Here is a 70922-nt window from a genome sequence, read left to right on the forward strand (position 1 = left end):
TTATCTTTAGTTTTTAAATAGTTTTTTTAAAAAAAAAATTTTTATATTTATTTTTTAACTATTTTACCCTTCCCAATACCATAAATTACGCACTACTTATCTCTCCTTACATCCCAGCCATTCACTCTTCATCTCCACCATTCAAATTCCTTAAGCCTAAAAAGTCATTTTACTGTTCTTCTTAGCCGCTACCCTCTCTCTCTATCTCTCTCTCTCTCTTATCAGCCAACCCATGCCATCTTCTTCCTCTTTTCAATCAACCCACGCAAGAGAGAGTGTGAGAAGAATGGAGGCGCGTTCAGCTAGGAGAAAACAAAATGGAGGGGGAAATCTCCATAGAGGCTCACATAAATGCATATGCTATATAGGCACTAAAACTAACGTCCCTGCAGACTACTCACTAGACTTAGTAATGCAAAAGGGACGTGATGACTTTGAGTCCTTTCTCAAAGGACTTGAAGACTACTCACTAGACTCATTACCTTGGACAATAAATGACGTGGGTTGCCTAAAGTAAAAGTCGTGGGTTGAAGACGTGCTACACGCAAAGGACGTGGGTTGAAGCCGTGATCAAAGTGAAGGATGCACGACTTGAAGACGTTTTGATATATGGCTCTAGGCATCCCCACGTTGATATATGACACTAGGTATCTCCATGTTGCCATTTGCTTGTATTTCGTAGAAACAGGCGGGTGAATTTTTCACTTCCCACTCGATCTCTTACTCTTTGCCTAGCCTCCATCAGTAATAACGATATCAAAACATAGCAACCAACCATCAACTATTTCTCTCCATCACTGATATGTCTAAACGTCGTCGCCTTAGAACACTGCTAATACAATACTGTGAGTTTCTCCTCTAGCTCTCTCTCATATTCCATCCCTTCATTTCTCTTTATTACAAATGCTAGTGAGATATTTGGGGAAAATGATGCTGGAAAACTATTAGATTTTGGTTTAGGTGTAATTAGTGTATTTGGGTTATAATTGTTAACCGGTAGAACATATTCCATCCTTGCATTTCTCTTGATTACAAATGCTAGTAAGGTATTTGGGGAAAATGGTGCTGGATAACTATTAGATTCTCGTTTAGGTGTAATTAGTGTCTTTGGGTTATAATTGTTAACCGGTAGAACATATTTCATCCTTGCATTTCTCTTGATTACAAATGCTAGTAAGGTATTTGGAGAAAATGGTGCTGGATAACTATTAGATTCTGGTTTAGGTGTGATTAATGTATTTGGGTTATAATTGTTAACCAGTAGAACATACTATAATTTGGTAGGGTTTAGGTATAATTATATAAAAGATTAAAAACAGTCCCATTAGCACTCCTTTTTCAGTTTTCAAGTTATAGATATGTGCGGTTGAAGTTCACTAATACATGTTTGCTTATTTATTAACTAACATATAGTTTTCTCTTAAATGTATCATAACGGGATGAATTTTGTTTTAAATGTAGTTATCTGAGTATTGGGAGATGCTGAAATGCTGCCGACCGTTCGTCTTAGACAGAATATGAAAGTTGTATGCTATTTACGTTGAATTATGGACCAAGTTTTTTTTTTTTTTTTTTTGGTAGGAGAGGCTAAATGAACTCCATTATTTCTATATTTTGAATTTCGTTACAAGCATAACTATTTTGGTTGATCAATTATAATTGACTAGTTATTGTAATTGATGTCTATGTATATGGAGATGTCCTGATTATGGTTTGTGCATGGTTATAATTTTTGGGAGAACAATTATATATATGTCCTTATATATATATATATATATATATATATATATATATATATATATATATATATATATATATATATTCAGGTTCACAGATTTGGGCATATTGATAAATTGATTCTAAATTTTGATTTTTGAAATGAAATATAAAGAATAACATGAAAAAATAAAGTCATTTACGAACCCAAAGAGAACAGTTTTATTCCCAGATGAAATGTTTTATTTAAGCTACCTTTGTAGTGTCAAATATTGTGAACAAATCACGTCCTTGGAAAAATGACGTGATTTTGTTCAAGTCGTATAGTATAGCAAAGGATGCAGGCATGAGACATGATCAAAGGACTTTTAGAATGACGTGAAGGACGCAAGCCTAGGATATCGTAGACCCTTTGAAAAAGAAGTGGGTTGCCCACGTTTTAAGCCCAGCAGGCGCTATATTCACATCCCTGCAAAAGGAAACTTAAATTCATGTCTTTTTTCAAAGGACTTGAAGACCATCCACGACCTTATTGGTGGAATGACGTGGGTTGCCCACGTTTTAACTAAAAGGCATGCTAAATTTTTCCTTGACTAAAAATTTACTACATTTTGTAAATGACTACATAAAAAGGACACCCACCTCTTTTAGGTCCTATTTATTTGTTTGTAGTCTTTTTGAAAATGGCATAAATGCTGTAATTTCTTGTAGTGACATTTTAAGAGAAAATTTTATAAGGGGAGCAACAGTGACAACGAGACATATAAAATAAGGAAATTTAGAAAGTTTTCTCAACAAACTGGCGTAGATATCTATTTGGAGCCTAAGATAAAAGAATTCAAAGGAAAATGTAAATTTTTTGTCATGTGTATGGGCACAATAAGGCAAATTGCAAGAAATATACGGCTTGGTTAGAGAAGAAAGGAATTACAAAGCACTAGAAAACCAAGTAATGGGGAGTTGAAGGTAAACATGGGAAACAGTGTGGAGGTTGAAGTTGAATACATTGGCACCGCAAAGCTTGTTTTGGCCTCTGGGCATTTTTTTTAAGAATGTGCCTTATCTCTATTTCTATTTTGGACAAATGTTTATACTTTTTTTGAGATTGAAAATGGAATGGTTATCATTTATAATAATTCCGTTGTGGTTGGTTTTGACACATTGTGTGATGGTTTATACATGATTGACTTTATCTCGTTTCTCTTCTAGTGCTTTCTTTGTGAATGTTGTGGTTGTTTCCAAATGTAGTAGGAACATTGAGACTTCCTCTATGTTGTGACATAGACATTTGGACCATATTTCTAGGCCAAGAATTGAAAGGTTGATTAAAGATGATATTCTTGTTAACCTAGACTTTTTTAGTTGATTGTATTAAAGGGAAGATTGCTTCTAAATCTAAAAGACAAAAGGATGGGAGAAGTGAGAATGTCATAGAACTGATACACACTGATATATGTGGACCCATTATTCCTGTTGTTTTGGGAAACTATAGGTACTTCATCACATTTATTGATGATTATTCACGTTATGGTCATTTTGAGGTTATTCGTGAAAAGTCATAATCTTTAAAAGCCTTTAAAGTTTTAAGGCTACTGTTGAACTTCAAAGAGATAAAAATGTTAAAACTGTAAAATCAAATAGAACTAGTGAGTATTATAGGAGGTATGATGAAACTGGGCAAAAATCTAAGTGGGAATCTATCAAAAAATGTGTATATGGAGCAACCAAATGGTTTTAAGGTGAATGGTAAGGACATATGGTGTGCAAGCTTAAAAAGTCGATTTATTGGCTTAAACAAGCTTCAAGGTCAGTGGGAGTAGATATATTTTTCTTGTGCTTTATGTGGATGATATATTGCTTGCAGCAAATGATAATGAGCTCATGTTTGAAACTAAGCGTATGTTGTCTTCCCATTTTTGACTTGAAAGACCTTGGTGAGGCCTCTTATGTATTAGGTATACAGATTCTTCGTGATAGAACTAATGGTGTTCTTGAGTTACCTCAGAAAATCTATATTGATCGAGTTTTGAGTAGGTTTCATATGCAGTCCTGCTCTCCTGGAAAGGCACCAATTGTGATAGGTGATGTATTTTCAAAGTCTCAATGTCCCCAGAGTAATAATGAAAGAACTCAGATGCAAGCAATTCCATATGCATTAGTTGTGGACAGTTTAATATATGCTAAAGTGTGTACACAACTTGATATTGCTTATGTTGTATGTGTCCAAGTTTAAGTCACTAGATAGCTGCAAAGAAAGTACTGAGATACTTGAAAGGCACTACGGATTTTATGTTGACATATTGACAATCCAATATTTTTGATGTACTTGGATATTGCGATGCGGATTTTACAGGTTGTTCAGATGATAGTAGATCCACTTCTGGATATTTTTTATGATGGCAAGAGGAGCTGTTTTGTGGAAAAGTGTCAAACGAACGCTTACAGCGTCCTCAACTATAGAGGCAGAGTATATAGCTTGGTAATATCAGGCTATATAGCTGCGGACTTTTATTTCAATGCTAGTTATCTTTATGATGGCAAGAGGAGCTGTTTTGTGGAAAAGTGTCAAACGGACGCTTATAGCTTCCTCAACTATAGAGGCAGAGTATATAACTTCGTAATATCAAGCTATATAGCTGCGGACTTTTATCTCAATGCTAGTTATCTTGAATACCATTACGAAGTCGCTAAAAATATTTTGTGATAATTTTGCAGCTGTTTCTTTCTCTCGAAACACTAGAAGCTCTTCGTGATCTGAACATATTGATATAAAATATTTGTTTGTTAAAGAGAAAGTAGCTGTGTCTCACATATGTGTTGTGCATACTGTAACGCCCAGGAAATTCAAGCTCCTAAGAAATCATTGATATTGTTGAGGAAACAATATCCACATGTTTTTATAAGCAAACCTAAAAACCCTTGAGACTTAAGAATTTCATTTAAGCTTTAAACTTTGATTGAACTGAAAATAGGTCAAACGAACTCAGATTTAGTTGATTCGAAAACCGTTGTGCTTACAAAAGAAAGATCTATCACATGGTAAAAGTTAGTAAAAAGTCCACCGGTTGACTTTTTGGTTTATAGTTGACTATTTAGGTGCCAAGTGGCACTTTTGGTTAAACTTTGACCTTCAAATTTAGGCTAGATAAATATGTTTTTATGGCTTTTAATTACTCAATATTGTATATATATAGTTTATACTTGAATCCTGTGAAGTCAGAATTCAATTTGGTAACAGTTGATCTTTTTGACCAAAACCGGTGCCTAATTGATCCGACTGTCGAAATATTAGCAGAAATGATTTGTAATACACTTAGCAGCCATCCCTAGCCACCTTATATTAAAAATATTATCATTCAACAAGTGATGAGATTTTATTTAGCAAGAAACAAAACCAAGTGATAAGGTGGAATGCAAGGTGGAAGGTAAGCATGGAATGGTAGGTGGTAGAAGTTCTCCTTGTCTATCCAATTTCCAGCAGCCCTCTAGCACTCCAAGCACGAATTTCCTTTCATTTCCTTGATGTTCTAAGACTCCTATAAATATGGGACAAGCCTTACCTCCCATTCTACCTTAAGACAAGTGAGAAGTTCATACTTACACAATTTAGTCTTCCTTTGTTCATTACTTGGCTTAGGTGAAGAAACCCTTCTATTTCTCTTTTGATTTTCTGTCCAGCAACCTTAGGGGAGCTAGATATACCTCTTACCTTGCTATTTCTTGGCCTAGATTTATAGAACCAAGATCCAAAACCAAGACAGCACTAGCAACTCCAAAACCGGTTACTAAGGGCTTAAAGGGGGGCTTTTGTTTCAGAATTTGTTTGGTAAGTTTTCTATGTGTTCAAGTATTTCATAAGTGATTTCTAAGATGTATTTTCATGTTAAGATTCATGTTTGAGCATTATGTCAACCGTTTCAGTGCTTGACCATGAATCAAAGAAATGAATCTAGTTGACTTAATAGTGAATATATTCTTGTTAGTACATATATTTACCTATTTATCTTAGCATTTGCATTAAGTAAGGAGGCTCAGCCAACTGCTTACCTAACCCTTGCATCATAATGAATCTTTATAGTATTTACTTTTATGTTCTTATAATATATGTTAAATCCTTCATAATCGTATTTGGTGGTATTGGTCATATAGCCTCGACACCAAATCATGAACCAAGGATTTAAGATTGTTATAAGTAATCATCTCAAATAATGAAGTAATGGATAAAAAGATGAGTGTTTATAAACAATATTTCGTTTGATTGATAATTGATATATATATATATATATATATATATATATACTTATTATATTGATTGATTTATATGCAGAAAAAGGAGCTAAGAAACTATACAAGGAGAGTAAGTATGGATGTACTTACTGAGGAATGATTCTATGTTTCATTAGGACTGTGTGGTGTGCGTTCATTGCATGTGGTTGATCATGCATTGCATGTTGTGTCCAATTAATATAACGGCTGAGGAGATAGCCATCAACAAGCTGATGTAGTAGCAAGGGGAAGGAAGGCTAGTCAGTGGATCCAGGGGGTTCAGAGTGACCCAGGGGTGTCCGAAGGCCTAATATATAACTAATGCTGGGACCATAGGATTCCAGTAAAAACAGGTAAGACTTTAAGTGGGAGGCAACGGACGTAAACGAACAGGGATTTAATGGCCCTGGGTACGAGAGTCTGAAGAAAGATGATCATAAAATACAAACTAAATGGTTACTACGATGCATATTCATACAACCCATATATTTGCATTCTTTATGAACTGTTATTGATCTGATGGTAACTTAGATATGAAAATAGATGACTCACTTGTTTGTCTATGTAAATATGATGACGTCATATTTACATAGTTGCTGATGCAGATTTAGACGAAGAAGGCATGGACTCATATGCCAGTTTTAATGGTTTTTGAAACCATTGCTGTAGTAATATGTGCTAGCTTAGAAATTACTAGGCATATTTATGTGTGTTTTATTTCAAGGCTTGTAATAATTATGACGATGTTTTATTTGGTGTATTCTTATGTTGTATGTTTATGTGCCGTTTGTGGCACTTATCTTTTAATGCACCTAGTGTGCAAATGACGTGTAAAGATAAACCTAAGTAAATTTTTATAAACGTATCGAGGTATTTCAGTCAGCTCTAAATGTGTTATCAATTCCTAAGGCTTTAGAAGAAAGAAAAATATATTCCGCTGCAAGAGTTATCTCTGATGTAGTAATGTCACGTGGAAACCGGAGGTTTCTACTTACGAATTTGCTGGTTCAAATTTGGGGCGTTACACATACTCTCACAGAACATATGTTAGCAGATTCGCTAACTTAGGGGTTGTCTCCTAGAGTGTTTCAAGAGCATGTGACTCATATGGGTTTATTCGAGTCTTATGTTCTATTGAGTGAGTGGGAGTTATGTGCGGTTTTTGTGTATCGTGAGTACTCATTTTGTGTTGTCATGTATTGTTCTGCGTACATTTGTATGAACTATGACATTGGTGTTGTGATACGATACATTGTGTGTGAGTCTCAGTTGGCTTCATATGAATATGTAGTGATCACTGTTGTGCTATTTGTGTTTTACACTTGCATTCTATGTCTTGATCACATGATTGTAAGTGTTTATTGTATGTTATGCATCCTCTCGATATATTATAACTTTTCACTTGCAAACACTTTTGGATCAGACTGTGTTTTGAAATGCTTATTTGCATCTGTTTTGTATTTAAGTGACTTATGCTGTCTAAGTGGGAGATTGTTGTATTTATTCATTTTGGGTGGACTAGCATAGTCTCTTTTTTCTTTTGGGTCCATAATGGGCTGGACCTATTGTGTAAGCATTTGAGGAAGCCATGTACTCTCACCTTATAAATGAATGAAGTTGGCCCATTAGACTTCATTAGGTCATTTAAAAATTAAGGTTGAGAGACTAGACTACTCCATACACATTACAACACAGGATGACGGCTGGAAAATTAAAGATAAGAAACTTATCATCAAACAATGAAGGTACACTTTTATTTTTGTTCATTCACATGCTATGAAGTGAGACAGATTAAGATCAATTAAGATTCCAAGGAAGCTCCCTCTTGACTCTCTCTAAAGAAACCATCCAGTAGAGTTTGCTTGCCAGGGGAGGCTGGCCAGCCTCCCTCCCTCCGGTTCCCTGTGTCCCTTAGTACAAGAGGACTAAGGTGTCTTTTTGTTTTCCTCCCTGAGTTCTCTCAGTGGAGGCTAGTTTTTCTTCCAACCATTAGGGCTGTGGAGCTTTTGTTCTCCCCAGTAGATCCGGTGGTGGCTGACTTTCCCCTAGCCTTTGAGGTTATGGTGGTTTGTATTTGTGTTTGTTTTTTCTTTCTTGCTTTTTGTCACAGGCAGTAAAGCGAAAATCAAGGTTTCCAGCTTGGGGAAGTGGTGGCCGTTCGTGTCATTTAACGGTGGTTTTGGCCAGTTTTTTTAACTGTTTTTTCTTTGATTTTCGGAGCCAGATCTACTCAACCCCGTTGCTTTTTTCAAGACACGCGCCCCTCAGCAGCTTTCTTCATCGTCGTCTGCTCCCGCTGCCTGAAGCACAGGTCATGCCAGTGGTCGGAGTCCGGCGCGTGGCCTGCACGCGCCAGAGAGCCTATTGCTTTCTGACGCGCGTGATGGCCACGCTCCGCCGTATCTGGCGGAGTTTGCCCCTGCCTTTTCTGCTGGCAGCTTTGTTTTTTGGTTTTCTGCTTTATGTTGTGTATTCCATTGTTTTCTCATGTACAGTCTGTCTGTGTATTGCTCAGATTTTATTAGAATTTGTGTTGGTTAGATGCTAGATCAGCCCTCTTTTATTTGAGAGTGAGCGTTAATGTAAGAGAGGCTCACATGTAATTCTAGTAAGGTTTGATGTCTCTGCTAAGGCAACTGTTTTTTAAGTCAGATCCTTCTGGCTTAAAGTTTAAGGGGGTCCTGTCCCTTTATTTTTCAAGATGTACTATTTGCAGTATTTAGGGGTAATTACCTTTTTCCCCTATCAACTACCAGCCATTGTCAACATGTCCCCATGAACTAACACCTCAACCAAAAGAAAACATCCAACTACCAACTTTACACACTTTGCCCCATTCCGTCAGTTTAATTCGTAAAAAGACATAAATGCCCTCAACTTTTTTAAACATATTAATTTTAATATTTTTTTTATTAATTACTGTTGGAGGGTATTTTGGTCTTTAAACCAAAATTGACGCTCAAAAATGGAATATTCCATCCAAGTTAACGGAATTCCTTGATGGAAGGGGGCAAAGTGTGTAAAGTTGGTAGTTGGATGCTTTTTTTTTGGTCGAGGTGTCAGTTCATGGGGGCATGTTGACAATGGCTGGTAGTTGATGGGGGAAAAGGTAATTACCCCTAGTATTTATAATAGCACATGCTATTTGTTCGGAAAAAAAAAAGAAAAAAAAAGAAAAAAAAGTGAGACAGATTAATATGGATTATTGCTAACAACTTATTTCACTTGTAAATGAGAAATTGCATTTACAAAAATGCGCAATATTTATAGCACATGTAAAGGAATGTTCAAGGAAGGACTAGGGGTTCAAGTTGTGCGGTTAAGAGGATGAAGTAAAGGGTTAGTGGATTTATGACTCTTATGTTTTAGCATGTTGGACTCTCAGTAGGAGTGTAGGACATGAACCATTGGCCTTGTTTGGTTTGCGGAATGAATATTCTATTGGGAAATTGAATAATTATTACAAGGAATAAAAGAGAGTGGAATTGAATGGTTATTCCTACTCTTTAGTTTAGTAACAATTCATATACTTTAATTGGAATCGAATCAAAATTACTAAAAGAAACCCCACAATATATATATATATTAAGAAAAAAGTTAACAAAAACTCAAATTATAAAAAATAAAAAAATAAAAATTGAAAACTAGTGGGTGGTTGACCACCCATTGGGGTGGGTGCCCTGGCCACCCTTGACGACGCTTGGGGGTGGCCATGACAACCCCTGAAGCCCATCGAGGGTGGCCACCCCATACTCCATATGTGGCTAGCCGACCCTCCACATAACGTGAGTTTTGGCTTCTTTTTTTTTTTTTTTAAAAAAAAAAAAAAGATTGAAAATAGAAAATAATTAGTAGTTTTTTTTTTTTTTTTTTCCTGAAAAATGTTGTATATTCCTCTCAATTTTTAGAGGAATAAATATTCCTCTTCGTAATGGAATAGGTATTCTAAGGAATAAAACACTACCAAACAAAATAATGACTATTTCTATGGAATATTCATTCCATTCCAAGAGTCTATTTCACGAACCAAACTATTAACACATATCCGGTCACTAAGGATAAATCTTAGCTTCTAGACTTATTGTACAATTCAAACACTTGTATTCGAAACTCTATGGATAATTGAACCTAGAGATAACTCTTTAGCTCTAAAGACTTGTAATAGGATTAGTCTTCTTGTTTGTAACCGCATGCTGAGATGATAATATCCAGCATGCATAATGTTTTGTTTTATCTTAGTTTAAACCTAGAGATAGAGTTGTATCTAAACTACACTTCTTCTTCTATATATATCGACGCATATACGTCAGAATTTACAACAATCCTTAGTATTATTCCTCTGTTCTAATATGGTATCAGAGCCACATATAGACTAACGTCTCATATGGTTTCTGCTCCCTCCACTCCCACTGCTGCCTTTATCTCTCCCACAACCTCTCCTCCTTCTATACCTATCTCTAAAATGGCGTCCACACCTCCCTTAACACCCTCTTCCCACCTTATGTTTCTGAATATTCTAATACAAACGATGCAGATTTTATGATATTTATGTCGTAAGAAAATGTATTAAAGAATGTTAGACTAGTAACATTTATGTTTAATGAGATATTGATATGGTTATAACATCAAAATGTCTTATTAGTTTGTTAGGACGATTTGTGGTCTCATGGTTGTCATTATTGATGTAAAAGTGTTTTTAGTATCTAAAAATTTGGCCCACTTGGTAAAAGAAAATTCCAAAAATATCTTTTTTTTTTTTACTTTTTTACTTTAAAAAAACATATTTTTGTAAAAAAAACCTTTAAAATGACTTTTTTTTTATTTTTTTTTTATTTTTTAAAGTTCCTTTTTAGCTTTAAAAACTTTATTTCTAGCACAATCTTTATCATGCTCTTAGAATTCCAGCCGACCGAGCTCGGCCCACTTATTCTCGACATTTTTCAATTAAGTAGACACCGCGTCTCTAGTGAACTATATTGTAACGCATATGCGTGTCGTTCGTTTACCAGTAGTGACCCCTAAAGAGTCGAGTTGAAACTAGTAGCGGCGACTTAAATCGCCTTAACAACTATGCAATCATTTTAATTCTCAAAAAAAAAAAAAAATCATTTTAAAACTGGAAATGGAATAACCCCAATCGCCAGGATAAAAATAGCATGGTACAACCCTGACCAAACGCAGACACTGAAATATCCATGCCCTAAACGACACCGTGTAAGATATTCCATCGCTACGCCAAGTACAAGCAACATTCACAAATTCGGTTCCTTTGTATCGCTCTCTATCATTCTTTTTCTCTCTAAAACCTCCTGAGCCGTCAGAACCCTCAGATTACCTTCGCTGATACCAAATTCAACAGGTTCGAATTTGTTTCGTTTTTCTTTGGGGCTTAGAATTTGTGTTCAACGATTTGTCAGGTTTTCATCTCTAATTAGCAGGTTTGTAAGGAATAAATATGTAAAGTGAGTTAGGGTTTGAACGATTATAGATTTTTGTTATTTTTCCTGTTTCCTTTTTTCCTTTTGGGGCTAAATTCTGCGTTTGTTTGCCGAGAAAACCGGGGGGGGGGGGGGGGGGGGGGGGGTGGAGGAACTTGTTGTGTTTTGTGACTTTCTGTAGTTCAATGGAATGAAATAATGAGAATTCAGTGAGAGATAACTTTGTTTCTTCTTTTAACAAATCCTCAGCTGCCAAACATTTCCTATAAGGATTTTGTGTTTCTTCACAGAGATGGTTTTTATGACATGGGTTAATTATGTAAAATCTTGTGTGTCTCTGTGCGTGTGTATGGATTCGCAACAAACAACCAAGATTCAAGAATTAGATGGCCTTAATAATTAGCTCTCAGGGCCTTGTATATATATATGATTTACTAGTCTAGTGCATAAATCACCAATCCACGATCCTAATAGGGTAATAAGCCAACAATTGTTTCCCATGTTTTGCACACGTAATGACCCAACTTCTTTAAGCTTCAAAGAGTGGCGAATTTTTTTCGCAACATTTTATAGCAATATTATCAGAATTTCATGGTTTCACTTTCTTCTTTTCTTTTTTGGGTAGTTTTTAGGATAATTTGATATGGCAGGGAGAAACCGTGGTCCACGCGAAGCCTTCAATGACCGGCGTGGTTACCTGCCTGAAGGGCCTTATAGTCGGGGTCCTCCAATGCCTAGGCCTCCTCCTCCTCATCCTGCTTTGTTGGAGGAAGAGCTTGAAATGCAACATGCTGAGATCCGGAGGCTTTTAGCCGATAATAGGAGGCTAGTCGAAGACCGTATGGCACTGCATCGAGAACTTGGTGCTACCAAGGAAGAGCTTCATCGCATGAATCTCATCATTGCTGACATTCGTACAGAACAGGAAATGCACTCTAGGGAGCTTAGGGAGAAAGGATTGAAGCTGGAGGCTGATCTTCGAGCTACTGAGCCTTTGAAACATGAGGCTGTACAACTTCGTGCAGAAGTTCAGAAGCTGAATAACCTTAGGCAGGAACTGACAGCGCAGGTTCAGAACCTCACACAAGAGCGTTCAAGACTGCAAGCTGATAATCAACAGATTCCTTCTTTAAGGGCGGAGATTGATGGGATGCACCAGGAGCTTATGCATGCTAGGTCTGTGCTAGGACTACATTTGTAGCTTTCTTTTCCTATCTTAAAGCCTTTTGTGGTATGAAAACTTTTAGCTTGAAGTTTGTATACTAATTGAAGACTTTGTTCTATAGAGGTGCGCTTGATTATGAGAAGAAGGCAAACATTGAGCTGATGGAACAGAGACAGTCAATGGAGAAGAACTTGGTTTCCATGGCCCGCGAAGTGGAGAAGTTACGTGCAGAATTTGTAAACGCTGACAGTAGGCCATGGGGTGCTGGTATGACCTTCCTGTCTCACCTTTCTCGAGGGAGAAGTTTGATTTTTTTGTTGGATCTTTTGAATTTTATAGTGTTAATGTATTGCATCCTGTGAATCCTATGGAAATCCATGTTTTAGTAGATGCATTTTGCTCCTTACTCTAGCTTTTCCACTCTTCCTATGGTCATGTGTTGGGTGGGCCATTTGGCGTCTTCCTTGTTCTTTTCATTTGTTTTAATTGCACATGACGAAGCTTCTTGGAATTTTGCTAATCGAAATACATAAATATGTTATAATTGGAATTTCTTTCTCATTCTGCAATTTAACCACTATGCATGCATAAAATTATGAATGCTTTCCTTGCCTATTGAAAGGAATTTAGTACCTTTTTGTACGATTGTATAATTTATATAAATTAGTAGAAGGTACACGTATTTTTGTTATATAAACTTCCACTTATTATCACATTTGCTATATGGGAAAGGAAAAGAGGGGTGAGACTATTGAAACAGGTTTGATTAGGAAAACAAGGAGACGGCTTACATGTTACTGCTAGCTGTGGATAAGTTCTGCAGGAAAAATTTTATTGGCTTGTTTCCTTTCATGCTGGAGAACCTACTCTTATTCCCATAGCTTGGGGTTCTCTTCGTAGAATTTGGATGTTAGTTCCACGCCTCTGTGACTTTCGTATTTTCCAGGATCATTGTCTCCTATTTCCTCTTGTTAACCTTCTTTATGCTAAGATTCTTATTCTGGCTTTTCAAACATGAGATTCCTTGTAATGATCATTGTTTGGTCTAGTCCTCTCTCTCTCTCATGCACACACACTTAGAGAAATCCTTTAGCCTTTTGTTTTTGGCAGAATAAAATCCTTGTAGATCTAGACGCGATGAATTGCTAAGAAATACTATTCTATAGCACTTTTATTTTGGGGGCACCATTTGGTTGTTTGGAAGCTAAAGAATGTAGTATCTTATTACAAGTTGGGAGTAGCAATTGGGAAAATTGTAGTTTATGATTTTCCCCGTGAAACTGAACAGTTTTTAAATTGTTTCCTTGCTAGTTCAGGTTCAGTATTTAGAATGATTTTCCCAGTTGCCATGCATTGCAACCAACTACAAGAGCAAGCACATTGTTTATCTAACTATTTTGAGTTTCTTTGTTGTCTTGCACTTTGATAATGATATTTTCAATGATTTATGATCTCCGCAGGTGGACCATATGGGATGAAATTCAGCAGCACAGATAGCATTTATCCTGCTCCTTATGGGGATGGATATGGGGTTCATCTGGTATGTGTGCTTATATGATAAGAACTACCATTATTGGATTTTTGAGTGTCATTGCACTACCGTATTAGGTTAATTTTTATTTTTGGTTTCATTATGCTATCTATTTCATTTTTCAGGGTGCTTCTGAGAAAGGTCCTCGGTATGGTCCTGGTCCGGCTTCATTGGGAGGACCTGAGAAGCCTCGCATGACTCGTCGTTGAGATCTTGGTGATTACCATTTGAATTAAGCATTGACTTATCTGTTTATGTTGATGTCCGTTATTCGAATACAGATGGGCGAGAAGTGTTGGCTTTCATCTATGTATGCATGCCACTTCAGTAATTCATCTAAATACATTGTTAGTCATCCTAAACTAGCGTTTATAGGGTTTTTATTGTTGCTTTGAAGAATAATATATCTAAATATCTGGCTCTATGATTCGCTAATATTTTAAGTTATATTACCATTACAATTTGTCTTGTTGATTCTATTTATTCTGGGCGCTTTTTTCTTAATAACACTTGTCCTTTTCTGTTGGCTGCAAGCTGATTATTCTAGAATTGTGTGGTAATGTATCATGAACATAAGAATTTCAAAATTCTGGCTGTATTTGGTGACATTAATCTCATCCTTCACTCAGTTCTGGAGGTTGAAATATCTACATATTATTTGGAATTGACAGGGGATATATGTCATGTTGCCGGACTGTGGACTTAATTTGGTCGGCTGCTGCAGTTAATGCTTCGTTTAGAAGTTCTAATATGAATTGTGATATTATGTCATGCCTTAAGGATGCAAGGCATTTGAGGTTTAATCTGATAGTTATTTGGTATTTGGCTTATTTTGTCTTTTTTGTTCTGCTTGGAAGTCTATTACTGAAGGTATTAAGTAATGCTTTCTGGAAATTGGTGGAGATTGCCCACTATATTGTTATGCATGTCATTCTCTTTGGGAAAAGATAATTAGGAGTTTATATTCATATTTAGTTTATAGAGTTAGATTGCGAATTTCATTATGGGAAATGATAAGCAAATCTTATTACTGCAAGATCAGATGATTTGAATCACATTTGGCACTGGGAGTGCTGATGTACTGTGGCTACCAATTAACAACTGCCTTTTCAAGATATGCAGTTCAAGAATGTGTTGTAGGGAACTACACAACACACAATCTCATTAGGAACAAAAATATTTGCAGATGAATATGGATCTTGCAATATGGTGTTTATAACTAAATGTTTAACAAGCGCACCAACACTCTTTTAGGTGGATCACAAGGAAGATATCATGTTTTGGAGATTTTCTAGCTGCTTTTATCCATAGATTTGGTGATTAGGAGTCATTGTTCGTAGGTTTTTTGTTGTTAAGTTCTCTTCCTTGGGTGAATTTGTGGCTCTGATTTAGTATCTTAAGTATGTCGCTGCAGTGGAGTTTTGTGGTTTTGCAGTTAGGTACAGCAAGAATCTCTTATTTGTTTGAATTATGAAATTGATGAAAAGTAAATGTGCCTTACAACTATCGTTGAGCTCTGAGCAACAGCCATTTTTTAAGCTAGCACTAGAAGAATGGATACTGGAAGTTGGGTTATCCAAAGTGGCAATTTTGTAGTAATTCATTTATGTGATGTCGAATTCCTGTTTTTGCCTTCTATAATTATCTGTCATACATGGGATGGTGTTGTGTTGTTATGTTATCATAAATTAAGAGTGTATCAAAGGGTGGCTATGACTAAAGCTGTTTTGGACGAAGAAGATGATTTACTTATAGCTTACACCATTCTCTTGTAGCACTCCAGACAGGAAATAACTATTCCAAAAAATAAGTGAGGTGTAGTTGGGTACTACGCATAAGATGCCTGATCAAATTTAGTTTGTTAGTGGAAACTTGTACCAAAAATGGAAATTGGAATTGGAGGTTGCATGCTCCTTATTTGAGCTAGTTTACTGGAAGTGGATTTAAGTTTGTTTCCTATATCTAAATAAAGGAGTGGTTGGATCTGGATGACAGTGAATGTAGGATGGCATAATGGAGATAGATTACATTACACCGCAGAAAAGGGGGTAGAATTTCTTGGACAGCCTTCTTATGAGTTTTCTTCCATCATGGTTTATACCCTCTGCAAACAGGTGTGGAAATTGAAGAGTTATGCAGTTCAGCTTTTCTCGTGTCCTTGCAAAGTATCTCTTTCATTATCTGGGTTATAATCCTGTAAACTCTTTCAGTGGTCAAAACACTCTGACCACTTCCTTGTGGAAGAAGTTGCTCCAAGCATTGAAATGACCCTGGAATATCTGAAGAAACAACGGTGGCCATGCCATGTGACAAGCGGCTTGCGATTTTGAACTTCATAGGCAAGTATTTTATCTCTTTTAATGGTTGAATGGGTCTGGAATTTATATTTGTTTTTCTAACTGGACTTTTTTAACTGATTAGATAATGCTTATGGGTCGCTGTGATGTCCTAAGGTTAAAGTTTATATGTTGGTCTCGTATAGGACTATACTTTTAATAGGCTCTGGGTTTTTGTTCATTGCTGTGGTCTTTCTTTAGTATAATATTTTAGCCTGCATAATTGCTATATGCCCATTGACACTTCAAATCTCACATTTAGTGGTATCAACCTTGTAATGAACTTCACCAATCGTTTCATGTGTTGTTCTGTATTTGCTCCAGTTGCTATTTTTGGGCTTATATGGTCATTAGCTTCACTACGGACCTCTGAAGATACCTTCATAATTACTTGCTTTAGCACCATTCCATGGAAGGCTTACAACTCTATCAGGTGTTGGTGAATTATTTCTCGCTTTAATGTATTCAGACGGAAGCTGAAGTGTCACTTAAGAATTATAGGATATGTTTTGGGTTGTGTAAATTGTTGGATTCTTAGATATTTGGAGCATATTCGGAGATTTCAATGATCCTTTCTACTCGTTTAAGAGGGCTTGCTTTTCACTCAAGTTCTTTTTGGGAGTTGGAAAAAAAGTGTCTAAATGAAGGAGAAATATTAGGTCTTTTCCTTGGTGGACAGGCAGTTTATCTTCATACTTGTGAAGCACTGATCCAGATGGGTATGCCCAAGTTGTATTTTATGAGGTTAAGATGAAAGATTCAGGTCACTTTGATGGTTGAAATAATGATCTTAGTTTTGCCGTTGGTTCTCCTTTTTCATTTAGATCCTATAATTGTAGAGTGATGATTCTGTTGGTTTTTATGTTATTGGTGGCCAGAGAAATCCTTTATGAATTGCTATAGCATGTAAAAACTTCGAATTGATCTGATGGTCACCTGGAACTGATCGGCTATCGTTGGAGCAGCAAACCCTCTGTGCAAGTTCTTTTTTATAGGTGGCTCTGTCATTCCAATTTTATAGGATGCATGAGCCTAGTCCTCTAATGAATAAAATGACAGAATGAGGAAATGAAGATGGTAATCTTTATAGTACATGTCAGGATCAACATTTGGACCTTAAAAATGTAAGGGAAGCGCATTTTGAATATGTATATATAGCTGAACGAACTTCTAGCTTGTTTTAGGTTGATTTTTTGATTTCAAATGGTGGCTTAGAGTTGATGTTTCCCGGTTATTGTTTCCTAGTGTAATCTGTGTAATATAGGTTTGAAGAGAGAAATGCTTTTGTGAAGGCTAAATCAAGTAGGGAGCGGTTTCATATGCTCACTATGTATTGTCTCATCAAGGTTATCAAAATAAATTTAGCCAGATATTGCAGGATTAGCATTAAATAAGGAAATGTTGGTATCTGAAATTCAGGAATTATTGATAGGTCCTTCAGGCTCTTTGCATTGTAGGAGTCTTAAGGCCTGCTGGCATCACTCAAACAATTAAGGACAAACATAAACTGTTAATGCTCCTGTGGTATGGAAGCATGGTGTGTTGTGTTCATGTCTGCTTCTGCATTGGCTGCTCTATTTTGGCTTTGTACTTTATTATGAAATATGGTTCTTTTTTTTTTCGAAGTACGAAATATGGTCATATGATGGTTAAAAATGTGTAATGTGCCTATTACAGTTTTTCACTTTTATAAATGTCTGTATATATGTTGATTGATTCTGACTGATTTTATTCATATTATTTGCTGCAGATAGAAGGCTGGTACTTTTGTGTGGAAGGTAAAGGTAAAGGATTCCTAATCAAAAAAGAAAAAGAAAAGGTCAAGGCCAAGGATGTCAAGATAAGGTGCTGAAAACGCGTGCTTGTGGTCAGAGGGTTGAAAGCAATTTTCACGTGCTTGGCCCTTATTGAAGTGTTACGGTACTGAAAACGCTTTTGGTCAGAAGCAGATTTGTTCTGACCACATAATGGAGCAGCAGCAGTTTGCTGCTTCTGGAAATTGCAGATATGAGGTTTGATGAGTTTTCTTGAAACTCCAATTACGCCGTCATACTCTTTCAGTAAATGCCAACCATGTGCCCACATAATACCCCTCTTCTGCTCACATTTTTTCCTACCCTAGCCGGCATCAGTTTGCCATGTGCACTATCGCTGATCCCACCAGTTCATTGCTGGATTTCTATGCCACTGAATGAAAAACTCCTTTTCAAGAATATGTCAAATATCAGAAGATTTGTTTTTAGTCTCTTTCGGAGGAAGATTTTTGATTTCTGAGGTCAATTTGATACTGGAGTTGGTTAGAAGCATGGGTTTAGCTTTTGCTCTGAAGTTGTGCTAATGTGATTTTCAGGAAATGGTTCAAGGATGTTAAGGAGCACCCCACTTATGGCTGGATAATGGGTAGAAATGGTGCTTGCCATTGTGTCATACCAGGATCACGGGAGCTTAAGGTCAAAAAGAGAACTATAGCAATGGTGGTACCGACTAGGGTTGTTGAAAGGTTGGAGATATCAGTGGTTATCAAGACGGGAGGGGGGCTTTTCTTGATTGGCTTGGTGGGTTTGGGCAATTTTGTTGAGCAGGTGTTCAAGCACTTGGCATTAGGCATGGACATGGTAGCCATTGACTTTTGCCTTTGTTGGGCTTAGTTTTGCCGAGTAAGTCTATTTAGTAGACTCTTGTATGACTATATAATTGGATGACGTAGAGCTCAAAATTAGCTTTTGAATCAACACTTGATTTCAAGGATTGATTTTTACTGTCACGTTTTTCAGTTGTATAATAGTTGTACAAGAGTCTACTGAATAGAATTACGCCGATATTGAGTTGAACATGGGGATTAGGAGGGTTGAGTTGAGAATGCTCGTTTACAAGAGATGGACGACTTTAATGGTTACCCCCGGGGGGGGGGGGGGTGTTGGGGAATTTATTTTTGTATTAATTTTAGTTTCGCGTATAAATTAAGTACCCTATAAAAATTGATACAGAGTCAATGTGGAAGAAGTGAAATAATTATACAAGTATTTTGATATCGAAAAAATCTGGGTCAAAACATGCAATATGTCGATTCTAATCATAAACAAATATTTTGAATGCATTTGCTTTTTGGGTTAAATACTTATTTGCTTCCTATGCTTTACGATCTTTTATTTTTTTCTCTCTCAGTTTTACTTTATATCAAATTTGGGACCTATGGTGTATGAAAAGACGGAAATGGTGCTTCCGTCCAATTTTTCGTCCAAAACTAACGTCCAATCATATCATCCTACAGGTGTTGGCGTGCATGCGCGACACATATTCTCATGATATACCTTAGCAATAATGTGGTTGTTATTTTTAATTATTATTTTAATGATTTATTTTATATATAATTTTTTTTTAAAAAAAAAAAAAAAAATCTGGGGTAGTTCAGTTATCCTCAAGGCCATTTTTTGGGCCATGGGGGTAGCCGAAACTAGATGTGAGCATGGGCCGGGGGGAAGGGGAGGGCGGATTTTCGCCTTTTTCGGCCCCCCCCCCCCCTCTGGCATCCATGCGGGTTGACAATTTTCAACCTGGAATCCGCTTACTTTTAGGGGAACCCATTTGAAGCGGGTTCGTGCGAGGGGGTGACGCGGGGCGGGGGTGCACTTTAGTGGGGCGGGGTGTGGGTTTAAAGTTCAGCCGGCTGTCGTAGGTAGAAGGAAAGCCCTTCACGGCTGGAAAAGATGAAGTGAAGAGAACCAGTGAGATTCAACACCATACCCTATTTTGCCTATGTTTCTTTTTGCTCTTTCCTCTGTTTCTTCACATCCTCTTATCTCTCACTGACACTAGCTTCAAAAGAATCAAAACTATGGGTACCCAATTCACAAAAATGACGAACCCATAAAAAAAAATCTATGGAAACACATACATGAAGCTTCCCTCCACCATAAAAAAATCTATGAAAAAGGCTTGTCGAGATTGATGAGTGGGGGAGCCACATATTGCAAATCTACCCAAATACGCATATCCTCCTCTGCTTGAGTCTGCATAGTTGGCGATAATTTTCGGGAAGAAGAGCTGAAGATGTGTGCGGCGCTGAAGAGTAAAGAAAAAAATGAAGAGGTGTGCCTAGGGTTACGGGGTTAAGAAATTTTATAAAAAGCGTAAGGTGCCCCTAAGTACACTTGGAGTATACACAGGAACAATCAAAATCAACCCACAAAAAGAAAAACCAAACAAACCCACAAGGAACAACCCTAAAACCCAAAAAAGTTCCCAACAAACGCCCAAACCAGCCCCATAAGCACCCCAACCCAACAAAACCCTTAAAACTCACAAGAAAACCCGATCAACCCACCCAGCCCTACACCATGTGCGCCTTGCCTTTCCTGCGTCGGGAGGAAGCACAAGAATCCCTGTAGTTGATGGAGCTTGCCAAATTCAAAACTTCCCTCCTACCCTTGGACTTTGGGCGCGCTGCCTTAACTCCCCGGTGGAAGTTCTCTTCAATGGCATCCAAAATCGCCAAGGACGGGTCCAAACCCTCATCACTTTCCAACTCCCAATCTACAGCCCAATCGGGAGGAAAGACACCCAAAGGGAGAGGGAAATCGTCATCCCCCCCATCCCAAAACTCATCGCCCTGCTCCTAAGCAACCACCTCCCTTGACAGACCAAAACCCACTGGCCACTTTTGAGATTGGGTCAAACTATCCTCTCCCTTAATAGCGATAGAAGAACTCGAAGCCGCCGCACATTCTTTAACAATCGGAATCGACGCAGAGCTCGGATTGAGAAACCCCCGCCAAAGAAAACCATTCATCTGCGCGGGAGAACTACCCTTATCCTTCACGGACACTGCCAGCACAGCAGAATCCTGCATTGGAAGCGCAAGAGTCACTGTCTCGACTAGCTCTCTAGCAGGAGGAACTCGAGAAATAGACCAAGGCACTATAGCACCTGGCCTTAAAGCTCCCAAAGCATTGGCAACGGATAAACCGTCCAAATGCATTTTTCTAGCTTCCCTAGCCTTCCGAAATTACTTCCGAAACGGCTTAGAATCCGACAGCAAAGGAGGAGAAGATAAACGCAACCTCTTCCCCAACTCAGCCGCCCCTGAAAAAGAAGGAACCAGAGGTGTCACATCAGATCTGGTAGGAGCTACCAGGGGCGCTGAAGAGAAACCCAAAACTACCGGAGAGATCCCCTCCAACCTGGAAGAAGCTACAGGGGGAAAAGAATCCTCAGAAGAGAAAGAAGCCTTCTTCGAGACGACCTCCGGGGCAGAAACCACCGAAGGAATGGAAGAGGAATACTCAACAAATGCTGGAAATGTAGCAGTCGAAATGCCTACCGCTTCCGGTGCCGGACAACCCAAATCCGGAGCCGAGACCCGCCCCGAAACCGACTCAGGAGCCGATACAGCAGCCCTCTTGGCAAAGGGCTTAAGCACCTTAGTCCCATCCCGAAATCGGGACCCTTTAATAGCTGCCTTACACCTCTTAAGCATCCGGCTCGCCACAAAACCCAACCTGCGTTTAAGCCCAACAGAGGACTTAAAGCCTATTCTCTTCGAAGACCCACAAGCCCAAATCAAAGCACTGGATAGACGCCCAAGGATCTCTAGAATCTGCCCGAACACTTCAGACACGCTTTCCTTTTGTAGTGAAGTGTCACCCTTAACAACGGCTACCCCAGACACGCAAGCCGAACAACTGACGCAAACTTTGGAACTAAGACTCTCATCAACACGAAGGCCCTTACACAGGGGATCAGGCACTTGCTTCTCCATGGCGAAACAATCCATTGGCGGCTGCTTCTTCAAATCACACCATCCCGCCATTGACCTAACATCAACGACCTTTGCCGCATCCCATGAACCTGACTTATGATCCGGAGACCGGCAACCCAAGGCAGAGTCGGTTGCTCCCGAGCGCACCACCTCCGCGAACGACGGAGGGCCAGTTCCCTTTCCTAGCTTAACACCCATCGGAAAGCCACCAGAAAACGGAGACCCTTCTGTGGCTCCAAGAGAATCCAGACCTGTGCTCAACTTTGCCCCTTCTACTTTCCCATCCTTCTTGTCCGACGCAGACAAACCAAGCCCGCAACCCACAGAGAGAGAAACAGAAACAGTTCTCAACTCACCGAAAAACTTACGCCAACCCCATCCACCGCACCCCTCAGGGATCAGAATGAGCCCTCTCCGACCACCCAACCCATAGGCTGCCGCCTCTAAGAACCGGCCAGCTTTATTTTCACTTCTACGGGCAATCAGAAGTTTAGACCCTTCCCTGAAGGATTTGACGAAGTCATAATCACCAAAGAAACCCAAGAGAGTCTCCAATGTCGACGCAAGCCAATCTGAACACTGAGTGCTCAAGACGATCACCCCGACAAAGCTTTTTCTCTTCTCCTCAACCCGCACCATCGAAGCCCCCTCCAAAATCGAGAGAGAAAAGGACTTCGACTCCACCGTAAAATTCCTTTCCATCGCAGAAGTACCCGAACTTATAAGACCAACCCAGAGAAAGAAAGCATAATGACTGGCGAGGAAGACCACCCAGACGCAAAGCCCACCGGCATACACCCCAGCACGAAACTCCCACGAACAGCCCCTCAACAGCACTAGCCAAACTAGCACCAAGCGAGTTCGGAAAAGGAGAAACCAGAGAAAACCAGTTTGACGCACCCAGCAAAAAAGAACTAGAACCAAACTCTAGTGGGACGCGCCTACACGGGCCACCACTAGCAGGAGGGAGGAAAAAGAGAGCGGGGGAGATTAGGAGAAAGATACCTGTCAACGGGAAGGGGCGGGTCCCCGGGGTTTTTTTTTTTCTTTCAGCGGGGAGGGGTGGGTCCCGAGGGTTTTTTAAAACCCCAACCCGTAACCCGCCCCCCCCCCCCCCCCCCCCGGCACCGAACGGGTTGGACAAAATCCAACCTGTACCGGCATGAAAACCCTTCAAAACCTCTAATTTGGGGCGGGGCGGGGCGGGGAGTGTGGGTTGGGGAGGGTTTTTGCTCACCCCTAGCCGAAACCACCCCCATTTGGCTTGGGGGTGGCCGAACCACCCTCGTGGCCCATGGGGGTGGTTCGGCTACCCCCAAGTGCCAAAACCTAATGTGTTTTTTTTCTCACTTTGGCCCTTGGGGGTGGTTCGGCCATCGCCAGGCCTTAGCCACCCCCAAAAATGGCCTTGGGGGTGGCTCAAGAATTTTTATTTATTTATTTATTTTTTGTTTTATATATATATATATATAAAGAAATCATTAAAATAATAATAAAAAAAAAAAATGGTAGCCATGTCAGCACTGAGGTATACTATGGAGACATGTGTCGCCCATGTACGCCGACACTTGTAGGATAACGTGACTAGACGTTAATTTTGGACGGAAAATTGGACAGAGGTGTCATTTCCGTCTTTTCATATACAAGTACCAAATTCGATAAAAAGTAAAATTGAAAGAGCAAAAAATAAAGGTCGTAAAGCACAAGAGTGTATAGGCTATTTAACCCTTGCTTTTTTAATCCCAACCAATGAAGTCTCTAACTAGTTTAGCTAGAGGGGCAGGGCTGACTTTAGAAAGATAGTAATCGGCGGAAAAGGATACTAAAAGATTAATAAAGTGTGCATGAAAAAAGGGGGAAGGATCTTTTTGAATAGCATTTATTTTATGATTAAACTGACATAATTTTATATTATATAAATTTTTAAAAGACATTAATATTAACGTAGTATTAAATTCATAATTTTAAGTACCGACTATGAAATAGATACTAAAATAAAGATATCGTATTTCAAAGAAAGGAAATGCGTGGAAGGAATCTTTTTCATTTTACATCATCTCTGCATGACCATCATAAATCGAATTTAGTTTGTTACAAACAAAACTCTACTCTCTTGTAGATGAAATCAATGTTTAATGAATATTACCCAACAATAATAGATTAGACATTCATGCTCTGTGATTTATATAAAAACTAGGGCTCTCGACCCAAGTAAATTTCGAAAATATGCGTCCCTGCCTGTTCAATCTTGACTTCAATCCACACCCTAGTTGCATATGGCAAGATCCTTTGCTACCTCTCTGTAATTCTGCTCTTGAGCAAGTATGGCTCAAGTGTAACAAGTGGATTATCTTGTTACTGATTTCTAGGGTTTATGTATGGAATTTGTAATTGAAAATGGAATATAAAAAGAAAAATAGATGATTTGATAAAGGAAATTGATGAACAAGAAAGATTAACGAAATGTATAAATTGTAATGAAATGGACAATTCAAGATGCCCGGTCTTCTAGAGCATTTCGAGATGCTCAACTTCCATTTCACAATTCACTAATCAGATGATCTTTACAATTAGCCTCCTAGGCCTTATATAGCCCTTAAGCTAAACTCTAACAATTTATATGAGCTTTACTAATAACTACTAACCCCAAGCCCATCCAGCCCACTACTGCAATTAAGCCCATCCAGCCACTAATGGACCGTTACATCAAGGCTGTATAAAGAAAAGTATGCTCTTCTTTGTTTTCTTGTGGTTCTACTAAAAATACCTTGCCACTGGTTTTTTCCTGGTATCCGTCTTGATTTTCTGTTTCTGCTTGTTATCACAGAATACCAAGAAAACGGGCTTTACACGCAAAAGCACATGCACACAGAGAGAGAGAGAGAGAGAGAGAGAGAGAGAGTCAATTGAGGCTATGATACAAACAAGGGAGGGGGAAGGATAGAGGAAGAGGCGAAGGAAACATTCTTTTGACACAGAAAGATGTAACCCAGAAAAGCAAAAAACCAAAACCATGCTTACAGGTCACTTGCTAAACAATAGGAGTATTTTCATCTATGTACATGAAAGACTAGGGATGTTTCTTGCAATGAGGTTTCCAGTAGAATGGATAAATCATAGATAAGATGTAGTGGGTTTGGCCAGCCTCATGTATGTGTCAATACGTAGTGAACAAACCCTTGGGACGATATAGGCCAAGACAGTCCAACTCTTCTGGACCCTGATGCAGCAGAGCTTTTCTCTTCATTTTCAACATTTAGCCTCACTTTAGTGTTGCTAAAATGTTCAGTCATCGACAACTTCAGTGTTGTAAATAAAGCTTGGAAACATTGCCGTGATGTCCCTGGCAAATGGAAAATCATAAACAAAGTAGGTTTAGAGTTTTGAGAGTACCTTGTGTGATACAAATAGTTGCACATCTATCTTGTACGAGTACGAGGGTAAGCTTGATGGTTAAGTACCAAAGAATGCTAGTGCAAGTGTAAGTGTAGTTATATACTAATAATTATTCAGTTCAAGTATATAACAACACCCATTTATAGCAGAAAGCCTCCTACAGTACAAAATCCATGGACTTCCCTAGATTACGCCCGACCAAAATATAGAGAATATAACAAAGTTTACAGACAGGTAACCATGAAGAGCAGAATCAAACTTAATAAACATTCAATTCAATAAAACCATCAAATTGTTGATTTGACATGAATTAATTAGTTTATGCTCCATTAGATTGCCAATATGTTACATAAATAAACAGAATTTCCCATTTTACTATACCGCCCTAACTTCAACTAGTTAATAATATCCAATTTGCCATAATCTTTCCCATCTTTCTCAGAAATCCAATAGAGCAATACATCACATCAATATACTGAGGCAACTTCCATAAGAAAATAAATCATGCTCCTAAAGACAAAAAAAAAAACAAAACAAAACGCACAGGGGTACACAGTACAGGGCCTACAGGCTATTCAATATCAAATGTTTAGTTCATAGTCTACAAATTATTCGATCATTTCAGTGTAAACAAGAACCGAATACTGGGTTTAAAGAAGAACTTGAATAACAGGGATTTTCTAACAAGTGATTTTTTGGACAGGAAAAGCAGAAGTCATGCAGACAATAAATTTTCAGTAGTTATAATGGTATTGATGATAATGAGAGTAATAAAGTTAACAATATTGAACTGAAGTAAGTGAGATACTTTAAATAATTAAGTGTCATGTTCTTCAGAAGTGTCGGGTGCCGAACAACAAAAGACTTCCAGTCTTCTTTGTTAATCTTGCCATCCTTATCGGTATCAGCATCAGCGAATGTCTAAGCAAGTAAAGAAGTTACTGTAAGTGCACAAAATCTCAAAGATGGAATATTTGATTTAAAAATAAAATAATAAATAAATAAAAATTGACATGGAATCCTTGCCTTTTCAATGATAGCTTCAAGATTTTCATCTGACAGCTGTATACCAGATTCAGAAAGAATGGCAACTACCATTTGTCTTACCTGAAAGTAGATACATCAGAAATGACTAAAAAGTAAAATTGACAGTCAGGGAAAGACTTGTGGGTGCCAATGAGGAAAAACCATAAGCTATTGCTACAATCACATCTTTCACCAATTGGAAGCACAAAATGGACCAAGTATCATCATGGGAATAGGAGTTGTCCTATCAAAAAAGAGTTCCATTTAACCTTCAAATGAATTTGAATATCCATATTATATGTTTACAACATTGTCAGTAAGAAGTTACCCATATATAAATAACATTTTCAGTTTGCAGAACAGTTGATATAAGTCAAAGAGTAAACCACCTTCTTTACCATATATTTTCCCTTTTTTGAACGAGAAAAGTAATTGATATTACTGAGTAAAGACATGAACAACTTTGACAACAATGTTTTAATTACTTTTATTCGGAATAAACCAGCTCAGAACTTATTCATAGTACACATCAGAGCTACTCACTTCTTCCTTTTCGATATATCCAGTCTCTTTCAAATCATACAACCTAAATGCAACTGCATAAAACCCAAAGGAGAAAACAAAATCAATGGATTTCAACCAAAAAAGAAAAGTATCAATTTATGATGGCATAAAGTGAAACTTCTACGGACAATCAGTTTTGTCCTCCACAGGAGCACGGGGATGGAAAACACTAAGTGCACGAACAAACTCCTCAAATTCAATGACCCCATCTTTCTTTTCATCGAAAAGATCAAATACCTAGATAAGAAAGGGTAAGGACTGAATTAATTAACTGAATCTCAGATCACATCACCAATAAAAGTGATCAATCTAACCGAGTCTGGAAAAGAATATCCTGATCATTAGAGTTAAGCATGAATGTGACAGTAAATTTACTCTGTCCAGAAAAAGATTCTTGCCCACTGGAGTTGTGAATATTGCCAATTGGAGTTCTTCCTTCAAATGATAAGCAACCAGAAAGGATTACAAATTTAGAATCTGGTTAATTCTAGGATTATATAATTCTAAAATTGCAAGTTTGCATCAAAGCTCAATCATTTCAGTCAATGCAATATATATAAAATGCAGATAAGTAACCAGTTACGGGATGAATACAAGGAGTAAACGCATAAACAGCTCGTCCTAATCTTATATAATTGCTTTAGAGTTCAGAGGGTGTCTTAGTTAATCTACCACATATATAAATAAAACACCTACCTGCCCTGCTCCCAAATGGGCAAAGAATTTCTATGGATCGGATCCAACTATAAAGCAAATCAATCTCACAAGAGCAATGAAATGCATCACAAATCCTCATTCCAACTAATATGGCTCACTACCTTTCTATTTCACTTTAGCATGATAAGTTGTGACAATTTAGCTAAGAAAGAATAGGATTACCCTAGCAACAATGATAGGAAGGATTTTCTGCGATCTCAATAGCGGCTTATCAGAAAAATTCAGTTTGTCCCCTATAGCAAATATTCATTGTAAAATAACAAAGAAAAAAGAAATAAAAAAGAAGAAGAAGCACAGATTGATGGGAAAAGAGAATCACACAGAATCTGAGCTACCTTGTGTATGAGACCATCCTCAAGACTACTCAACTTTTTATACAACTCGCGCAGTGCCTCGATTTCATTGACAGTAACTGCAAGCAGATGAGCACAAGATCACGAAAATGTCATTCCAAAACTAAGGACCAAATCAAACAGAAAACCAAAAAAGCAAAATCTCATTCCAACAACACCAGCAAAGAATTGGGCGCACATGGAGTTGTACTAGAGAGACGGACGACGTCATCAAAGGAGTAATAAAAGAATTTGCGTGGACGTCGCTGACCAAAGCAGCGAGCTATGCTTAAGAATAGGGCTTCAATCAAGCCCATGAATGGTCCTACCACGGCACATATCGGGCGGCATATCATCTGTGACCATAATTTCTGATCGATTCACCAATCAAACACAAGCATTAAATACAACTTCAGACACACACAGACAGAGAGAGAGAGAGAGAGAGAGTGTGTGTGTACCAGAGAACTGCGAGAGGAATCCGTTTCAATGAGAGAGAGTTCCAAATGACTGCGGGAGGAATCCATTCCCATAGGAGACAAGAAGTCCTCTGTTCTCTTTGTTTATGTCTCTCGAGCTTTCAACTAAAAAACCATTGATTCAGTGCAAGCGCCCAACAGAGAGAGAGAGAGAGAGAGAGAGAGAGTTTTGCAGCAACGGCTTAACTAGAAAGAAGTTATCAGCACGCAATGAGTGTCTAGTTGGCCATGGCTTCCACATCTGACCGGGCAGAGAAACCAATAATTATGCTATCCGAATTATTAGCGGACAACAAATATGAAAATTTTTGGACATAAAAAAAAATAAGTGGGTGGGCGCGGGCTGCCCGAGTTTTGGCAATCAAAGTTGTTAGAACTCATCATGACCATGTGATTGGTGAGTTGCCCATTTTCATACAAATATTTTAGAGGAATGCTATATGCCACTATTGGCAAAAACGGGTCGGGGCGCTTGGCACACAAATTCGTTATGATCAACTTGACCTCGACATGCTTAGTTAATGGATCAAACGAATAAATTCAAACACAACATGCTAGTTTATTGGGTAACCCAATACGATTGGGCTGACCTATTTAGCTTAAAGGCCGTGTTGGGTTGTTTCAACCCAACACGATTCGTCTGACCCGATCCAATTTTTTTTTTTTTTTTTCCCAATTCATTCCAAAAATTTTATCAGCTATTCTTCCAAAAATTAGCCAAGAAACTTAGCTTTACAACAATATAAAAATCAACAAGCAACTCAGGAACTAAACTTCCAAACCAAACAAATTTACATTGATCAAACCCACCAAACTTGGTGTTACATCACAGACATCTAGTTCCTCTTTTTGGTGAAGCCTGACAATCTGACTTATCATTTAGCATTTTTCGTTCAGAATCTATGATTATGGATGCATAGTGATTGTATAATCATGTCAACAAACAAATGAGAGTCTTTCTTTGGAGTAATATGGATGTGTGTTGAGATATGTTTATGATTGGGCTCTGTTCCTATTTTTTTTCTTTAATGTTTAATTTTTTGATTTGTTTAGCTGGATGTGCACGGCCGCTTCATCAATTCTAATGTATGTGAACTATTTTATCACTTTGATTATCAACAACAAAAATCAACTAACGAAGATGGCAATCATTGATAGGAGTGCTTCATTCATTATCATTACATAAAGGGCATGAACTATTTCATCGATGAAACTCATGAAAGGTGTGGATATGAGATTCTGAAAAGATAGAGAGAGAGAGAGAGAACCTTGGATTAGACAAGAGAGAATAAGAAAAAAATTTGGCTTTACGTTTGTGTATTCAAATTATTTGTTTGTTTGGCTTTTCTTTTTATTTAAAAAAAAACATATGGGTTGAGAGGTCAATTTGTGCGTCAAGGGTTAAATCATTTAACACGTTTGACTGTTAAACAGGTCATAAACGATTTATTTATCAAGCCCGTTTAATATAAATTCAAACCCTATAATTTCGTATAGGAGTTGTGAATCGTGTCAAAAATTGACAACCGCTATAACCTCATACCTTTTTTTCAGTTTTTTTTTTTTTTTTTTCAACTGATTTGACTTTTAAAATTATCATTGAATTTGTGATAGATCATTTAATAGTGATTTTAAAAGCCACATCAGTTTTCAGGAGAGACAAGGAAGACATGAATGTGACATTTATAATTACTCCGTATTTCAAGGAACTCTTTACATGAATATGTGTATTTAATTGAATCACAACGAGGGCTACAAATGAACAAGTTACAACCCGTTCTATACCCGTTTGTTTAACTTAACTTGAATTCGATTTATTTAATAAATGAGCCAATCGTGAACGCAAAATTATATTTGATTATTAATTAAACTATACTTGTATAAACTCCGCTCATATAAATTCGTACAACTTCATTTTTATTATTTTTTGTAATACTATTTTAATTTCATGATGAACTCAAATGTTAAAATGTTAAAATTAACTAATTAAATAATAACTAGTATGGATTTACGAAAGATATGGCTTAGGTGCTTTATGCTGTAGTTGATACAAGTGTTTGGATTTGAATTCATGAGTTTAAATTCAAATCCAAACCCTTAATCAACTACATCATAGGTGCTGTAAAAAAATTTACAGTACCTAAGCCTGGTCCATTTATGAAAATATTAAACAACCGTGATATTTATTTTATATAAGAAATGAATAAGTTAATTAAGCAACTCGTGAACAAAGTCGAGTTTGTTTGAAAAATAAATGAATTAAATTTAAACAAATTATCTATTTCAATAATAAAGTGGAGCCCACCTCATATTCAAAATAAAATAAAATAAAATAAACAGAGCTGGAAATTTAGTACTCAATTCCATTGCTGCCCTAATCAGTAGAGTAATCACAACGGTGGGATAAGCGAGCGGATATTGTGAATCTTCATGTCATTGTCACATTTAACACCTTTACCGCACATGCGGTACTAGATAAATAAATAATTAAAAAATAAATAAAATAAATGTAAAAACTCTTACATCACGGTTAAGAATTAATAGGCCAAATATGATCATTTCTGTTAAACAATTAATGAATTTGTAAGGGATTGAATTCTGTGTGACTATGTAGTAAAAACAGGTGGGAGCAATATTGATCGCCGGCCCTTCACCGGAGTTTTTGTGTCTGGAAAATTACCGTCATTGTCGACGAGATCCTCCACAGAGCCATCCTGTGCTACATGCGCAGGGTACGTTACGAGGTGCACGCCTTCCATGTCTACCACTTCTTCACCGCTGTAAATTCTCCACATCTGATCTCCGATACAACGCATTTTCTGCACGCATTCCAGACTTTGAGGCTCTGATCGGAACAATTCTTCAGCGCGTCCGGTGTGCTCGAACCACAGTGACATACGGTACGCATGAATATCACCACCACTCATTTTGTCTTCCCCATTTTTGGACGTCTGGTAGCATCCTATTGCAATCTCGGTGTCGCGTTGGCCATCCATGGATCGCTGATTTACATTTGCAGATCCTATCAAAATGTAGAGGTCGTCCACTGAAACATATATAAATAGAGCTAATTAAAATCAACAAATACATTAATTGTCAATATATAATTAATCGCGATTATATATAGACAGAAACTACAGGAAAACAAAGAACTCTTTGTGACAGTGCCCTTTTATTTAGGCTAATTAGTACTTCTTAAAGGCTTAATTAACAAACTATATATTTAACAATGAAATTACCAAGAAGATAAGAGAAAACCAAAACAAACCCCTAATGAAGCTCATTGCAATTAAATTGTTGGCAAAACTTTTACTTAACCCCTTAAATTATGTACGATTTTCAATCTCTTCCTAAATTTTATAAATTTGCATTTCAACCCCTTTCATAATTCATTTACCTTTTACCGTTTAAATTTTTTGCTTAAGTTAGACGGCTAACTAGTAGAATTTTCGCTATACCCCATAAGATTTATAAAAATACATTTATACCCCCTAGTTTCAAAAAATATATATAAAAAAAAAAAAAAACAAAAAATAAATAATATAAAAATCAGAAAAATAGGCAAATCCACCGACACACCGTTGGTATTTTTTGCAATTTTTATTTTATAAAGGGGTATTTTGGTCATTTTTGTTTTATCTGTTAGAATTTAACAAACAAACAAAAAAAAATTCCCAACAAATGGGATAATTGAAAAGAGCTAAAAGATTAAAACCCCACATTACCAAATTTTTAAAATTCAAGGAAAGATTGAAATTCGATAATTAATTTAAGGAGGTTAAAAGTGAACTTTTCCTAAAATTTAACCAAGACGTCAAGGTATTAATATAAAGTAATGCTATATATCATTTATTTGTTCTCTTTTTATCCTCTCAAAATTAATGTAGCTCTTAAAATCACCATTGATCGAATTTAAAATCACCATTGATCGAATTTATAATAAATCATTATTAGATTTTGATCCAATGGTAATTTTAAGAGCCACATTAATTTTAGGAAAATAAAAGGAGGACAAAGGGATAATATGCAACATTACTAGAAGATCAATTATAGTCATACCTATCATGAGCTTGGAGTGTACATAAACCATGAACCTCCTATGCTTTTGAGCGCTCCAATATTGTGTTGACGGGTGTGGGGGATGCGGAGGATGAAACTCCTCATTACCCTTCTCTTCTCTATTTGCCAGGCAGAAGAAATTCAAGTAGTCTCTTGGGTGCCCCGGCTCTCCACTCTCTTGTATTGCTTCTCCTATCAACTTATACATCATTGACATCGTTTCTCTTGTCCAGTGCAGTATATCTTGAACCACTTCACTCTCCGGCCCCCCTTCTGGCCACATTGGTATCACAATATAAACTGCAAACCTCTCCTTTGCTCTGATCTTGCTCGCCACCTTGAGCGCAATCTCAATGGGGATCAAATTCCGGCACCCGCAATGTCTATCTTTCTCCCACAAACGACACCCTCCAATAAAATACTGGTTCTCGATATATATGAACCTCTCTGCCCGCCTTATTGCTTCTACGTAAGCTTCATGTATGCTCTGCTCCACGGTCAAGTTTCTGAACATTTGGGTAGCCGACAAATGGTCGATTGATCGAAATACTTGAACTTTCCAGTTCCTCTCAGAGGAAATCTTGCTTAGATTCGATAAGGTGGTGGCGGGGACTAGCAAAGAAGGATCGCATTGCTTACTCCATCGCTGCTCGAAGTTTGTCAATACATCCCAAGCGGCTTCGCCGGTGATACAAGCGTGAGCGTCGTGCCATGGCTCCCTCGGCCCTCCTCTGTGAAGGCTAGCTCCTGCAATACTTGTCTGGTAAAAATCATGACAGTGGGATTCTGTATTGAGCGTGCGAAAGATAGAATGCTTTTCTGTGTCGTAGCGGCCATCGTAGAGATCTAATCCGCCGACAAAACTCATAATTTCTCTGTTGCTCGGATTAATGTGCGACCGGGTGTCCACCGTTATGGTTTTCTGATGGTGAGAGAAGAGCGGGGGGGCCTTTGGGTGTAATCTGCGGCTCAATTTGCATACTACTTTGGTGTTTGTGAAGTAGGCTAAGGAATCTTCGTCGTGTGTTCTCATTAGTCCTTCATTCTTGATAAGTGGTAGGGAGGTTTCATCGTCCCAAAGCATAATTCTCACTGCTACACCTTCCTCTGCTTTCTGCTTCAACAATTCCCCAAGCTTTACTCCTTTTGCGTGTGGAATATCAGTTTGAGAATCCCGAACCTGCTTAAAAGCATATTAGTGAATCTGTATCAAGCTATTCAAATTTCTTATAAATTTTAATCCAAAAATCTACTTTTTTGATCTTATCTATCACTTTTGAAAAATTTCTTACATCAAACTCTTTAAAAATTTCTCTATTTTAACTAGATATTATTATTTATTGGTTTTGTGAGACCAACCACTTTAACTGCCTCTCCCTCTTAATCTCATTCCCAATCCACTTCATCACGAACAAACCCATCTTTCTCAAAAACCAAATAGGAAAACATGAATCAACACCCTAACTGACCCACTACAATACCCAGCCTCAATCCACGCCCCCAATCTCCTCAAGATAATCTGGAAGATTGTAGATATCATGGAGATACTGTTTTAGGGAATACTGAAATAAGAACTAAAATAAGAACTAGGACACGTGTTGCCCAATGGATGATGCTTGCAAGATAAGGTTGTCCGAAGCCCTTTCTTCTTGGTTTCTTGTCTGCAATCTCGGGCTCATAGCAACTGCTCAAAATTATCTAATTAAGATAATTTTGTATTTTATAAATTTTGCAGTGTATAAGAGACATTTTACTTATTAACCGTTTAATTTAACCCTAAATTAATCTTAATGATAGAGGTGACATTGTAAACATTTAAAATATGAAAACCTCACATTGTAACTTTTTAAATTTTAAAAATATGATTGCAAAAATGTCTAAACATTGTGGGGGTAAGTAAAGTTTATTCGAAATATTAAAATAAAAAAAAAATTAAAAAAAATTAAAAAAGAAGAAGAAAAAAGAGAGTACTAGATGGGTTTTCAATATTTTACCAGCACCAGCTTAGGATTGAAAGACCAGCCTGCAATGTAAATAAAGTGCTTTGCACCCTCAATGGCTTTGTACACATCCTCCCACAATCTTCTTGGAGCCCCACGAGGATCAAAGCATGGAGGCTGGAACGTAGAGAGATGGTGAGCGTCCTGATAAAGCGTCACATGACAATTTGACCGTTGCGGAAACGAGGCGCCCCTCATCCCCTGGAAATCTCCATTACTGAGTATCTTTCTCCAGCTCAGTTCGAACGCTGCCGGTTTAAACCACAACATGAATCGCAGTTTCAGTTCTGGATTCGGTCTTCCGTTTTCCGTGAGGAGAGGAAAGAAGCCAGTAATCAAGCTTGCTTCGTTGAGAATCCGATGGGCCTGGATGGTGATCTTTCCCAAGATGGAGCATGATGTTTTCATCGTGATGGTGATGGTTGAATCGGATGGATGAGCGCAGAGGATATGAAAGGTCTCGTTCCAAACGCGGTCGAGTTCGTTTCTGGTCTGTGCTTCCTTCTTGTCATCCAGCTCTATGGTCACATGGGCAGGCTTCCCGCTTGCAAATATACACTGCAAAATGGCAGACGGCGTGACATACATACATACATACATACATGCAGGCATATATCCATCCATATATACATAATTAACAGTACTTACGTTGAAAGGGGATGGCGGTGTATAAAGCGTGGCATGGAAGATGGTAGCTTCCAGTGTTCCATGGAGAAAGCTGTGCTTTCCCTCCATTGCTGTAGCCTTTAAAACGATGCTGTTTCAAAGAGAGAGAAGGTTTGGTTGGATATTGCTTTTGACATGTAGGGGGAAGTGTCATGTCATTGTTCAGTACTTATAAATGTTGCTGCAATTGAAGAAGCAACAGAAACTTGGAATGCAATTGAATATGTCGGCGCGCGGTTGGAAAAACTTGTAAAATTTTCCATCCCCATTCTTCAAGTCTAGATCACACGTTTCTACTTCACGTTGAAGTTTCTTAAACTCAAATCACACCTTTCCTGGCCACAAGCTAGAATAATGACATCAAGGACTTGCATATATATATATATACGCACAGACTTAATTAACAGATTTTTGTAGAAATTCTGGGTCAGTTTACCGATTCAGCTCTGACTAGATGACATTATCATCGAATTAGACAAACCGTTAAACCAAGTAATTACGAACTTGCATGGCTCACGGGTAGTGCTAGTAATGTTTTAAACGATTCATGAATTTGATACGAATTCAACATAAAATTAAAGGATTATTGTTGACATATATAGTCTTGTACATATACTTCGACACGACCCAAACTCGAAACGCGACATAATGGTATGTGATTTTTTACATGATCCCCGAACTCGACATAAATTCAATATAAATTTAAAGGGTTAGGGTACGGTTGAAGTATTTGACTTGTTTAATTAAATGAGTCTGGTTAAAATTGACATATATATAGTCTTATACTCATGTCTCGACACGACCCGAACCCAAAACGGCACATAATGGCAGGCAATTTTTTAACATGACCCTCGAACCCGACATAAACCAAATACAAAATTAGAGGGTTATGGTTGAGAGATTTGACATGTTTAATTAAATAGGACGGATTATAGTTGATCTATATAATCTTATACTTATGCATTGACACGATTCGAACTTGGCGCACGAATACGAATTATCACGCGTACTTCGAATTAATTCGTACGTTGAACACTACAAACCGTCCATTAATTCGTTGAACACGAGTATGGTTGAATTAAGTTATAGGAATATATCATTAGGTTTGCATTCATGCATGGAGACAAGCATATATGTGGGCAACAACTTGGTGGAAATAAAATATCGTCATAAATTTTCAATAGCAAAGCTTGGAAAGCTTTTACTTCCCGATACGTGTCTGGTTAGCCCAATTCTCAGAACTGGCAAAGAACCGTTCAGCTGTTTTACTTGAACAACGCGGCTCAGGTTAATTAACTTATAATCAAAAGCTGGTCAAGGAATAAGACACGTTTTATTTAAGATGAATTTGAAGTAGTTTTAATAGGTCAAACTATAGAGAAATTCTTGATATATATATATATATAATTAGTCACTTGCTGTAACTTTTTATTCCTTCGATCTAAAATTGAGAAAATAATAATCGGTACTACCCTATACTTATTGCAAGAAATTACATGGGGGATTTATGTGGGTGAACGTGGACTATACGAAGATTGAGTGGGTCAAAATTAACATACGTGACCGTATATATATGCGTGTCTATTGGGTTTTTCCAAAATATTTGGTCAGGCCTAGAAGCTACATGTAGCGTACGTTATGAGCAAGTTATTCTGATAAGTTCCAAATCAGGCTAGTAGTGATGCCGTATACCCTCATCAATGGAATCATATACTACGTATATACCAATATTAGTTAATTAGTGGGACCTCAGCGTGTTAGAATAGCCGCTCGTGTATAAGTATGGGCTTGATCGGTTCTTTTTTTAAATTAACAAAGTTTGAACAAATTTTAGTCTTGTTTATTAACGATCGATCGAACTCGTATAATTTCGTATAATTTTATTTTTATTATTTTTATAATATTATTTGAATAGTTTTTCTTTTCTTCCACTTTCTCTTGATAGTTAATTTAAAGAATATTTAAACAGTATAGGAAAATGATAAAGAAAGCTATTGTATATCGGAGTGCATTTAAATAGGGAAGCAAAAAGTGGTTTAGTTTCCTAAATTAATAAAAAGTTTAAGGGAAGCGGCTGCTAATGCTCTAATATATTTAACTTGAATTTATCGTAATTATGAGTCTGGATATATATAGATATATGTGTGTTTATGTGTACATATATTGTGTATTGAATTTATATACATATTATAAGATAAACATATAAACTCGAGATTAGATTATTTAAGATTTTAATTAATTTATCTAATTACTCAGAAAATAAATTTTAACCGTAGTTAAATAATTAATAACCAGTATGAATATATACACACAAAATAAAATAAAATGAGCAATCACAATATTTACTATATATGGCATAAATAAGTTAATTAAGTAGCTCACGAACAAACTTGAGCTCTTGTTAAAAAAAATAAAAAATGAACAGAATTTGAACAAATTATTTAATTATGTGATAAACTCTTGTTCAAAAATAAAATAAATTAAACAAACTAAACTTTAACATTCAATACTCATATTACATCCTATATAATCTTTGCAAATAAATTTAGTTATGGCATCGGCTGCTGCATTAATCCCTCCGCGTAAGCGTAAGGGTATCTTGAAGCTTCGTGGAATGACTGGTACAAGGTGTTGGCCAACAAATCTGTCAGCATCTTCGATTTGTGGGTTTGTGGTGAAGTAGAATCGCAAACTATATATATATATATATATAGTTTGTTTAATGTAGGAATTTGGTGAAAAAATACCGAGGAAAGAAAGTATGATGAATGAATAATTCAACGCCCAATGATATATAACTGTCAAGACTAATTTTGAATAAGGTTACTGTAATCTAAAAAAAATACAAAATACAAAAACAGAAGAAGAAGCTATACATTTTTATAGGATTAGGCTCAAGGGGCATTTGTGATTGTGATTTCATAGACAATAAGTGTGATTTTAAACCAAATCGCATGACATAAATCGTTTGGGAACTGCGTTTTTAAAAATTGCAATTTGAAAACGCAAAAAATCTGCATTTTCAAACTGCAAGTAAGAGAGTGTTTTTTTGAAAACGCGGGATTTTAAAGGCTAAACTACGATTTTGCCAAACGCTTAATTGCGTTTTTAAAAATCACTTTTTCATATCGCGCATTTTAAAATTATTATTTTAAATCGCACTTTTTGAAATCACAAACCCATACTAGGAGTTGAGAAATGGATTCTAAAGAATCTAACCCGTATACTATGATGTAAGACTTACGATGCTTTAGGTTCTATTCTTTTTTCTTTTCTTTTCCTTTTTAATTTAAGTACAAAGAGTAGCAACAAAACTAAAGAACAAAAGAAGAAAGAGGGAGAATCTTTTCCACTGCAAATAGAAAAAGAACTAGTAAAATGGGAAAGGATGGAAATGCAACCAAAAAATATTCTAGTTGCGGCCCAAATTGACACATGATAAGCATAGAAGTTTACACTTCAGTTAACTTTTCGAACTGTCCGGCTAATGAAAGTTAAAATAATGGAATGAATAACGGAAATAGTGAAAGCAATCAACCAGTCTTGAGTGATGGCGAGCAATTGAAGAGCAAGAGCAATTGTAACCTAGTCACCTTCCAAAATAAAATGAGATAAGCTTGGAGGGATTGCCAAATGATTTGCCAAGAGAGCTGCGAGAGCTTCACCAAAAATAAGAGTGCAGGGAGAAAAATATTTAATAATATAACCTCTAGAATCTTTACAGACTGCTGCTTGCGTAGATAAGGTATCTCTAATAGCTGTATCATAGTTGATCTTGAAAAAATGAGCAGAAAGAAACTGCCACAATTCACAATAAATAGAAAGTTTAATCTTTCAAGCATAAGGAAGTTCCAACACAATTTTGTTGATATAACAAGATATAACAACACATTCTCTTGAATATCATAAATAAATAGGAAAATTGAAATATTGGTTTATGTGGTTGGCCTAAATTATAAATTTCTCCATGTGGTATAAAATTTAACTCAGGCGTCCCTGTGTTAGGCGATAATGAAAATTTACTCCCTAAAGTCAATTTTCGTCCACAAACTTGACAAAAACCGTTAGGTTGTCACTTCAGCTCAAGAAAAACGTGACACGTGTCACACTTTAATAATAACAATAATAATAATAAATATATAAAACTAAAAAATTATTTAAAAAAAAAAAAAAAAAAAAAAAGAAAGAAAAAAGAGGAAGGGTGTGGCCTGCAGGCCACCCCATGGGATCTAGAGGTGAAGGCTACCTCCTCTGTTAATAATCTCTTTTTCTTGATCAGTTGTTTCGAACCCACTCGCATTTTTAAACTGGAAAACCACACTGCCATCAGAACACTGCCAAAACCACCAAATGTAGCAACAAGAAGAAAGTGAAAGGACAACGAAAACAAATTTCTAACTTTCCTTTTGGAAGCTGAAAAAAGTGAGGAAAAAGAAAGAAAATAGAAATTGGGTATCATTATTTATTAACCTTAGTGGACGAAGGCGAGTGTTGTGGTAGAATTTTCTGGAAGAAAAACTTTTATCTTCAAAAAACAAATATTCGGCAACTCTTCCTTCCTTTTCTTAGTTATCAAACATAAACCCAATACCATACCAACAAGAATTAGAGACTTGAATGGCGTACTGGTTGTGGCAAGAAGTTCGAAATCAGCAGATGAAGAGGCGGACGGTGAGATGGGATTGGAAAGCATCAGGAGGTGCCTTGGCCTTCTGTTCGGAGCACCAATTGGAGAAGTCGTAGAAGAAAAAATCCTGAGCGTGTGGAAAGGTTTAGAGGATAGGTGGCTTGCGGACGGGCCACCCCTAGATCCCATGGGGGTGGCCTGCGCCTGGGGGTGGCTGCCAACCAGGGCTGGCCAGCATCCACTCCTTTAAAAAAAAAAAAAATTAGTTTTATATTTTTTTTCTTTATTAAAATGTAACACGTGTCACATTTTTATTAGACTCACATGAAAATCTGACGGTTTCTGTCAAATTAGTGGATGAAAATTAATTTCAATGAGTAAATTATCATTATCGCTTATCACAGAGACCTTTGAGTTAATTTTTATACCATAAAGAGTAATTTATAATTTAGGCCAACCACAAGAATAAATGGCAATTTTTCCTAAATAAATAAACAATCCATGAGCATTGGCATACTCTACCAAGTATTTAGTGGCAGTCCCCAAGGAGTAGCTCAATCAGTTGGGGACCACACCTTATAAAGCGGAAGTCACTAGTTCGAATCACTCCTCTTGTGTGGACATGTCAAAAAAAGGTACCAAGTGGCAAATTGGGCATTTCCATAGCCCTAATAGAAACAAGTGTAGCTTAATGAACCATTATTACACATACAAGGCCCAAGGGGGCATCATAAAAAACAATGGTTCTATGATAATGTAAACACCAAGACCCATAAAGAAAAGATAGTGAAAACCCCAAATCATCTCTATATGCTAGATCTTATCTTTTTAAATAGGGTTAAAAGTTATTTTGGTTCATGTGCTTTGAACTATTATCGAATGGCCATATCGATTTTAAAATCGGATTTGGCTTACGTACTGTAAAAAAAATTTGTGTTGTAGTTTTTTCAATGGTTTAGATTTAATTCCAAGTTTTCTATGAGAAAAATAGAGAGAAATCAAATCTATACCGTTGAGAAAAAGAGAGAGAAATTAAATCTATATCATTGAAAAAACTATAGCACATATATTGTAGTTATTTTTATAACACCTACGCAAAATCATTAAAGAAACTATCTCATGAGGTACTTGGGGTTGTCTAATTATTGGAGTTAGTCCATCCGTCCATTTTATATCCAAAAACTTAATGGCCACGCCAAATATGTTAGCAACTACCATGTGTTTCATAAGTTACGTTATCATTATTTAAAAATAAAAAATTAAAGAGATTATAAAAATAAAAATAAAATAAAATAAATAATGAGTTAAAAAATGTGAGATCCACCTCGCCACCCTCGGCTGTGGATCTCTCCCTTGGGTGGGGGATCTCCGCGACCCACCCACTGGTCACAAGTGAAATCTCAACAAATATTATGGATTACTTCTTTCTTATAACTTTGGGGCTTAAAATTAGGGTTTTGTGTTGGCTGGAATTAACATGGCAGTGCGTTTGGTATGATGTGGCTAGATTCATTAGTCTGTTTTTCTTCTATATAAGTTGCTTCATTAATGTATGTAGATTTGGTAACAAAATCATACATGGCAAGGCATCTCCTACAAAATCATTCAACCAAGCATCAACTTAATTAGCTGCCAAATTTGTGCTGGTATACACACCTTCTCTTCAATTCATGTTCGAGAGACTAATCTCATGTCCTTTTCCCTTTCGACAGAGCTCCATTCTCGTCATTTGATGTATTTCCCTCCGCCTCATCGCGTTGGTTGGTCCGCTGCACGCTATGGTAAGACGATTCTAGCTTCTGCATGTTGAGTTGCATCATCATGTTCAGATTCTGTTACATCAATTGTTCTGCATGTTGAGTTGCATCATCATGTTCAGATTCCGTGAGATCAAACTGCAACTAGAGCTCGATTGTTGAAATTCTTTGGTTCTGAGGATTGGGCTGGGTAGAAGGCCTAAGATCTTATGGAATTCTCTCATTTTGTTGATTGGGTGGGATGGGTAATGCGACATTGTCTCTTAGATTACTCATCGATCTAGTTTTTGGCATACGATCTTTTTATCTTCATGAATTAACAAAAATTAGCGATTTCTGCGTACGACGCCAACTGATGAATCAGTTGATTGCACACCAAATCTCAAATCGAGAGAATATGTGAAGAGAAAAAATGTCAAGCACAATGTGTCTTGTAGGGATCCAGGGAAGGGGGGGTTCACTTTGATGTTTTGGTCAATATTTTTATGCAGAAGTGAATGAGTTATAGGAAAATTGGAAAAGAAGAATGATTGGCTAGAATGTACATACCTTTTGAGTGATTCCCTTCACTTCTATTTATGGAGTGTTTTCCTGCACTTCGTCGGATAGAAAGTCAATTTGATTTCGCGGCCTCCACTTCGGTAGACATATGTTCTTTAGCCCTCAAAAAATAAATGGGTTTTAGTAGTCCAAGAAATTATGATACAGTAGACACAACATTTCTTTACCGTTTGTGCGCTCATATTTCTCTGTCTAGCTGGGTTCAGTCAATTCATAAGGCTTATTGAAATGGGCCTGCTTGGGGACTTACGCGAATTAAGTGGTTAAAGAAGCCCGCTTCTCGAAGAATTTTTTTTTTTTTTTTGACATGTCTACTCAAGAGGGACAGTGAAGATTCGAACTAGTAACATCCACTTCATGAGGCGTACGTAATCTCTAGCCGATTGAACTACACCTTAATTGGGGACCGCTTCTTGGAGACTTATTCTATTGGATTCCAATACCAATGGTAAATGCAACGTAGAATATCTTAAATGAGAAGAAGAAGAAGAAGAACTATGAGCATTCCTAATAGCCTCACCAAAATAGTTTTTTAGTTATTTTGGTGAGCCAATTTGATGAAAATCTTAAAAAACCACTCCCAACAGCCTCATCATTTTAACCAAAAAAATTTGATGACTGAAATTACTAGCCAAATTAGATGAAGCATTTTCACTCAACAACTAACTCATCAAATTTTGTTTCACCTTTCTCTCTCATATGATTAGCACACGTTTTTCCTTTTTTCTCTCATTTTCTTCTCCCATCTCCCATCTCTCACACGATAATGTTCTTATTTCATAGATATGAATGATTTTTTGTAAAAAGATTATATAGAGAAAAAATAAATAAATATGAAAAAATTATTATTTAAATGGAATAGTGAATATTGACTAGTTAAAATGGTGAAGTTGCTGGGAGAATTTTAATAAAGTGACTCACCAAAATAAAATAAAAAATAATAATTTTTAATTATTTTAGTGAGTAAAATTTGATGAATCTATCAAGAATGCTCAAATCAGTTTATAATTCAGAACTTCTCACCTTTGCAGCAAAAGCGTTTCATCATGTATTCGTGCGGCACTTTCTAGTTTGACCTGACTTGAGGATTGAGAATCCGGGGGGCTTCTTCAAGCAAAAAGATCCTCATTCTGCTTGCGTGGCGACCACCGATTGGCCAAGTCTATCAACTTTTTCTCTTCATCCAATAGCCTCCTGCCACGTTTGCAGACTTTTGTTGTTTTAGCCAAATGAAAAGGTTTCTCGCACATAGCTTCAAACACGCCACGTGGTCATGCTGGCCGGCCTTGTTGAGACCTTGCTGTCGCTTTATAGTTGCCGTCCCCACGAGTACTAGTGTGGTCTTATCCACATAAGAGTCCAACTTATTACGTGTTGGAAGATTAGTTGAAAGTGTCGGGGCCCTTTGGCAACTTAGCAACTACCACAATTAAAGGAAAAAAGGACAGGCATCAGCAGTCTATCACATTCCATGAACCTTTATTAAATTCATTTGCGTTGCGCCAACAAGGCCATCACTTTTTTCTTCTTCTTTCTTCGTAAAAGTCTTCAAGATTTTTAGAAAATTCAATTTAGTATTGAAAATTTGATTATTCAAGAGTTTAGAGACCCTAAATTAAAAAGATCGTGTTCTTTAGAGCATATTCAGTAAGACTAGTATCTACCGAAAAAATACAAATTTTTATTTTAACTACTCATTTTTCTATACATATTTCAACAAATTTTCTATTCTACTATCTATTTTCTTTAAATATTAAAGAGTATGAAAGAAAGAGAGCGAGAGTGAAAGAAGGAAAGGAGGTGAAAAAAAAATAATAAAAAAATTATTTATAGTGTGAATAGTAAATAGACATAAGCACTAGAAAGAACAATTCTATTTTACCTATTCAGCTGGAGACGAAAAATGATTTATAATAGTCAAATTTAATTATTATAAACCATTTACCTATTATGTTGGAGATGTTATTAGCCATTTAACTTTGAAGACTTTTTATAATAGAAATAGGCGAAATCTTTAAAAAAAATCACATTAATAACATAATTAATTTGCTTAATTTTCATGAATTGTTGTGTTATTGAGTCCAAATAAAAATAAAAATAAAAAAGTCTACTTCAAATTTCTTTCTTCTAGTAGGCCTTATTTTATTGGATTGTTCCCATAACTCAAGCAAAGTTTTGAACATTTTACATTGGAAATATATTCGATTATTCATTTTCTTTTTAATTTTCCTCATCTCTTCCATTTTAGTGTAGGAGTTCAAACTATGCATTCTTAATTTTCTTCTCTGTAGACATGGTGAGATTCAATCATGGGACTTACAATCAAACTTTTCTTTTCTTATCAAATTTGTCCTGGTTTATTTGGCCATTTTTCTATTGTCATAACCCAATTTGGGCTTTCACCATAATTGATATTCCCCATTTTGTTCTGTTGTTGGGTTGATCATAATTGACTCTCAACCAAAGTTTCACAAACTGTACCCCCAATTCCCATCAACCAAGTCACAATACTCCAAAAATAAGGATATACAGTAATTATCTGTTTGAATTGTTAATAATTTAAACCGATAATATGAGAGGGTTTGTATAAAATTTACCTATTTGGATAAGTGACCGGATAATCTAAAATTTACTTGGACAGAGTCTTACATGCACTTTCTTATATTATCGGTTCAAATTATTAGCAATTCAGATAAATAATTTACGGGGATCAATTTTACTTCCAACAGTGCACCTCACACCTACCTTATAATAACCCCCCAATATCCCTCTCTAATTTATTACATTACTATTCCCTATTCCACCTCCCCACGTTCCCTTATCGAACCCCCACCCCCCCAATACCATCGTCTTCATTTCCTGTCCAACACTTGAACGGTTCAACCACCCAAAAGGGTCAAAGCCACCAAAACAAACATGACCACCTACGGCACCATCCCAACCTCGTCCGCGCAAGGACAACCCACAAACCTCGAGTACGTCACGCGTGCGAAAGAGAGGATCAAAGCCGACATCTGCACCTGTCGCCCATGGAAGCTGATGTTCAACCTCCAGTCCTTCGGCCTGCCCGCCGGCTTCGCCGACGCCATCGTCAGGGTCCGTACCAACACGGGCTTCTTCCGCATGAACTACGCGATCATCGTCCTGCTTATCCTCTTTCTCAGCCTGCTATGGCACCCCATCTCGCTCATAGTGTTTGTGGTGATGATGGCCGTGTGGCTGTTCCTCTACTTCCTGCGCGACGAGCCCCTGGTGGTCTTCGGCCGCACGATCGACGACAGGGTGGTGCTGATCGTGCTGGCGGTGCTGACGGTGGTTTTCTTGATTTTGACGAGAGCCACGGTGAATATTTTGGTGGCGCTGTTGATTGGTGCGGTGTTGGTGGTGTTGCACGCGGCTATGGGGAAGACCGACGATTTGCCCTTGGATGAAGAGGCTACTGGCTTGATGACTGGTGTTGGCCCTGCTGGTTCCGCTGGATCTACTTCTTCTTAATTTATTGTGTTTATCGCTTAATTATCAAATTTCTTTGTCTTTTTCGTTGGTTTTCTATTTTTCCCCTAATTTGTTTTTTGGTGATCTAGTCAAAAGAGGAAATGGGATTTGTTTCTTTTTATTTTGGTTTTCTGTTTTTCTCTTTCTTGGGTGTGTGTTTTTTCTTTTCCTTTTTTTTTTTTTTTTTTTTTTTTTTTTTTTTTTTTACGAGTTATTGCTGGAATCATTGGTCATTGTCCTGCGTTTTAAAGGGTTCAAGCTCTCCCCTTTCCCGTGTGGTCCAAATCTTCCGTGCATTTCTTTCGATTCTTTTTGGGGGATGATCGGGATATAACCATTTTGTACAACTTTGGTACAACCCACTCATAATGAGGTAGGGCCTATACATGTGGGCTCCACCTCATTGTGAGTGAAAGTTGTGCCAAAGTTGTGATGGGGTTGTATATTTATCATTTTTCATTTTTTGTTAGGAAAAAGGGTAATGTTATCGACGGCCAAAAAAGACGTGCTATACATACATTTTTAGTTCTTTTTCAATTCTCTTATTTTTTTTTAAAATTACTATTAAATTTACAAAGTTTATTTGAGTAATTCGTATGAACTTGTAATTTTGAATTTTTTTTTTTTTTTTTTTAAAAAAAAGAAAAAATTAGAAGAGAAAATGAATTATTTCTCGAGAGAAAATAGGCATTGCAGAAGGGCACATGTAGTTGATGGATGAAATTTTGACAAAGGAAATGCCCCCCCAAAGCATGTGACTGTTTTTGTTTCTCAACCACAGGCAGGACACGAGTATCCTTTGCAAGTTCAAGAGGATCATTTGGACATGACACGTGAGAGATGACCTTAACTATGCCTGTCTTTGCAAGTTCTTATTACGCGGTTTTATTGGTTAGTTGTCACTTTTATGTCGTTGTAAGTTTTAACGTTGGTTATTTTCTCCTTTTTCTTTTGAGTCTGAGGCCTCAGCTTCTATTGGCCCAAATCTCGTTGGCATTGCTACGGGTCCCCAAAGGGCAGTATCATCAACAGAAGATTTTCGACGATTATATCATGGTTGTGATTAGGGTTGCCAAACGGGTTACTGTGCTGGGTTTGGATTGACTCAGTTGACCTATCAATCTTTTTAGGCCAACTTAAACACTACACAATTAGCTAAACGGGTTGAAGCACGAAACCCGAACATGAAACGTTTATAAGGATCATATGTTAGAACATATAAACTTAATCATGTTTAATCTAACATGCACAGCGGGAATAAAAAGACAGGATTTAGTCTTATCTGTTGTCATCTTTGTTCAAGCATTTCTACAAACATCTGAAGAACAAAAGAATGTTATCTAAAGGATCTTCTGGCATGTGCCTATGAGTGTGCCAAAAGATTTATGCATAAGGCTCCTTATATAGGCAATCCAGGGACCCTCATCATTTATTAGTAGCCAATTGTTTTCCTCCCATCAAGGAAAATAAATCAGAATAATTAATATTAAAACCGTTATTTTTATGAACCATAATGTGGAATATAAAATACGTTTAAATCATATTGAATACAATTATTATAATTACTGTTACAATAATTAAAAGCCATAACCGTTACATCAAATTAAATATAACATAAGGAACACTTATGTAATTTCTTACATTTTCCCACTTGGCCCTTATGACACATATAACTCCTTATAATGTTTGGTTATTCAATATGACAATTACTTTATTTATTCCAACTATTCATGAAATTCTTTCACTCGCACAAGGAATACTACACATTAATCATGGCGGTAAAACTTTATATAATAAGTTGTCTCTTCCATGTATTACATATAAAATATTCCCTAAATGAGTACTATATGGATAATCAAACTTTATGAATAAACTTCCTATAAGTTATTCAGGTTCAACTTTAATTTTATCCACATGGATAATGTAACAAATGTGCACAAACTTTATTAACAATAACTTCATGTGTATAGACCAAATAGAGAAAACTAAGCAAAAATGAATTAATGAATTTCATATACTCCGTATGACTTTATACTTTCTTTACTGGTAAACTTTTAGTCATGGGATCTGCAATCATTAATTCAGTACTTATATGCTCAATAGACATTTTATGTCTCTTTAATGTTCTCTCGTATTGAAATACTTGATGCCGATATTTTTATTTCTGCTTCTACTGATAAAAGAATATTACAGTAGAATTATCGCAGAATATCTTTATGGTCTAACTGTAAATCGACAATCTTGAGACTTTTAACAAAATGTCTCATCCACCATGTCTGTGTAGTAAATTCATAGCATGCAAGAATTTTAACTTTCTTGGTAGACATAGCAATTATAATCTGCTTTCTACATCTCTAAAATATATCCCTCGATAAGAAAATATATATCATAAAGTAGACTTTCTATTATCTACACAATCAACAAAATTCAAAACCTAAATAACCAACCACCACCAAATGGCAAGTGTATCTTTAAGTTAAGTTGTTCTTCTTAGTTTCTTGCGTATACCGTAAGACTTTATTTGCAGCACTTTATTGACCCAGTAATCTTACTGTCAATCCAATGGTTATAGTCTAGTACAAGTCTATAATTGCATTAGGTTGCATAATGCAAATGCTTACAAAAGACCTTTCATCTGGCCTTTGTTCCAATACATTTTGGGACATTTAATATGTATTAAATTTGTCCCTCTTAGTTGCTGCTGAAAGTGCAAAATCCTTCATTATAAATCTTCCCAAAACTTATTCAATGTAGGCCTTTCGAGACAATGTCAATGTGCTTTATATCTCTTGTGAATCTCTATGTCAAAGACATAGGAGATTTCACCCAAATCATTCATTTCAAAGTTTTGTGAGAGGAACTTTATGTAGCGAAACTTAAATTACTACTTACAAAATAATATCTACATATAGGACTAGAAAGATTACTTTACTTCCACTGACATTAAGATATATATACTAATTAACAAGATTTTCAATAATTAATGAAGCAATAACCTTGTAAAAAGTATACTACTGACGGGAGATCTGTATCAGCCCAAAAATAGATTTATTTATTTTGCAATCATTCTGACTGTTATCTATAAAACCTTTAGGTTGTCTCATGTAGACCTCATCTTTAAGATTCCAATTCAAGAAAGTTGTTTTCACATCCATTTTATGTAGCTCTAGATCAAAATGAGCTACTGTATCATAATGTAGAATTATCTCCACTCATGGCTTGTGAAAACAATTTGGATCATCCTTAGGTCCGACATCAAAATCAGACTCTTGAGGTATACAACTTAATCATTAGGGATTGTTGATTTCCTTATTCCATAGGATCTTCTTAATTCTACTTCATTTGCATTTTGCAAAGTCTAAGTAGATTCATACTGAACCTGTTCTTCATGAGTTGATATTTCAAAAATTGATTGTAGCTTAGGGTAATCAATTTGATTTTTCATAAGTACAATCAAACTTCCTTCATCTGAAAGACCTTCAGTCAATTCTCGTGTTTCCTATAAGTAAAACCTTTGAGGATAAATATTTCCACAAGGTTCAACATCTTCTAGAAATTTTATAATCAATAACTCTAGGATTATATGAAGGATAATAAAACATAAAAACCCCTTAGAATTTACTGTATAGCTTATAAAAGATCTGATGGTTGTCCTTAAATTTAATTTCCTTAGATAATGATTATAAATCTCATCTTTAGCAAGGCAACTCCATATGTGTAAATAATTTAAACTTGGCTTCCATCTATTTCATAAAAAGCGTCTTAAGGACAACCTTAAATGGAATCATGTTTAACATATACACAATGATCTTCAAAGCTTTACTCTATAAGGGTAATAACATATTAATATTACTAATAATTTTCCTTTTGTGTGTACCTACCATAATACTCTTTGCCTATATCAGATCTTATGATTTTCATGTTGTTTCCCTTTTTCTACCTTATAAGTATTGAAAACCTTCAATACCTTAGCATTATTATTTTAAAAGATAGAGATACATAAATCTTATATGATCATCACTAGAAAATAAAAAAATAAAAAAAAAATATCTCTAACCATTTAGGCAGTGAGTATGAAAAGGTCAACACCTATCAATGTGCATCATCTCAAGAATTTCAAAAGGCTCTCTTTTAGCATCTTTAGTGGTCTTGTTGGTATGCTTTCTCTTATGCAGTCCACACAAGTACTAAAGTCAATAAATTATTATTTATTGACTTTTTTTTTTCTTTTTTTATGGAGATATATTTCAATCTCCAATGCCATAATAATATCATTTTTCATTCACAAAGACTCTACTTTACATCAATATCAATATGCAGAAATAAATAATTTGCTTCAAAGTTGGGGTATAGATCAATTTTAATAAACCATCAACTAATATTCCATCCTAAATAAAAATTTCAAGTTAAAAATTGAAATTTTATTTAACAAGCTAAAATAGAAATTAAAATTTTCTTGAAAATTCTGAAATATTTAAAACATTATTGAGGTCCAAAAATAACTTAATTTTTAAAATTAATCTACAAATCTCAATAACCTTCAAATGTAAACACGTGTTATTCATTTTAAGAAAACTCTGCATTGTGTTAACAACGTGGATTGTTAACCAGAATCAATCTACAACATATTTAAAGGAGTCAATAAATGAGATTCACTACACACTAGATATATGATATTTTCTTTATTTCAAGTCATTTCTCTTACTTCATGCAATTTTTTTTTTATATGCCCTTATGTTTTATTTATTGCAGGAGAAATAAGTATCTTGATTGCCAAAACACTCTCTTGGCACCTTATTCTTATGCTCTAAATGTTGGGCATGATTGTCTTTATTGGTATTTTCCTTAACATGAGTAACCATGTGAAGACTTCATGAATTCTCTCATCTTCTTGAACACACATTGTCAGAAGTTCATTTAACTAACCAATTATCCTTATGTGTGCCACAAGATAAAATATCATAATCAGAAGAGAAAATTCAAAATGAAATATACAAAAAATGACTTAAAAAAATCTCAACATTTAGGGACTTAAACTAACTTATCATATCATTCATTCTCATAATGGGATTATAAACACTTTTGAGAGTATAAAAGGTTTTACTTTAAAGCCTTTTTTTTTTTTTAATCAAAATTACTAGCATAAAGTATTGGAACATACAACTACTAAAAGTAGAATGATAGAAATAACTGCAATAACCAAGAAAATAAACAAAAGAATACTTTAATGCTATGAAGCAACTTTATTTTAAATTAGTCAATGCCAATTTAATAGTAAATAGTAAATAGTAAATTTCAACCTACCTGTGGGCAAAGGTTGCATCACACATAAAATTTACCATTTATTAATAAGACTAATAAATTTAAACATTAATAAATAAAATTCTCCGTACCTGAGGGCCTAAGAGAAACTTTACTTTTAATGCTAAATTTGTTATTTTATCCTAATTAAGTCATAAAAATAAAAACGTCCATGTGAGGATAATCAATTAAATTTATGAATTAATTACAACATGATGTTAATTTTTCTATATGAAGTTCAAATGTGTACGGACTTTATGTAATTATTATAAAATTAGGATGATGTAGCTCTCTCAAAATCATAATAATTACGCTGCAATTCATGAACCTCTAATAAAATTTTTTAAGATGTTCATACATGTAATCCTGATGTAATTATCAATAAAAAAAATGGGATGCTGTGGCTCTCCCAAAATTATTATGATAATTACGTGTGTGTAATCTTGATGCAATTATCATTCAAAATTGGGATGCTTTGGCTCTCCCAAAATTATCATAATAATTGCGACTTCATTAACATCTAACAACTTTATAAATGCTCATAAATAGCCCTATGAATAAAACAAACCAATACTGAAATGGGGTAAACAACATTCTCCAAGGTCCAACTAGGTGAGTTCCCCAAGAAAGTGAGGGGGGTCACAAGTACACACTTAAATCTCAAGACTTTTCTAGCCAGAACTTTTCTAGACATTGCATTATTGGATATTACTATAAACACACCAGCATATATGGCATTGTTAATTATTCTTAGGTCTAGGCATCAAGCAATTTATATTTAAAAAATATAAATTAAACAAATTGAATATATCCATAAGTTCATGTATTAAAGAAACAATAAGTTTAATACTAAACATATAAAACATAACAGAAATAAGTTTATGACATGAGAGTATAATAAATATCACGGCCTAATGGTTTTGTAAGTGGCCTTAGGCCCTTTACACTTGGAGAATCCAAGTTCTAAACCCCACAAGAACCCAAGTGTTTTTAAATCTGGGTTTTTAAATCTGGATGGGCTGCTAGAAATGGATTGGGCTTTTGGGTCAGCCCACTTAACGAGCCATTTAAGAAAAAAAAAAAAACTGGATCGGGCTTGTGCTGGATTTTATCTCATTGGGTTGGCCCATTTTCGTCAGCCCACTTATAGACCCAAAATTGGCATGAATCGAGCCGGGTCAAGTTTCAATGGGCCAACCCCTTTAGTGACCCAAAATTACATGGGTTTTAAAACCCTATTAGGATTCGCAACCCATTAACCCGGAAAAAATTCCCCTTTGACCCGAAAACTCTTAGCTCCTGCGCCGTTTTCTCTTCTTTCTTCTTCCTTAGTCTTCTCCTTCCTTCCTTCACCATGGCCGGCCACCTTCCTTAGCAGGAACTTTATGAGGCAGCCAAAAGAGGCCATCGCTCGACGACCAACGACGACCCATAGCAGCAGCCTAAATAAGGCCGCTGCTATTGCAACTGGCAATCCTTGCGGGCCGCTTGGTGTAGTGACGGGGAGAGGCCGCAGGGTGCGGCCTCTCCTCGTATGGCGACGACGCCAATATGCGCAGTGGCGTCTCCACTTGTGGCGACTACCCGATAACTCATGAAGAGAAGGTTATCCGAAGGTTTTCAAATATGTGTTTTATGGCAGAGATGATGAACCCAGTAGATTGTTTTGGATTCTTCCTTATGCAGTGATAGATCATTGCTGAATCCTTGAACATCTGATGAGTTTTTCGGTGCTGCAAGTTTTCGGGTCAGTACCTAATTTTGATAATTTACTGTTAAGGCCTCATGAATGAAGAAACAAAATGTTTCTCCAAAAAAGTTTCATGGCAAAGCAACGGATTCATGCTTTTGGGTTCATGATTTTCAAAAATATTTTAGGCACAAAAATAGAACAACAAATCAGTCATAAGTTTTTCTCAAATCTGTAATGGGTATAATCATTATACAGTAGATGATTCCAGATCCTCCCTTATGCAGTGATAAATGAATGCTGGATCCTTCAGCATCTGCGCATGGTAAGGATGAATTCATAAAATATACTGACAATGTAAATACCCATATCAACTATACGTGAACAATAAACAACGGACTATGTTCACAAAAATCTATTGAATTCAACCATCGTAAAATTAAACAAACTTATTGCTGAACAAATTGGCACAGAGGAAGGCTCTTATACCATATGTTAGAACATATAAACATAATCATGTTCAATCTAACATGCGTAGCGGAAATAAAAAGATAGGATTTAGGCTTACCTATTGTCATCTTTGCAGCGGAACAAAAGAATGTTATCTGATAGATCTTTTGGCCTGTGTCTACCTATGAGTGTGCCAAACGATGGATGCATAGGACTCCTTATATAGACAGGCCAGGGACCCTCGTCATTTATTAGTAGCCGATTATTTTCCTCCCATCAAAGAAAATAAATCAGAATAATTAATATAAAAACCATTATTTTCATGAACCATAATGTGGGATATAAAAAACCTTTAAATCATATTAAATACAATTATTATAATTACTGTTATAGTAATTAAAAGTCGTAACCATTACATCAAATTAAATATGACATAAAGGACACTTATATAATTTCTTCCATCATAAACAAGTTCGGGTCATAAATGAGTTGGCATGTTTAGCCTAAACTCAAACCCTATAACTTTATGTCGTGTTTGTGTTGAATTTGCAAGTTGTGTCAAAAATTAACTACCCTAAGTTATTTTTTAAAAACATATTTGGATATGTTTTTTAAATTCAAATTCTACTTAAGTTTTATCAATTTTTTTTCAATTTTGACTTAGGTTCTTTAAACCATCCAAACATATTTTTTTTTTAAATAAAAAAATCTTGGTATTTGCAATTTTAAATATGGTAAAGAATAATACAAATATAATACAAATTTTTTAAAATATGATTATTAGAAAATAATAAATAAAGAAAGAATAAAGAAAACTGAACAAATATTATTTAAATTGAATAGCGATAGTGAATAGTTAAAATGGTGAGGTTGCTGGAGTGCATTAAAAAATGGATCACCAGAATAGAGAAAAGTAATTTTAACTATTTTAGCTAATAAAATTTGGTGAGGCTACTTAAAAATGTGCTTAACATCTGAATTTTTTCCATCATTCTATGTACCCGATATTGATTCACATTCAATAACCAGAGTAACGATGAGTATTGACTACCATCAAATATTTTCTTCTCCAGGGCTCTCTGGTGACCAATAAATATGTGCATGAACAAATATGGTTGTTTCATCTCAAAGAAGATCTCCCTTTTAATTTTGGACATAACTAATGTTAGAAATTATACTTTAATTTCATAGTTATCATATTTTGCTGATGTGTCAATGCGAATCAATCATTGTTAGCCAAAAGAAAATAAGATAATGATGAGACAAAAGTGTGATTAATAGAACTACTCTTTCAGACAATTTGAAATCAAACTGGAAAAGAGTCGGTTCCTTAAAAAGGATGAGCAAAATTGTAAAAAGAAAAAGAAAAAAGTAAAATGACAATTTTACCCATCTTTTAAGGAATCGGCTCTTTTCTAGTTTAAATGACCCAAAGAGGATCTGGTTCCAAACATTCTTGGCTTGCTAACTTATTTTCACAATTGGTCGGCATCTAAGGTTCACATGAATGCTTTCATACTCACAATTAGGGGTGTAAATGAGCCGAGCTCGAGCGAGCCAGTGCCGAGCTCGAGCGAGCTAGAACCGAGCTCGAGCTCATTCATTACGAGTTCGAGCTCATTCATCACGAGCCCGAGCCGATCTCGAGTTTATTCATCACGAGCTCGAGCCGAGTTCGAGCGGTAACAATTAAGTCAAGTCGAGTCGAGCCGAGCTTATACGAGTTTAACATTTGTTCTTTTATTACCATTAATTCTACTTTCCATCAAAGTTAGAATTAATTAATAAGAAACATTAACTTCTCGTAGTTAATTAACCAACACTTTATTAAGGTGTATTAATTAACCATTACCCAACAATTAATAAAGGAGGATTAATTAACCACATTAAGATCGAGTCTAATAAGTTGTCTTATGTGTCAGGTCATGTGGGACACATGTTAATCTTATATATGAGTTGTATTAAATTTCTTACCTATTGGTTTGTAGGAAATTTATGTCCTTTAATTATAAATAAAAAAAAATGTAACAATAGTCAATGTAAATACTAAGTTAAAACATTAATAATTATAATTATTATATTTTCATATGGTTCTATATATCAAATGATAATAATACCTTTTTCTTTTTTTAAAGTCTAATGATAATTCTTAGATCATATGATTCATATCTAATGGTTATGTAGCACAAATGCACAATGTTAAATCATATGATCTAAATTCTAATGATAACACCTAAATTATTATCATAATTAACACATTAGTAATTCCAATTGAACCAATCGACCAATCCTAATAACTTAATTTGAGATTATATGAATTACATTGTCATTATATATGAATAATATGATTAAGTTTAAAAAGTGTTATTATAATTCGTATAATTGATATGAATTCATACTTATGTATGTAATCTATATACCTAATCATTGTATCTAAGACTCTAAGTATTATTAATAATTATTAGATACTTAAAATCTTACATTATACTCAATCAGTGTATCTAAGTATCTAAATACTTAATCATTTTATTTGTATGCTCATATGATTTTAGATTTTGAATCACGTGATGACGGTGATGTAATGATTCATAAGTATCTAATAATAATACTTATAAGTTATAACATTGAATATAGTAAATCAATAATTACATGTTATATGTCACAATGTTATATTATTATATGATCATATAGTCATATTATATTACATAAATAATATAATATGAATTATATGATTAAGTATCTGAATTGTCGTTATATCATATGATTATATGATTAACAATTAAGTATTAATATTATTCACTTTTACTATTTTATATACATATTGATACAACCAAATAATTATAACCAATTAATATTTATTGACTATTTTTATTTGTTACTTAATTCATGCTTATATATAGTATATTATACAAATAAGTTATATATTAACAAATTAAAACTTATTTTTAACATATATATATATATATATATATATATATATATATATATATACGAGTCGAGCCTTAATAAACGAGTCGATCCTTATACGAGCGGGTTCACGAGCTTTAATCGAGTCGAGCCGAGTTTATACGAGTTTGCATTGTTTAATAATCGAGTTTGATTTTCGTGTTCACGAATAGCTCATTTAATAATCGATTCGAGCACGAGTCGAGTTTATTCGAGCCGATCCCGAGTAAGCTCGCGAGTAGCTCAGCTCGTTTACACCCCTACTCACAATTAACCAAAATGGAATGCTCTTTTCAAATTTTCTGTAAGAGCATTTTCAACAAAATAGATAAATGGTTCATGATAGTCAAATTTGACTATTATGAGCAATTTTTCATCTCCAGTAGAATATGCAAAATATATTTTTTATTTCTAATGTGAATAGTAATAAATAGGATGTTCAATTCACTATTTATACTACAAAGAGTTTTTTTATTATTTTCTCTCTCCATTTTCTTCTTTTTTTCTTTCTCTCCCTATTTCTTTCATAATTTTTTTCCACACAAAATAATATTTAAATGCAAGTAGAGAGTAGAATAAAAAATCTGTTAAAAAAATATAAAAAAAAAATAATAGCTAAAATAGAAAATTATACTTTTTTAATATATAACTACTTTGATTATTATTACTAGAAATGCTTTGAGCATTATCTCTTTATATTTTTCCATGTTATTATCCGCTCGTTTCTCTCTTGTTATCTTTTTTTTAAAAAAAAAAATAAAAAATAAAAACACACACACAAACAAATTTTATTGAAAGAAATTACTCAAATAAATTTATAGTAAATGGAATATACAAAATTGTGTGAAATTACTGGCAGACTTGTTGAGTCGGGCTTAAAAAAAGAAAATCGCCGTAATATATTGGTAAGTACCTATTCACAAGAATGTTAACGAAAAGGATCTGCGGAGGCCAATTTTGAAAACCCCTACTCTGTCCTCACCATCACCAATTCACCGTCATTACGCCCCCGCGAAGCCTCCCTCCTTCCAATCTCAGCCGTCGAAATGGCTCATCTCCAGCCCTATGATCCCTACTACCTCCACCACCACCACCAACCTCCACCACTACAACAAGAGTACGACAAGGACCGGAGCGGGATCAACACGCTCTTCGTATCGGGGCTCCCAGATGACGTCAGGGCGCGTGAGATTCACAACCTCTTCCGCCGCCGCCCCGGCTTCGATTCTTGCCAGCTCAAGTACACCGGCCGCGGCAACCAGGTTCTCCCCTCTGTTTGTTTCCTGATAAAATAGAACCCCATGAAAATCCAACAACAAAGGAAATGTTCTGTTGCTTTGTTGGACTGTGATGATAAAATAATAACGATTGGCTGAGTAGAGGTTGTTAGCCCTAAGTTTGTGAACTTTTAGCTTCATTTTCCCTTTGTTTGGTTCCCGAGAAAAATGGAATGGACTGCGTTGATGTAGAATGCATATATTTGTTCTTACAACCAATCAGGGAACATAGGGTTTGCATTGCTTGTAGAAAGAATGTTAATTCTTCAATGCACGTTTTGATTATGATTTAATTTGGATGGAAAACAGCTTAGAAGGTTCCGATTATATTTTGCAGGTCGTGGCGTTCGCTACCTTTTTCAATCATCAATCGGCAATTGCAGCATTACACGCGTTAAATGTGAGAAATTATCTCCAATCACCAAATATAATTGTTTCTTTTAAACACGGATATAGGCCTTCAGGTTTCGATTATTTAGGGTCTTGTCTTGCATTCTTTTCAAGGGTTACAAGACACAATTTGGCATTTCATGGTAGTGTTTTCCAATTCCAAATGCATTTCTAATTCAATTTTGTTGTTGAATGACAAGAATTTTTGAGGTTCACAAATTTGCAGTCCTTTTAATTTTGTTGTTCCCACGATGACCATGATCAGGGTGTAAAATTTGATCCTCAAACTGGATCTGTTCTGCATATCGAACTGGCCAGATCAAACTCCAGAAGAAAACGTAAACCAGGTCTGTAATTGTCTGTCATACTTATTCAAGTTATAAATCTGTATTCTGGTTTATTTTGATCTTTGATCCCCACTTACTTCATGAATTGACTTAATTTTCTTGTACAGGTAGTGGAGCCTATGTTGTTATAGATAAAAGAACTAAAGCAGACATAAATGCCCAAGAAACATCTAGTGACGATGGTAATGTTTTGTTTAAATTTAATATTTTCAGTAAAAAACAGATTTTACAAGTTTAATTCCCTCCCCCCATCAAACTTGTGATCCATGTTGCTGCTTTCATCTTTTAGGCCTTTTTAAGTGCTCCATTTATATATTTTTTTTTTCTTGTTACTTATTATTATGATTCCCTAAAAAGGAAAAGAAAAGAAATTGCTTGTATGAGCAACTCTTTCGCTAGAAGGAGGCACTGCCATCTGAACTTGATTCTGTGGCTCACTTTGCACATTTTGGCACTACTTTGTGCATTCAGGAGACAGCGAATCCGATGAACCATCTGAGACCGGCAATCCTGATTCTGGCGAGAATGGTGATTTAGCGGCCTCGAAAAGGTTGAAAGCGCTCCTAAAGCACACTAATTGTTCTGAGGAAGTTCTGTATTAAGAACTCCACTATCCCTAGTGAGTAATGCTATAGGGAGGACTCATGTCAAGAAGTCCTCCCAAAATTGATGTTTTAAAAGCCACATCAATTTTGAGAGGACTCAAGGAAGACATGGGTACTCTTATAGTATTACTCATCCCTACTACCTAAACTGCAGAAAGATCTTTTTCTTTTTTCTAAGTTCTGCTTAATCTTCTTGTGGATCACTCTGTATTTCTGTCTGGTAATGTGCAGTGGTGAGACAGCGATTGGTCCTGACAATGCTGGAGCTTCATTAAATGTAAGTAATGATAGGGGATTTTTTTTCACAAAAAGAAAATCAGAAATCGTAGGATTCTTCTGGATATTTCATCAATGGCAGACAAACTTTTTTTCGTCATGGAATTTTCATTTTGGCCTTTTGGAGAGGGGAATAATGTGTAAAATCTACTTTTCCATTGTAGACTATAAGATTGTCCTCTGGATTTGTATCCTCTTGGTTGTCAAGTTTGAATTAGGGTTTTGTCTACATAACCTGTATGTATCCTTCTCAAAACATTCACCAGAAATCTACTGTAGTCTACAGAACTTACTGAGGAGGATAAGGTAGTTAGGGCTACGCAGGTTTGTATAAACATGCATTACAGTGATCTTACTATTGTTTGGCTTCTGCAGGAGCAGCCAGAAAAGACTGTTGATGGAGGAGCATGTTCCACTCTATTTATTGCAAATCTAGGACCAAATTGCACTGAAGATGAACTGAAGCAAGTTCTGTCTCAGTGAGTTGCAGTTCCTATCCTTTCTCTTCTCTCTCTCTCTCTCTCTCTCTCTCTCTCTCCTGGTGTGCAGGCTCCAGTTTCTTCTCTATATCGATATACCTATTGTGTTCATCAGCTATGGAATTGTCAATCAGAAAACTTGATGGCTATTTGTGTCTTTTCCTATTCTTTTGTCAGATACCCTGGATTCAATTCTCTCAAAGTGCGTGCTAAAGGTGGGATGCCAGTTGCATTTGCGGACTTCGAGGTATCCCATGCTTTGTGCTGGAATTAATGGGCATTGCTTTTATAGATAGGCGCCCATGTTGTAGCTCAGAGAAAAAAAGAAGAAATAATAATAATAGGCCCATGTTTTAAACATAATTGCGAGATATCAAAAAATAATATGCTCGACTTCACTTTGCAAAGCCTTAAAACCTTCCAAACATGGTCAAGGTCTCTAAATTGGAAAAACTCGTAGAATTTGTATGTCAATCTTGCCATATGGAAAGAAGTAATCCTTCAAGGTCAAAGATCATTTTGAGAACAAGCTGTGACAGTCTACAAGTTGTCTCAATATGAATTTGGCCACATCCATATTCTATACTCTAGTGAATTCTCTAAATTATTACACGATCTTGTGCTAATTGGTAAGTGGACTCTTTTGGATTTCTATTGAGTGCTGAATCTCAGTGTTGAACTTTGTGTGTGAATTCACGAAGGTGTATTGATAGACCTGCTCTCATTTTGCCGCTCTAGTGAGTTGCTGAAAGACAATTTTGGTACAGTGAGCAATTCAATTCATGAATTTAGAGACTCTTCTCATGATTGATTTGTGGACCTAGGAAAAAATAAGAGGCAAATTTCTTTCTTGTTCCGAAGAGGAAAGGGTCCAAGGAGTCCATCAGTCCATTGTAATATGCTAGACAATAGTTTGTAGCCCCAATTTCCCTGTTAAAACATATCAAATTTTCATGTTATTAGCCGGAGTTTGATTGCTAATGAAGCTGAGGTTAATTATTTAATGACTATGATTCCATTAACGGTGTTTCTTTTCGGCAGGAAATTGAACAAGCTAACATGGTTATGGAGCAACTTCAGGACAGCTTGTTACCATCATCAGACCGGGGGGGCATGCATATAGAGTATTTCCTTGTTTCTCAAGAATTCATATACCTTTGTGTGAAGTAGTTGCATTTCGATCTGATTAAATGTTTATTTTTTTGACTCGTGCTCTCTAGATATGCAAGGTCTAAAATGAGGAAGCGGTAGAAGAAAAGCGCACGAGGTGGCAAGTAAACAGATGAGTTTTGAGATTGCTTTTCTTAGTCTTAGTTAACTAATGAGTTTTGAAACCCAACGGTGTAAATCTATAGATAAGTGCTGTTTCTGGAAGTGTTTGCGAAGTTTGACTAGGACTGTAATGTTGCTAATCGTCAATGTTCTCTTATTCAATTTCTGAAGATATATGGTGGCAGCTTCTGCTTATACAATATTTTCAAATGACCCTCACGTTGTGTGTAAAGACTCAAAAACATTGCGTTCAGATATGAGATCCAAAAACAGCAACCTTAAAAGTGCTTTGCATATTTCAGGCCAAGAAAAAAAGATTGTGCAGAGAGGGATTATTCATGCTTCGTGAAATGCTACCCACATTTTCACATTCCCAAATGTACTTATTACGTGGCACTAAAAATCATCATTAGATCTTAGATAGATCACTATTGAATCTACCTTTTAGTGCACGTCAAAGAGTGTGTAGCATTTTTCTTTGAGAGATGTCACACAACCATCTCTTACCCATCTTTTACTCATCTTTTTTGTAAATCCATCATTAAATTTGTGGGATCACATGTTGGTTTCATATGGTTTCACATATTCTACGGTGGATTTGTCCATTTCTTACATGGAGATAAAACAAAAGATGGAAACTAAATATTTTTCATTCTTTTTTGCACTTCTAAACAATCTGGGGACTGCTCATCATTGTCATCAATCAGTGTCGGAGCTCTTCCTATTGCAGAAAAGGGCTCTGGGTTTTAACAGCAAACAAGAATGTGCAATGGCTCTCTAATCCAAATAAACCTAAGCACATCTTTGTGAGGAGTTTGTGTGGAACTTATGGAAAAGGTTTGCTGCACAACAAGTTGTGCACAAGTTCACATGAGTGGGTGGGTCCTACTCATGTGAGGGGGTTGTACACAAATTGTGCACAACCTGTTGTGCAAATAACAATCTCCGATACTTATTACCTTCCAGGAGTGACTCACTTTTTGTTCCCTCTACTCTTAAAACGCCTAACCAATTCAGAACAATGTAAAAGACAAAGAAAATAAATTTAAAAAATTTTCTTTAAATTAAAAAAAAAAAAAAAAAAAAAGAAAAGAAAAAAAAAAGCTTGGAAATAGGCCAAGAAATGGCCACCGTGAATGGTGCTAATTGATTTGCAACCGAACCAGCGGGAGACTCTGAGGGGCTGCAGGAGGTACCCCACGACGGTACATCTCAAAGGTAAGGCCGCAGGAGACTTGCACTTGTACAAGTTTCCTCCAACCTCCACCCCTAATGGAGGAAATTTTGTTTATGTGCATTTTGACTCTTTTTGTAATTTTATTATTTTTTAGGACATACTTCAAAATTTTTTGGGATGTAATAATATTGATATATTCACTTTATTGCATGACTGTTGGTAACTAAGCGACTTAAGGGGGGGTTTAGCATTGCGATTTCATAGATAAAAAATACGTTTTAAAATGAAATCGCATAAAATGAATGGTTTAGGAATACGTTTTTAAAAAAATTGCAATTTGAAAACGCAGAAAATCACATGCAATGAGTTTTTTTTTTTTTTTTTTTTTTTTTTTAGCATACAATTGTAAAGGTTAAACTGCGATTTTAAAAGCCAAATTATAATTTTGTCAAACGTTTAACTACATTTTTAATCAAATTTAAAAAACTGGCTAATAAAATTTTGTTTTAAGCAACATACGGTAATAATTTTTAATCAAATTAAACGAAGGACCAATTTTTTGTTTTCCATTTACCTTTGGCCTTGTTTGGTAAGGGAATGAGAATTGATAGAAATGATAGATGTGATATAAAGTAAAACGAATTTTTATAGAAAAGTGAAAAAATTTTGTATTGTAGTGAATTTTTTTATTTAAATAATAATAAAAAATTATTAATGTGATGTAAAGTTAGAATGTTTTAAAATTGATTGTTTTTGGGATAAGTGAAGAGGGGAAGGGAAACTTTTTTTCACTTATGCTCCGTTTGTTTCAGTGTAAAACGATTTCGGCATTTTCTGGTGTTTGGTAGGGACGAAAATAATAGTCAACAGGAAAATGATTTCTGTTTGACCGAAAACCCTTAGTAAATTTCGGAAAATTATTTACGCTTTTTAAAAGCATCCGCCAGAATCTGGCCAGAATGGCCGGCCGACCGGATCTGGACAGAAAATTCCGGCCAGAACGGTCGGATCCCTGTCGACTGGCCAGGATCTGTTCAGAACAGTCGGATTTCGACCTACTGGCCAGATTCCGACGGTTCTGGCAAATTCAGGCCAGTATGCCGGAGTCCGGCCGTTCTGTGCCGAAATCCGGCAGTTTTGGCCGGAATCCGATAACTTTTCGCCGGAATCCGGCAAACCCAAATTTCGACGAAGCTATTTAGATTCCAGCCTTTATCTTGGATTTTGGCTATAGTCGTCGGAATGGCAAAATCCTGTCAGTCAGTGACAGAATCTCGTCTTCAATAATTTTTATATTATTTTACATTAATATTTATATGATTGAATAAAAATATTAATTTGTGATTTTTCCGTACGCGCCAAACACCAGAAAATGCTTTCAGCGAAAAATATTTGCTAGAAAAATAACTTTTCTGAAATCATTTTACGATGGAAACCATTTTACGTCGAAACAAACGAAACATTAAGCACAATAGCTTAGTTGCGTGTGGGAGAGTTGCACACATTAATTTATTAAAATCAAGCTTAAAAATTACCGTCCATCCCCAGTCTGCAGAATCTGCTTCCACATTGCAATGGAAGATGCCCAAGAGAGAGAGGGAGTGAAAGCATATTCGTAAGAGCTGCTTACCTTATATATATATTTAACCAAAACCGTATTTCAGTGAAGTTTGAAGGAGGCCATTTTAGACTTAATTTTCTTCATTTCCCAAAGAATTACAAAACGTTGCTATTCCCTACTATCCTTCTACTATACAGAAGCAAAATCTAGATGGCTTTGGACAAAAATAATATAAGTGGGAGAAGAAAATACAAAAGGGAGGGGGGCATACGTATTTGGCGTACGGAAGACGTAGTTTTAAACGGATGAGTTCTTTAGAAAACATCATCAGATGAAGCCCTCCTTGCCTTGTCCCTTTCCCAACAAGTTGGCCTCAAAGTCTCAAGAGACAGCTTCCCACTAAACCCTTCTATTGCATCATTTGATAGGGGACCGCTATAATGTTGCTGCTGCTGCTCTGTGCAGATCCGGCCACTCCTGCTCCCCACATCATATCCTGGTGTTGACACGTAATTTGTGTCCATGACCATGTCACCTTCCAGTATGCGGAGTACCTTCACCAAAACAACATAAAAAAATAATAAATAAATTTAAAAAAAAAGAAAAAGAAAAAAAAAAAAAGAAAAAAAGAAAAAGAAAAAGAAAAAAGTAAGTAAATGCTTGTCCCAGGACCCAAATGTCAATTACAACTACCTCATCAATCCAAGTATGTGATGTGCAAGATATTTTTAAGCAGGTTAGAAGAAATCTAGGTCTCAGGCGACTTTTACAGTAAAACTGGTCCCCAACAAAACCCATGAAACCTGGAGCAAACCTTTCCCATCAATGTTTTTCCATGTTAACAGGCTCCCACTAATCATACAAACATTCAAAAAGAATCCTTCACACTTCGGCTTCCTGTTTGTTTCCTCAACACTTCCATCCACTCAGACACATCCTCAGGAAAGTGTCACGTATCTTTTCCACTTCTCCACATTATCCTTTTTGACTTCTGCTTTCAATGTCCAGTTTACCAAACGGAAACTATGCAAAATGTGGAATTTAAATATGGGTACTGATTCAATACTGCAAAAACATATTTGTCGAGTATCTACAGAGTGAGCAGATTGTCAACATAACATCATACTGGCCTTCCTGACCCCCTTCCAAGTGACTGTTTTCTTGGTCAAAATTGAAAAGAGAAATGAATGTTTTCTTTTTAGTTCTCTCTACCTGTGACATGCGAGGCCTAGAATGAGGATCCCGCCCTATGCATAAAGATGCAGCATGCAGCATGCAAAAGACCTCATGTTCTGAATAGTGATTCCCCAACCGTGGATCAACCAGTGCCTCAATGGCATATTCTTCCAATAATGGACGTGCCTGTTCCAGATTTAAAAAAATAAAATTAAATAAATAAATAAATAAAAACACATGTAAATCAAGAAGAATTATCAAAGAACCTACATCTTGAGGAACTACAACAAAAGCTACAATAAATAGTTTGCTTTTACTATTCATTACTTCAGGAGTTGTCATGTTTCTGAACACTAACATTTATTTGATAGATTATCAAATATGCACTTAATAGAAAACACGACAGGCTAATATATGCAAAAAGATACAAAAATAGAATCCAATAAAATCGCACCCATTCAGTAAGACACTGCTGGCCCTTGGGCCGGTTGAGGTCCACTGCTTTTCTTCCTGTAACAAGTTCCACCAATACAACCCCAAAAGAGTATACATCAGCTTTATCCGTGATTTGGCCACTTTGTGCGTACTCTGGAGCCAAATACCTACAGTGCAGAAGAATGACTTGTAAGATTCTGTAATTGCTTTTTTTGTTTTTGTAAGTAAGATTCTGTAATTGCTTGGGGAAGATAGAACATAAAAACAACAGCTATCATGCTTACCCAAATGTTCCAATTACTCTTGTTTCCACGCCTGTGTCTCCATCAGGCTGCCACCTTGCCAGGCCAAAATCACCAACCTTGCAAGACAAAAGTTTGAACCAAGATCACAACACCAAACAATATTCCTACACACTGTCATGTAAAATAACCATTTCATGCACCTTGAAAAATAGCTAAAGCAACATCTCAATATCAAAAGGAACTACCATATTTGAGAAAAAAAAAAAATTCTATCCATATATTCTATGATGTAGTGTATGTCGAAAAATAAATAGACAACATTTTACTTGAAAAGGGTGGGACCAAAAAGAGGCTCCAATTGGAGTTTAAGGATGCAACAGCAAAGCTATGATAATTAGCATGAGATATGAACTTTTCTAAATTAGATAGGAGTAAATAAGATTGCCGTACCAGTGGTTCAAAATCATGGGTGATGAGGATGTTGTTTGGCCGCATGTCACGATGGACAATGCAACCCACCCTGCATTCTTCATGAAGATATCGTAGCCCCCGAGCTGCTCCAACAGCAATTTTTTGGCGTGCAGACCATTCTAATGGCTCTCGATTTCGTCCTGAAAGAAACCCACGTCCTCATTAAATTAACAACCAGCATTACTTGCCAGAAAATTAACATGCCAAAGTTAATTTTTATCAATATATTAAAAACTTGACAATGATGATGATGTTTGATGACCCTGCTAATAATTGCATTAATAAAGATCAAGTCTTGAAGACAATAAATACAGCTGAAGATTTATTTAAGTTTGTTCAGATTTTACCGCATACAATTAAGTTTAGAAGTAGCAGAATAAAAAGTTGCTCATTATATGTCTGCCAAACAGGTTTTAATGAAGAAGCTATTTACTAAATGAAATAGTAGAAACAGGTTTCATGTTGTCAGTCCTAACTCCCAATAAATTACCATATAGATGAGAATCCAGTGACCCATTGCATATATATTCATAAACCAGCAACCTTCTTCTGTCCTCAATACAGAACCCAATCAGCATGACAACATTTCGGTGCTGAGCACAACTCAGAACTTCAACTTCTGAGCAAAATTCAACATCTCCCTGAGAGCTAGCTAATTTGTGTTGCTTGACAGCAACTGCCTGACCATCTGGTAATATACCTCTGTGAACAGATCCAAACCCTCCTTCTGCCAAGAAATTGGCTTGGGAAAATCCACCTGTAGCAATCTCCAGTTCGGCGTAGCTAAACCACCTTGGGGGTTTTCCAAACACAGGTGCCTTGTGTTGACATATTGAACACAATGGAGGGGGGCCAGGAGGTGCACTTCTCGATAGTGAGATTGCTTCTCTAAGATTTCCACTGAACTCCATATCAGTTCGATAGTTCAGCACTCCAATTCCAGTTTCCCCATCAAGCTTCAAATATTTCTCTTGCAAAGCTTTGGATGTTGATGCTTGAGGTTTATCATTATGCCTCTTGGAACTTCCATCTATGTGTTGTGAGGACTGACAATTAGAAGTTAGAAATTCAGCCATCCATGGTTGGAACCTTAAACTTGATGAAGACGAAGATAAATGATCACTGTCTGTGTCTGAACTGGTATCATCAAGATCCAGGTTTTCTTTAATGACTAATGAATCATCTTTCTTAAGATCTCCATTCATCTCCGAGATGAAGAATGGTGAAGTTCCTGGATCTGAGCTTGACACTGATGATGTTCCAGCTTCGGTGGCTGTAAATGGTGTCCCTAGCTCTGGACTACTAGTTGGAGTCACAACTGGCCCTCGAATAGAATTCAAAGAATCCTTCTTCTTTTTAGATTGATTTTCAGATGCTTCATCTCGCTCAGAAGGTAATGGACAGGCTACTTCAGGTTGTTTCGGAGGTGATCCAACCAAATTTAAACGGAGAACTTTTGGTTGGGACCGCTTCATCACCACAATGTTGCACTGCAGCTCTTCCATGCATCGTTTTTCTTCGTGTTTGAGCTGTCTGTTAAAAAAAAGAGTCAACTAAGATAGACCAAAGATACATAATTAAAAAGCAAGAATGTAAATTCTAAATCAAGAAATCAAAAGACAAGATCTTGACAAGACCTCATGTCCCTCACAATGTTATGCATATGATGATATGAATTGCCTTTGAATGTGAAAAAGAAAGGGAAATAAAATATACTTGTCTAGCACAACCCAACTGGCTTGAGCTCTTTTTGCCTCTGCAGCCACTGCACCACAAGGCGATCCAGAAACAATTTTTATCTTGACATTTATCTGCAAAAGAGAAACAGGATGAGAAACTTGGAAGTAACGGATGGAGAAGAATACCTTTGAACAATAGAAAATAGAAAATATATAAATCACTTACCTTATTTGGGTTATAAACTTCATGAAGTTGAAGGATCATTTGGGAGCAAGAATCTGTAATGTCACCCTTCAGCTCTGAACTAGATCCTGAATGAGATTTCTTGTGACCACTGGCACAGTCCCCTGCAAATCTTGGGAAAACCCATAGTTTTCGTCCTGAAGAATTTTGGAAAATTAATTGTCAGTTAGCATTTATCTACAAGTCAGCAAAGTTGGAAAATGGAGAAGGCGTCAGCAGGATGTTCAGAACTTGTTTCATCTAGACAATGGGTTTTTCAAAAATCTTAATTATAATTTCAGTAAAAATTTGAATGACAGAGCTTTAAACTAGTAGTTTTATCAAAGCCCAAAAATATTCCAGGGCAGAAAGCAAAATCTGGAACCTGGTCAATGTCAAAAACATTTTGCCTTTCCCAAAGGTACACTATAATTAGTGTAAAGGAGGGACCCGAGGTTCACATGTTCGTCATTAACTCAAATAAATACTGGGATAGCCACATAAATCCAGCCCCAACAACCCAAGAAACAGAATGAAAAAAAGATCAAGCGTATTCCTCGTCGTTAAAGTAACACATTCAGCCAGCTATAACTCAATAAAAGTGATCCAATGGTAGAACCACTGACCAGCAGGTTGGAAATGTAAACTACTTATCCAAAAAAACAAACATCAGACCAGCAAAAAGGAAATTAACATAAGATTAACCCTACTCCGAAAGTTGGAATGAAAGGAATAAAAGGAAAGCGATCAATTACAACAAAAGTCCAAATTAGATGTTGAAAAAGTATATTCCAATAAAAGGCATAAACTTCTATATAACACTAGCAGTTAATTGATATTTGTCAAGGAAAGGAGCATAAATCAACAAGAGGCGCAAGGATAAGATACCAGAACTTGGCGAAGGAACAACCACAAGCAATGTAATGCAATCCCCAGGTTGAACAACATGCGTCAAGGCCCACACAAGAGCAGTCTTGGGAATTTCCTTCGATGCCTTAACCGCAACGACGACCTTCGCTGCGACATCGGAGCCCTTCTCCTGCTTCCCTCGCTTCTGTTCTTGACTCATGGAAGCCACAAATTCAACCAAACCCTCTTCTTCAACAGATCCAATTCTTAAAACCCATCAAACCCATTTCAATATTGGGGCTGAAGCACGTCTAAAGTGACACAGACAAAAATACCAGCATTATTACTCTGCCCCCACCATGTTGGACGCCAAGACATTTACAACCGACATGCTCACCGTTCCACTAAGAACCTGCGGAGCCAACAATGACAAGACCCTTTTCACCGATTCACACAAAGCAATTCTTGAAACCCTCTCTTCCCCTCACTTTTCCTGCAGTGAAAATCTCGGAATGAATATTCCCAAAATGGTAACAACGTTATTTGATCTAGTTACCCCTTCGGCTCATAAAGCAAGACACCTTAGTTTCTCCTCAACGGAAACCTCAAAAGTAAGAGAACTCGAACACTGTTATCCAAAACAATACAAAATGCAAAACGACACAACCGCGAAAGTAGACCTCTACTGTTGCCCCTCAACTCAATGAGTCAAAACGGTGAAAGAAACAGCTCCTAAGGGTAAAGTGAGTTGTCAAAAGTTGGATCCAATCCAGAGATAGGCTTTTTCTCCAAGTAAACGAAATCGAGTTAACATTGACCAAAGATTCCACTACTCAATTTAGCACTACTGCTCTATGCCAAACCAAAAGTAATCAAATAGTGGAAATGAGCAGAGAGTTATGATAGTGAATCTGTGTTGAAACGCTCGACGAGCTCTATGAGCCTCAATTTAAACCGAGTTTGAAGCCCGACCAAGTAATAGCCCTGCACAACCCAGATTAAAAGTTTTTGTCAGCATCGGAACCATCAGATTGAAGACAATCGCTCTGTTTGGTCTCAGAGAAACTGTAGGAAAATCTAATTTACGATTCATGTTCTGTTCAGAAACAGAAGAATGACACCCCCCGTACTGATCTTGTCACCATTCGAGTCACGTGTTTCATTGTGTTTCAGGAACCTAACAAAACTACAGCCTAAGATCCAAAAAACATATATATTTTCCGGACAACCAAACACACGCCAACAAAAAAAAAAAATCAGAGAAGCGCGCACATACATATATACACACACTCGTATGCATTTACCTGCTAAGCCTTCAAAATTTCCACTGAAAAAAATTAAAAAAACAAAACAGAATCCACTAAAGACGAACGAGGTAGATTCAACAGAAGCATTTACACCAGACCACTTTACTCACGTGAAGAGCACACAAACACAATGACATATTCGAAAATAGAACAAAAGAAAAGAGAGATTTATTACTGTTTTCTCCTCTTCCTCCTCCTCCTTCTTTCACATCAGCACCAAACACGTACAAACGAAAATGGATTCAAAAGCCAGGACACACAGAAAGAGAGCGCCAAAGCCAAACAACCATATTTACAGCGAGAAAGAGAGAGAGAAATGCAATTACGAGTTTACGGAAAAATTACAGTTGAGCGAAGAAATAATTATGGCGAATCCATGCATATACGGACATGTGCGCCTCTCGTCTGCGTGTCTGCTCAGAGAGTCACAGCCAATCTGTGTTTCGCAGATTTCGCTGTGGATGGCCGTCGACTGCTCTGATTTATAAATGCCTCTGGTTTTTGGTTTTATTTCGGATCTGGCCCTTACAGATCTGTTGGTGCATGAGACGGCGTCGTTCATATAGCGGGGTTTTTGAGATTTGAAAATTGTGCACAAAAGGTTAAGTTTGGCTGATAGGCTTTGTCCCGGTTTAACATATATAGGCGGCGCGCAAAATTGATGAACAGGATCTGTTGGTGTAGGGGGTCCCGCTTCATTTTTCGTTCAAATTAAAGGGTGATTAAAGATTTAAAGGGCAAAGCGCTGAGAATCTATGGCCACTGATGTGCCTCCACATGATCGGATGCCTATTTCCTGCTATTGAGCTCAACTTAAACTAATAATAATAATAATTAATAATAATAAAGTTTCAACTAAAACTTTTACCTACATGGT

At 36.3% G+C, this 70922-nt stretch overlaps 6 protein-coding genes and 1 long non-coding RNA gene across 14 annotated transcripts; 3 read left to right on the forward strand and 4 right to left on the reverse strand.

Annotated features, from left to right (window-relative positions):
- Positions 1–11184: 11184 nt before the first annotated feature.
- LOC133863542 (protein FLX-like 3) lies at positions 11185–19216 on the forward strand. 6 transcript variants are annotated; one of them, XR_009899404.1, is made up of 6 exons: positions 11185–11341; positions 12046–12596; positions 12707–12852; positions 14046–14125; positions 14242–14463; positions 18203–19216. XR_009899404.1 is itself a non-coding variant. In XM_062299523.1 (5 exons), the coding sequence occupies exons 2-5, from the start codon at positions 12064–12066 to the stop codon at positions 14323–14325; spliced, it is 843 nt and encodes a 280-aa protein (XP_062155507.1). In that variant the 5' UTR covers positions 11185–11341; positions 12046–12063; the 3' UTR covers positions 14326–14584. The 6 variants fall into 6 exon arrangements, 3 of the variants coding, with proteins under 3 accessions (XP_062155507.1, XP_062155508.1, XP_062155510.1); XR_009899403.1 differs by having other exon boundaries at positions 14242–14426; XR_009899405.1 differs by having other exon boundaries at positions 14242–14426; positions 18207–19216.
- Positions 19217–25107: 5891 nt separating this feature from the next.
- LOC133864573 (calcineurin B-like protein 10) lies at positions 25108–28990 on the reverse strand. 2 transcript variants are annotated; one of them, XM_062300952.1, is made up of 9 exons: positions 28707–28986; positions 28445–28616; positions 28249–28325; positions 27572–27631; positions 27325–27433; positions 27176–27228; positions 26633–26713; positions 26415–26527; positions 25108–25553 (listed from the first exon to the last, which is right to left on the reverse strand). In XM_062300952.1, the coding sequence occupies exons 1-9, from the start codon at positions 28776–28778 to the stop codon at positions 25496–25498; spliced, it is 795 nt and encodes a 264-aa protein (XP_062156936.1). In that variant the 5' UTR covers positions 28779–28986; the 3' UTR covers positions 25108–25495. The 2 variants fall into 2 exon arrangements, with proteins under 2 accessions (XP_062156936.1, XP_062156937.1); XM_062300953.1 differs by lacking the exon at positions 27572–27631 and having other exon boundaries at positions 28707–28990.
- Positions 28991–31232: 2242 nt separating this feature from the next.
- On the reverse strand, positions 31233–35676 carry LOC133862382 (phospholipase D alpha 4). The gene is made up of 4 exons (XM_062298170.1): positions 35432–35676; positions 34778–35341; positions 32784–33963; positions 31233–31770 (listed from the first exon to the last, which is right to left on the reverse strand). Exons 1-4 carry the CDS (start codon positions 35516–35518, stop codon positions 31331–31333), a joined length of 2271 nt encoding a protein of 756 aa, XP_062154154.1. The 5' UTR covers positions 35519–35676; the 3' UTR covers positions 31233–31330.
- A 3325-nt stretch (positions 35677–39001) lies between these two features.
- Positions 39002–42481, reverse strand: LOC133862921 (uncharacterized). Its single transcript, XR_009899336.1, has 3 exons — positions 42383–42481; positions 41733–41925; positions 39002–39108 (listed from the first exon to the last, which is right to left on the reverse strand). It is a non-coding gene; the product is annotated as an uncharacterized LOC133862921 (long non-coding RNA).
- A 2732-nt stretch (positions 42482–45213) lies between these two features.
- Positions 45214–46010, forward strand: LOC133863617 (PRA1 family protein F2-like). Its single transcript, XM_062299648.1, has one exon. It carries the CDS (start codon positions 45311–45313, stop codon positions 45887–45889), a length of 579 nt encoding a protein of 192 aa, XP_062155632.1. The 5' UTR covers positions 45214–45310; the 3' UTR covers positions 45890–46010.
- An 11210-nt stretch (positions 46011–57220) lies between these two features.
- LOC133863802 (U2 small nuclear ribonucleoprotein B'') lies at positions 57221–61141 on the forward strand. The gene is made up of 10 exons (XM_062299900.1): positions 57221–57538; positions 57891–57953; positions 58209–58290; positions 58398–58472; positions 58762–58840; positions 59127–59172; positions 59547–59650; positions 59828–59897; positions 60692–60774; positions 60871–61141. The coding sequence occupies exons 1-10, from the start codon at positions 57323–57325 to the stop codon at positions 60899–60901; spliced, it is 849 nt and encodes a 282-aa protein (XP_062155884.1). The 5' UTR covers positions 57221–57322; the 3' UTR covers positions 60902–61141.
- A 2641-nt stretch (positions 61142–63782) lies between these two features.
- LOC133863097 (inactive protein kinase SELMODRAFT_444075) lies at positions 63783–70641 on the reverse strand. 2 transcript variants are annotated; one of them, XM_062299089.1, is made up of 10 exons: positions 70391–70641; positions 68778–69722; positions 67893–68047; positions 67704–67798; positions 66478–67520; positions 65967–66127; positions 65556–65632; positions 65291–65438; positions 64873–65022; positions 63783–64214 (listed from the first exon to the last, which is right to left on the reverse strand). In XM_062299089.1, the coding sequence occupies exons 2-10, from the start codon at positions 68956–68958 to the stop codon at positions 63975–63977; spliced, it is 2250 nt and encodes a 749-aa protein (XP_062155073.1). In that variant the 5' UTR covers positions 68959–69722; positions 70391–70641; the 3' UTR covers positions 63783–63974. The 2 variants fall into 2 exon arrangements, with proteins under 2 accessions (XP_062155073.1, XP_062155072.1); XM_062299088.1 differs by having other exon boundaries at positions 70221–70641.
- Between the last annotated feature and the right edge of the window lie 281 nt (positions 70642–70922).

The sequence above is a fragment of the Alnus glutinosa genome, chromosome 3 (assembly GCF_958979055.1).
Source record: "Alnus glutinosa chromosome 3, dhAlnGlut1.1, whole genome shotgun sequence".
NCBI classification, from domain to species: Eukaryota; Viridiplantae; Streptophyta; class Magnoliopsida; order Fagales; family Betulaceae; genus Alnus; species Alnus glutinosa.

Bases quoted from the DNA above. Each gene is read 5' to 3' on its own strand.
- LOC133864573 (XM_062300952.1), bottom strand. From the start codon at position 28,778: ATGGGAATGGATTCCTCCCGCAGTCATTTGGAACTCTCTCTCATTGAA. The intron at 28,617-28,706 runs GTACACACACAC...TGAATCGATCAG, and splicing joins ATTCCTCTCGCAGTTCTCTG to AAATTATGGTCACAGATGAT. The intron at 27,434-27,571 runs GTAAATTTACTG...TTTCTTATCTAG, and splicing joins AGAATCTTTTTCTGGACAGA to GTATTTGATCTTTTCGATGA.
- LOC133862382 (XM_062298170.1), bottom strand. From the start codon at position 35,518: ATGGAGGGAAAGCACAGCTTTCTCCATGGAACACTGGAAGCTACCATC. The intron at 33,964-34,777 runs GTAAAATATTGA...GCTTTTAAGCAG, and splicing joins TCAATCCTAAGCTGGTGCTG to GTTCGGGATTCTCAAACTGA. The intron at 31,771-32,783 runs GTATGACTATAA...TATATGTTTCAG, and splicing joins ACACTCCAAGCTCATGATAG to TGGACGACCTCTACATTTTG.
- LOC133863802 (XM_062299900.1), top strand. From the start codon at position 57,323: ATGGCTCATCTCCAGCCCTATGATCCCTACTACCTCCACCACCACCAC. The intron at 58,473-58,761 runs GTAATGTTTTGT...TTGTGCATTCAG, and splicing joins AGAAACATCTAGTGACGATG to GAGACAGCGAATCCGATGAA. The intron at 60,775-60,870 runs GTATTTCCTTGT...CGTGCTCTCTAG, and splicing joins CGGGGGGGCATGCATATAGA to ATATGCAAGGTCTAAAATGA.
- LOC133863617 (XM_062299648.1), top strand. From the start codon at position 45,311: ATGACCACCTACGGCACCATCCCAACCTCGTCCGCGCAAGGACAACCC.
- LOC133863097 (XM_062299089.1), bottom strand. From the start codon at position 68,958: ATGAGTCAAGAACAGAAGCGAGGGAAGCAGGAGAAGGGCTCCGATGTC. The intron at 67,799-67,892 runs GTAAGTGATTTA...TCTCTTTTGCAG, and splicing joins AAGTTTATAACCCAAATAAG to ATAAATGTCAAGATAAAAAT. The intron at 66,128-66,477 runs GTAATTTATTGG...GGTTTCTTTCAG, and splicing joins ACTGGATTCTCATCTATATG to GACGAAATCGAGAGCCATTA.
- LOC133863542 (XM_062299523.1), top strand. From the start codon at position 12,064: ATGGCAGGGAGAAACCGTGGTCCACGCGAAGCCTTCAATGACCGGCGT. The intron at 12,853-14,045 runs GTATGACCTTCC...TGATCTCCGCAG, and splicing joins CAGTAGGCCATGGGGTGCTG to GTGGACCATATGGGATGAAA. The intron at 14,126-14,241 runs GTATGTGTGCTT...TTCATTTTTCAG, and splicing joins ATGGATATGGGGTTCATCTG to GGTGCTTCTGAGAAAGGTCC.